Here is a 72,089-nt window from a genome sequence, read left to right as displayed (position 1 = left end):
GGATGCAGCTGCTACAAGGGCAAGGGGCAATAGGGATCAGAGGGGATAGACAAGTGATTTGGGAAAAATCACAGGGTATCCAAAAGGTGATCCTACCTGTTTGTCCTTTTGACAAAGACTCTTTGCTGTTGCTCCCCATTTCCCCATTTCTGAAAACATTTTTCTAGGAAATTCATGTGTCCTATCAAGGGTGAATGAGAGTCTCAAGGTAAAAAGGACTTTGTTGTTAAATATATTAGGATGACACTAGATTAGATAAAGGATTCAACATGCTTCTGTGCCTTGTGATGTCTTTAAAAGATCAAATAGTGCTACTCAAATATTTTGACCAGGGAACTTGGAGGGTGGGTCACCTACAGAACACACTCTAGGAATGCTGCTTTCTAACATATTTCTAACCGTTTTCTTCTGTTCCATATGTGAACAGAATAGAAGAGATTCCTGAGACAGTCAGCAAAGTGATACTTAACTCACATTTTGCTCTGCTGCATGACTGCAGAACACACTTGAAGAGATAGGTCTCTCAAAACAAGCTCAGAGCTCATGTGAGGAAAAGTACAGACCCCTTGACAACAGGCTCTCCATCTACTAGCTAATCACCTCTACACAGGTACTTTCAAGAAACTGAGAGCAGCAAGTCCACAAGGGGAACTCTGGGAAGGACAGGAGATTTGGGGAGGATCGTACCCTGAAATTCTTTCCTGAGGATTATTCTTTGGAAACAAACTCATTAACTAGAGGGCAGGACATCCCTGTGACTGAACTTTGAAGGCATCCCTCCTATGAATGATGCTGTTTTCCCCACTCATGTATTTTAATCTGTGATTTAAACCTTTTATTATCCAGTACAGTAACTATAGTAGCCTAGAGAATAATTTTCAATCAAATATCATTTTCTTTGAGACTTTTGGAGAAAAAAAATCACTTAGTTGCTCAGGCAGATGCTTACACATTTTGGATTATGATTCATGGAGACAATAGTTTTGTTCCAGTGCAAAACAATTAGAAATCATTGCCTGCATCATTTCAACATACAGTGCTTTGGCCTTCTCATCTTGTATTAAAAGACCCTAATAACAAGTTTATTATGATGATACTGAGTATTATTTAATATGTATCACATCCAACCCTACATTAGATTCTCTCTGCCCAGCAAGGTTATTTTGTAAATCCAATCCCAAATAAAAACCGTGAACAGGGATGTTGATGATTCATATCAGAGAAAACAACTGATTTCATTTACATCATCATCTGTTGGCCATCGGGACTTATTATTCCTGATTTCACCTTCCAGCTCCCAACTACCTTCCTCACTGTTGCATGACATACCTCAAGGAATGTGTGGGAGAGTTGCTGAAGGAAGAAGCAGAAAGGATGCTGTCAGTCTGACCGGGTTTATTTCATCCTACAACACCATGGTGTTGTTGACGGAAAAGGGTTCTTTTCATTACAGAACCCATTCCATAGCTGAATGGTTCGTTGCTGGGTGCTTCAGTGTCTGAAATCTGTCTGAATAAATTCTTAGACTCTTAAAGGGCAGTTATTCCAAAGCTCGTTAGTCCACTCTGAAGAGTACATGCACTCATGCCATACCGCTTTCTTCAGTCTCTTTGCTCCACTGACTTATCACAGCGAGTTAAGCAAGGCAACTGTAGGGGTTGTTGATCCTGCCCAAGCCAGATCCCTTTTCTCAGGCTGCAAACTCATCCCCCAACTGCTGTGAGTGTTGGCTGCTAACGGCTCACAGCTTGCCCTTTCTCTGGAGAATTTCTCTTAGCCTTAATTGGGCCACCACATGCAAGGGATAACCATCCTGGTTTTCTGGGACTGTCCCAGTTGTACCACTGAAAGCTCTGCCTCCCAGAAAATCTCTCAGCCCCCAGCATACTAGAATCGTTGGTCTTTCCCAGTTCCACATCCCCTTGTGACTAACTCATACAGGGAGTCCCCGTAAGGGTGACTTTCAGGCACAGTCAACACTGTGGTGCAATTCCTGCTACTGAGCTCCAGGTGGAATCAAGCTGAAGCCAGACTCCAGCTTAGATGGCCTCATTCCTTAGCTCCCTCCCCTTTCCTCCCCTGCATCCCTCATTCTCTTTTTCCTTAGAGCACGTCTTCCATAAATCATGGGCACCCAAACCCTTGTCTCAGGCTCACGAACCCTACCCGCCAAAGACAGAAAGTCTTTCAGTACTAGGAAATGAGCTCTAGGAGGTCAGCAAAATATAGTGGGAAGTGTGTGGGTTTTGTGGTAAAACTCACCCAAGTTAACATTCTACCTTTTTTGTTCGCAAGATATGTGACCTTAGGCAAGTTACTAAAACTCTTCTTCGGTTCCTCAACTGTTAAATGGTGGTAATTAAATCCTTCTTGCAAGATTTTGTGATTATTTAAAAATGGGTAAATTTTGGGCATATAGTGAGTACAAAGTAAATAGTACCTTTTGTGAAAATCTTCAGCAGTTATCTAAAGTGAGTGCTTAGTTGAGTGAGCACTTCATAAATATTACTTGCATTAACTTACCCATCCTCGATAGACATTCTATTGTGATGATCAATCTGAAAAGCACTTACTGAAAAAAATCCAAGTCTTACTTTCAGATACGGATGTGAATAAAAACTTTCACCAAACTACAGAACAATTCTGATCTAATCAAGATTCTCTTAACTCTGAAATTTGCTTTTAGGAGTTACTCTTAGATTTTTAATATACATGATGTATATATCTTGAATATAATCATTATTTTTATTTTAGACTTATCATATACTTGGGGGCTACTGGGAAGGTCAATTTTGAAGATATATATTAAAATAATTATTACTATGTTACTATAATAGTTTCTGTGTGTGTGTGTGGTAAGAATACAACATGAGATCTACCCTCAACAAATTTCTAAGTGCTCAATACAATATTGTTAACTATGACACCACAAAGTTGTCCAGCAGATCTCTAGAACTTATTCATCGATATAACCAGAAATTTACACGAGTTGAACAACAATCACCCATTTCCCACTCCCCCTGGCAACTGCCATTCTACTCTCTGTTTCCATGAGTTTAGCTATTTTAGATCCTTCATATAAATGGAATCATGCTGTATTTGTCCTTCTGTGACTGACTTACTTCACTTAGCATAAGGTCCTCCAGGTTCATCCAGGTTGTCACATATAGTAAGATCTCCTTTTCTTTTTTTAAGACTAAATAATATTCCATTGTGTGTATATACCACATTTTCTTTATCCATTAATCTGTGGAGGGACACTTAGGTTGCTTTCACATCTTGGCTCTTATGAATAATGCTGCAACAAACATGGTAGTCTTAACATCTCTTCAAAATCCTGATTTCAGTTCTTTTGGATAAATACCCAGACATGAGATTGTTGGATCGTACGGTAGTTACATTTTTAATTTTTTTGTTTAAAACCGCATTTTTTTGTACTTTAATTTCAGAACAAAATAAACAAAAATACACCACAGTACACAATACCTAAACCCTATATCAAATGTGGGAAGGAATAGGACTTGAGGCCCTTGTATCCTGCCTTAGACAGAAAGATGGAGAAATAAAGCCACTAGACATCAGCAGAGGGAGCCAGGTGGGCCAGGACCACACAGGAGTGCTGCTGGGGGAGACATGAGGACACTATATAGAGGAAACAAAGTGTGCAAGTAGAAACTCCTAATCTACTTCTTCCATGTGAGAGGCACCCTCATCATCCTCAAGGGAGGGGCAGGCAGGGATCTCATCTGAACAGCAGCACATGAATTCTACCACAGTTTTTTACCGACGTATGTCAAGAACCATAGCTAGAATAGAGGTTCTGAAAAAGGACTGGTGTTTGTAACTCTCACTTATTAAGCTCTTTCTGTGGTTCTGTGGCAGGTGTATTACTCATGTAACTCTTTTAATTATCATAACCTTAAAGTAGTGAGACTACCAATGTCACAAAAAAAGGAAATTGAGACTCGTTAGTTAATGCTAGACCATAAAGCAAAGGGAGAAAGACTGTAAGAAGTATAACAGGGAGGAGGAAAATAAAATTGTAACGAGACTTTCTAGAAATTTCTCTTTGAGTAAGGATCCTGAAAATTAAGTTATCTAAAAATTAATTTAACTTGTGTATGACTGCTTTGCATTTAGAAATATGCTCTTTCGGGGCTTCCCTGATGGTGCAGTGGTTGAGAGTCCGCCTGCCGATGCAGGGGATGCGGGTTCGTGCCCTGGTCCGGGAGGATCCCACGTGCCACGGAGTGGCTGGGCCCGTGAGCCATGGCTGCTGAGCCTGCGCGTCCGGAGCCTGTGCTCTGCAAGGGGAGAGCCCACAACAGTGAGAGGCCCGCGTACCGCAAAAAAAAAAAAAAAAAAAAAAAAAAATTCTCTTTCCTTTTACCACTGACTTCCTGGAATCTAATAATCATGATTAATGCTGAGAATCATTTCAGGATTGTTCACACATTTATCTGTCACGCCTGATCCTTGCTCCTCCCCCATACCCAGGAAAACTCTCTTCTAAGCCACATAAGCGTCCTCCTCTTTATATAAAACACCTGTCCATCCATCAACAATCTTTACTGGGGACAGAGCAGAGTACTTGACACTCTAGCAGATTTTACAGCTACTCAAATATGATGAATTCAAATAACAATTTTACCCAGAAACCATGGACTCAAATACCAAGTCTATTCAAAAGTAGAGGAAGAAGTAAAGAGTGTTCAACTCTTCTCTGTAGAGTTTCTTCATAGAGCCTAATTTATGAACTTATAATTGACTAGTGGGCATCATGCTTTAATCATGATTTTGAAAAGACCTTAGCAGTAGACCAGCTCTGACAGCCTGTGACTTGGTGTGGGCTTAAGAGAATAGGTATTTATACAGGCTGTGTCAATCACCCAGTGCATGCCATTTCAACTGCCTGTCCCAATCAGGGCCAGCATCCAAAAGTATAGCAATTAGAATGAAGAGATAAAAAGCACTGGGGACGTTATGATGGAAGTCAATGGCTGAGGAACCCACGGAGGCAGCACAAAGTATCACCTTCATGCAGACACTATTTTAATATTGATAAGGCAAACTACAGTCCTTTAAATGGGGCCACATAACTTGTTGAAATGGAGAAGAAAATACTAATTTAACAAAATCAAGGGGCTCACATATTTCCCAAGGAACTTAGGGATTCTACTCTATATTTCACTATCATGCATGACAGTAACTCCTAAACCCAGAATTTAACTGCTTAGTATGATATACGTCCCACTATTTGATCTCATAACATAATAACCACTGGACGCTGAGGACAGAAAATCACAACCCATTAGTATATTCAGGAAAGTCATCAATTAGATTCAGGGCTGTCCTTTTTTGGTCAGAATTTAGTGAAGAGAGGAGTGAAGAACCGGGTCATAGATGAAAAAAAGCATTATATCTAGTCAGAAGGTATAAATTCACATACTGATTCAATTTATGTTAGCTATAAAATCTTAAACAAGATTCCAAACCTCAGTTCTTTAATCATAAAGTGTGACAATAACACAGAGCCACTGTGCAAATTACTTGATGCCAGCATGGGTAAACTATAAAAAGACAAGTAATACAGAGAAATATTAAGAACTATTCACTATCTATTGCTATGTAACAAAGTATTCTAAAATCTAGCAGCTGGAAACAACAAACATGTGTTATCTCACACTTTCTAGGGATCAGGAATCTGGGAGTGGCCTAATTGGATGGCTCTGGCTCTGGGACCCTCAAGGAGACTGCAGTCAAGGTATTAACGGGGGTCATCGCAAGGCTCAACTAGGGCAGGGTCTATTTCCAAGCTCACTCGCGTGGAAGTTGGCAGAAGATCCACTTCCACCCTCACTCATGTGGCTATCTGCAGGCCTCAGAAGACTTGTTTCCACGTTCATTTGCATGGGCCTCCCTACAGGGCTGCGTCACTACATGGCAATTAGCTTCTCCCAGATTGAGGTACCCAAGAGAAAGCAAGAAAGAATACCCAAGGGAAAACCACAACCTTCCTTATAATCTAATTTCAGAAGGGACATCCCTTCTGAATGCACTTTGGCTGCATTCCTTTGTTAGAAGCAAGTCATTCAGTCTAGCCCACACTCAAGACAGGTTACACAAAAGTGTGAATGCCAGGAAGTGGACCACTGGGGCCATCTTAGAGGCTGTTTACCATAAAAACTATTCAGCAACTATAGAGATTCGGCCGTGCCTACCAGTCAATTCAGCCAAGGAGTAGATGAAAGCAAAACAACTATAGCTTTTTAGGTTCTTTCCATGATTTTTACTCTATTTCGGATGTACAATTCATTCGTGGTTTTGTCTATATGTACTCACTCTGTTAAGCAACAAGAGTTTTTAAAGCTCACATATGGTTTTCTCTCTCCAGTCTTTGGAATGTAGGCAGCTGCCCATTTATAAACTGCTTCCCAAAGTCTAAGGGTTAATTATCCATTTCACAGAGTATCCATGAGTAAGTTTGTCAATCTGCTCCTGTGCTTTAAACTATTCTTCACTTCCTCCTTCCCTAGGCTAATATTTGCATTCAAAAGGTAAATGGCGGGCTTCCCTGGTGGCGCAGTGGTTGAGAGTCCGCCTGCCGACGCAGGGGACACGGGTTCGTGCCCCGGTCCGGGAAGATCCCACATGCCGCGGAGCGGCTGGGCCCGTGAGCCATGGCCGCTGAGCCTGCGCATCCGGAGCCTGTGCTCCGCAACGGGAGAGGCCACAACAGTGAGAGGCCCGCGTACAGCAAAAAAAAAAAAAAAAGAAAAAAAAAGTAAATGGCAAAGTAAGTAGTTTAAATTCTGAGGCTGTCCCTCCAACAGTTTATCCAAAGAAGCTCTCTTCACTATCCAATCTTTGATTGGCAACCAGGAAAAATGTACACTCACCTTTTCAGGGAAGGGGCTAATTACTTAGGCCTGTGCCCACTGTGTCTCCTCCCAAAATGCCTGGATGAAAAGTTGAGTTTAAATCATAGTGTACTATGAGTTGAGAAAGTTAAAAATAATCATCTAATTCAACCTAATTTTACAAAGGAGGAAAACTGAGGCACCAAGAATAAAACCATGTGGAAATGTTAGAAATGAAAAATATGACACGAATGAAAAAAATGCACTCAATAGACTTCAGAGAAGACTAGGAAGGGTCAGTAAACACTAATTCATTAATTCATTTCAACAAAAATTATACAAACTAAAAAACAAAGTGACAAAGTGGGAAAATAAACACCACATCTGAGAGCAGGAAGACAATATCTAATGGTCTAAACATAGGTCTAGTTATTATAGTCCCCAAAGAAGAAGAGAAAGAGAATAAAGCAGAAGAAATATTCGAAGAGATAATGGCTAAGTTCCAAAATTACCAAAAAAGAAAAAATCAAAACCACAGACCGAAAATGTCATGAACCCCAAGGAAGATAAAGAGGCGAAAGCTAAAATCACACATAGTCACATCATAGCCAAAATGCTAAAATCAAAATAAGGAGGAAAACTTAAAGCTAAAATGGAAATAAGACATACTATGTAGAATGGCAACAATAAGAATGATAGTTGGCTGACTTCTCATCACAACAGTTGAAACCAAAAGACAATGAAAGAACAAACTTATAGCACAGAAAGAAAAAAACTGACCAAATGTTTTTTGGCAAAAATATCTTTCAAAGTGAAGGCAAAAAATAAAGAATATTTTTTCAGAGAGATGAAAATGGAGATAATACATCTCTAGCAGACCTACAGGACAAAAAGCGATAAGAGAATTTATTCAGGATGTGGGGAAAAGATACCAGAGGAAAGCCCAAATCTGCAGGAAAAACAGTCACCTCATACATGTATGCTTTGATTGGCTTACATTCTTAAACATATATTTTTGATGTAACATTTTTCAAATGCAACCCAGATGGAAGATGTATAAACAGCTTTTTGGGCAAATATGCACTATTTGTCTTCACACTTTACAACCAATATATAATTTGTGAATCTCAGCACTTTATGTTCTCCATCACAGCGTATTTCACACATCAACTGGATTCTCTATAAAGCTGGTAGTCCCCCATGTGCTTCCTCTGCTCCTTCCACCGATTCCGGTCAGCTCCATGAACACTGCTCCAGCATTCTTCCACGGTACCGTGAAAGCATCAGGAAGGGTCAGAGAGTGCAAAGGAGATTCATACCACCCAGCCATGAAAGGACTGATATCTCCACCAAAGGGCACACGCCTGACCTGGGAAAATAGAAATTTCATAGGAATACAATTGTCCTTCTCAGTATAGAAATCCTTAAAGAGATTGCCCTTGGAGTTGCTGGTTGGTGGTTTCAACAATAGGGTAAAAAAATTGAACTCATGTTTTACTATTTGTTTTTTTCCTTTTCAGTATATATCTGTTGCCTTAATAATGTCTTTGACATCCAAATTTTCCAGTGGGCTTTCACATTCTGCTTATTCTCTAGGTTAAAAAGGTTAGTAAAATATTATCAGGCCTATGGAAATTTATTTGTGGAAAATGTCTAGAATTTAGATGGATGAATTCTATAATATGTTGTTCATATTAAAACAAATTTTCAGCAGGATTCTGAAATTTCAACTTGGTATCATAGTTCAGTAAACACATTTTTACTTTCCCCTTTAAAAAAAAATCTCTGAGTGGTCTGTCATACCCAGAATTTCTTAAGGCAATTTTCTCAGAGGGGTCCAACCTACCCAGTCTGAGCAAAAAAATTTATTGTATTCACCAAAGTCCTAGTGCAGATAGCTAAATATATGACAGGTTTTTTAATTGAGGAATTATACAAAAAAAAAAATTATTTTGAATAACTAAAATCATATGTTGTAATGGGAAGTATATACTTTACTGGAGAGTTAACGTACATATAACATATGTACCTATGGTAGATTGTGTTAAAATTCTCCAACTCTCTGATTAATCCTTAAGGATGAGATATGCATGTTGTTTGCCACGTGTTGCTATGTTCCAAAGTAGGTGGAGGATACTTTTCTACCTCATTTTTTTTTAATCATTGTAAATTTTAAAGTTTTTATTTATTTATTTATTTTGGCTGCATTGGGTCTTCGTGGCTATGCGCGGGCTTTCTCTAGTTGCGGCAAGCGGGGGCTGCTCTTCGTTGCAGTGAGCGGCCTTCTCATTACGGTGGCTTCTCTTGTTGCAGAACATGGGCTCTAGACATGCGGGCTTCAGTAGTTGTGGCATGCGGGCTCAGTAGTTGTGGCTCGCGGGCTCTAGAGAGCAGGCTCAGTAGTTGTGGTGCACAGGCTTAGTTGCTCCACGGCATGTGGGATCTTCCCGGACCAGGGATCGAACCTGTGTCCCTTGCATTGGCAGGTGGATTCTTAACCACTGCACCACCAGGGAAGCCCTCTACCTCATTTTTTAGGCCTGGTCCTTCCTGCAACTTTCTTTGGGTTGGAAAACGGACAGACGTTATGCATGTCATATCCAATCAGAAACTTCATATGAGCTTGTTTATTTTTTTGCGTGTCTGTGTGTGGTCTCTTGCATTCCCGCCCTAGGCTGTGAGAACAATAACAATACAGTCCAGACAGAAACTACTCTGTCACCCTAGGTTCAAGAATGAGAAGACATATAGAATAGAGATGATCATGACCAAACAGGATTGCAGCCAATCTGCAGACTTGTCAACAAAAAAATATTTACTGTTTAAGCCACCAAAATTTAGAGGCTATGTGTTACCACAACCAAGTTAGTTAATATTGTGTGTGTGTGTGTGTACATGCATACTTTCTCAGGTAAATTCCATTAACACTGAGAGAATGCTCATTCTCTCCATATGAAACTAATTCACATTTAAATACCAGGAAGCAAATCCTCGATAGCACTTTCTGTAACCGAAACTATTCTTAATTGTAAATAATTTAGGAAGTCCCCTATGCTTCTAATAACCTTTGTAAAATTCCAGACTTTATTGCTCAGGGTGTCTCTCTACCTGTGTGTTTCTCTAACTTTCCATTCTTTTTCTGTTCTGAATGTTCTATGAAGTATTTCACTCTTATGAGAGAGATTTTATACCACCCTGGATTTTGTTAGGAGAAATCACTTTCTTGGTTAAGTCTGATATAAAAAGTACCCCTCTCCCAACCTTCATGCAAGTCATTTCAGTCAAATATATTTTCTGTTTAATACTATTAAATAATGCCCCCTAGATAGAGGAAACTAGGAATGTATTGGTTAATTATTTCACTCACTAAATTGTGCAGTCATGGATACAGTTCTGGTTGATAAATTCTTAGAATTCTATTAGTGTTCTTGGTGTTTGGGCTACCATTTGTCCGTTACATTGAACACCCAAAGGTCCAAATGAGTTCAAAAATTTCTAAAAAAGTTTTTATGAGCACTGTAGCCTTATACTTGTGTTCCAAATTAAACATCTCCAAGTTTAATTATCAGCAGATTTAAATGAAATGATTCTTTAAAGCATGCAGTTGGCTCAAAAATCACTTCTTCCAGTTACAGCCTGTCTTAATGAAAGAGTGTGGATCAAGTTTATACCGTAAATGCAACTATCATTAAATATCTATACATTGTTTTTTGAGTCTGTTAAATGAGACCAACGACGTAACATACCCAGACCAATAATTTTACATACTCAGTTCCTAATAACATTTCCTTTCACCCACACAATTTCTTAAAAATTCAGCATATTACCTTAACGTTCAAATATATCACTAAAGAGATGCCCTCTGGGGCTTCCCTGGTGGCGCAGTGGTTGGGAGTCCGCCTGCCGATGCAGGGGACACGGGTTCGTGCCCCGGTCCGGGAGGATCCCACATACCGCGGAGCGGCTGGGCCCGTGAGCCATGGCTGCTGGGCCTGTGCGTCCGGAGCCGGTGCTCCGCAATGGGAGAGGCCACAGCAGTGAGAGGCCCGCGTAGCAGCAAAAAAAAAAAAAAAGGGAGATGCCCTCTGTTACCCCTACTGTATATTAATTAACTTCAAAACAAGTCAATACACACCATCTATAAGCACAGTAATATTTAGGCAGGCTATACAGCCACGCAAACCTCCCTTTAGGCTGGAAGCTCTGTTGGTTGGTTGCTTTACAATTTTTCCATGAAATATGTTTTGAGAACCATCTACAACAGCAACATGTATTTCTCACTTCAGTGCATTCCAGTATGGAAAATCTTACACTTCTGAGTATTCGTAAATAAACATAGGTTCTGCTTTTGTCTTGTCACATGAAAGCTTCTTGAAAACATAGCTCACAAACTTATTAGAACGGTTCATTCTTGTTTTAGAAATAAATTATTTGACTTCTTTGTGTTTAATATCACTTGAGTTATGGAGCAGATTTTCACCCAGGCACTGTGTCACTTAGTATCCCCAGACATCAAATTTTGAGCCAGATAGTTTCATATTTCAACTTCTATCTGGAAGACGAAGTGGAAAAATATTCAACATATCAAGTGGGAATATCATTATCTTCATTTTTTAATTAATTTCTATCCCTCTGATTTAGACGCAGAGATACTTGCTCCATTTCACCCAGTGACACGTGACGCCCTGTTGCTTCATGGTTCTCTATATAGAGGCTTACTCAGAGCCATACTCAGACCAATAATCAGTTTGCCTGAATTGATGGGAACTATACACAACCAAGTATCAGATCCATGTTAGTGCAAGTGTTTATAAGTATATGAATCAGGTGAGTCTTCTGTATTACCTAGCTTTTATTTTGTCTTATATTTCTCTTCACTCCTTCGAGGCAAAGAATATTTAGAAGCCTTTTCAAAAAGGCTGGATGTATTAAAGAATGAGAATTTCATTCAATGTTGTCGTAAACATTTTTTTAAGAAAAGAAAAACAATAAGGTTTCAGCGTTGGAAGATGTTTACCTAGCAGAAAGACTATTTGACAAATCACGCAGTCAATCAGCCTAATTGTGAATCACTGAGTGTGTGCACTGGCAACTCAAGTATCTGGCAGGGTGGTTTCCTTTTTAAAATTCATGACATCATACTCTGGTGCTTTGAGTTTGGCTCAACATGAGAAATCTCCTTCTTTGGATGAATTAATTGGAATATTGGCTCTATGGGAAAAATAATCCCTCCAAATCTCTTTATGAGGAAATTAGTATCTTGGATATAATTTTCAATTCCCTAAAGGAAACAGCATCTCTTGATAAAGGAACTAAAATGCTTCCCCAAATTTGTTAAAACTACTTCAATATTCTGCTTTGTTATGTCAACTGCAACTGTGAAAAGCATTTTCATTGTCATAGATAATCTATGAACCAATGCACACAAGAGAATGAGTGTTGAGATAGTAAATAAGGAAGTTCATACTTTTAAAATATATATTTCATTCATTTGGAAAAAAGCTTTATTTTTGAAAAATAGAAAAAATAATAAAAGAACCTTTCGGTCTTATTAATTATTAATATGTGAAGGTACTGTAGAATATTATAATGTTGGGGAATTTCCCACATCATATATATTTGTTCATTATCAGCAATTATAATATTATATCACATATCATAAAGCTCTTTCTTTGTTCTGTCCATTTGATCTACATATACCTCTATTCACAAGGTGCAGGTTAACAATGTCACTTCCACAAGTAGAGCAACTCAACTTATATTCTCTACCTTTTCACCATCTTTGCCTCAAATTTGTCCCAAGGTTGGGGGTACAGGGGAGCAAACGCTTACAATCTGTGCTCACTGTATACTAAACCTATAAACTATCCCATTCTTTATTACAAAGAAACAAGTACTTTCTTCTTTCAGAGGAATTATAGTTTCTTCAAATGAAAAGTAAACACTTCAAAATGTTGAATAAAAAATGTCCTTCAAGAATTCTAGCTGGTTAAATTTAGACTGCTAAACAAAGTCCAATCTAAGAATATTCTTTGGCTCTATGCCCACAGCATTTTTATTTGATTGTAAATTGGACGTATTTTCATTCACTTTCGAATTTTGCTACTCAGTGGTTTTTTCCCCCCTTAAGAGGTTCAACAGGCTCTGATTAGCATACAAGCATCAGTGTTAACTCCCCACCTTTTGAGGACAGTGGTATCATTTCTAGTCAATGATGCAGCACCGTCCCTGCCCTTTCTACCTAGAACATTTTCTAAGAATAACTGTGACTAGAAAGGTTAACATTTCTTTTTTTAATAAATCAATCTTATTGACGTTATGGTTTGCACACAGAAAAAATGTGTCCAAAATCAACTCTTGAGTGAATTTTGACAAAATATAACCACAGTCAAAATACAGAACATTTCTAGCACGGCCCCCCCAAAGTTTTCTTATACCACGTTATAGTCAGTACTCTTCATACCCCTCATCTAAAACAAATGAACTTGGTTACAAAACAGAAATAGAGTCACAGATGGAGAAAACAAACTTACGGTTACCAAGGGGGAAAGGGGGGTGGGGGGAGGGATACATTTGGGGGATTGGGATTGACATAGTCACACTGCTATATATAAAATAGATAACTAATAAGAACCCACTGTATAGCACAGGAAACTCTACTCAATACTCTGTAACGATCTATATGGGAAAAGAATCTTAAAAAGAGTGGATATATGTATATGTATAACTGATTCATTTCGCTGTATACCTGAAACTAACACAACATTGTAGATCAACTATACTCTAATAAATATTAATTTTAGAATTAAAAAATAAAGAACAGTTACTGGTCTGCCTTGTGTAAACAAGGATCCATACAATATGTGCTCTGTTGTATATGACTTCTTTCACTTAGCATAATGCCTGTGAAATTTATCATGATGTTGAGTATATCAGTAGTCCATTTTTTTTTAATTGCCAAGTAGCATTACATCATTTGGATATATCACAATTTGTTTACCTATTCATCTGTGGATGAACATTTGGGGTGTTTCTAGTCTGGGACTATTATGAATATGCTAGCCTTTGTGTGGATATATATTTTCATTTCATATGTTTTGTTAAATTTATCTCTGAGTATTTTATGTTTTGATGCTATTGTAGATGGTGCTGTTTTTCTAACTGTTCATCACCAGTATACAGAAATCCAACTAATTGTTTTATATGACTGTATCTTGTGATCTTTGTAAATTCACTTATTCTAGCAGCTTTTTGGTTAATTTCTTAGGACTATCTACATAAAGAATTATATCATCTGTGAAGAGGGACAGTTTATTTCTTCTTTCCAATCATTATGCTTTTTTATTTTTCTTCCATCATTCCACTGGCTAAGACTTCCATTACAACGTATAATGAACTGTAAGAATCAACATGCTTGCCTTATTCTCAGTATTAGGGAAAGAACACTAAATGTTTTACCATTAAGTCTGATACCAGTTGTAGATTTCCATGAATGTCATTTATTTGGTTAAGGAAGTTCCCTTTTATTTCCTGGGTGGTGAATGTTTAATTTTATCAAATGCTTTTCCTACACCTATTATGATGATCCCATAGTTTTTCACTGTTTTAAAAAACATTTAATAAGGTCACTTGCATTGATTATTATTATACATCATATCAAAGTCTTGCTGGGAAAAATATCACTTACTCATGATGTTCTCTCCTTCTTATATATTACATGATTCATCCTAGTAATATTCTGCTAAGGATTTTTGCACCTATGTCATAGCTGGGGCTACAGCAACATTCTTGCAATTATGAAGTAAAGTACAAGAGGTTTTCAGAGATACTCATTCTGACATCATTAAGCTTTGAAACCAAGGCCAACAACTGTCTATCTCTGGACTGTTTTGTGAAATAAATAAATAAATAAACCCCTGTTTGTATAAGCCAGAACAGTTGGGATTCCTTTCACCTGGAGTTAAAAGCATCCCTAACTGATTCAAATGTCATGTGGGGAATGGTGTATTTTAGTACTCAAGAACGTAGGGGCATTTCACGTCAACATTTTTCTTTTGTATTATTTATTTATTGTTTGTTTTTTAAATTATATTGGCTTCAGGTATATAACATGGTGATTTGATATTTGTATATGTTATGAACAAACAATTATTATAGTAATAGTGCTACATTGTCTTATTTAATTTCAGAATAAATTTACCTCATAAAATGGGCACTACTATTCTTATTTTACAGAAAGTGAAACTGAAACTCAGAGAAGTTAAGCAATTTGTACAAGATCCCCCAGATTTTAAAACCTAACACTAGATTTTGAACCTAGCTTTTTTTAATTGAAGTATAGTTGATTTACAGTGTTGTATAAATTTCTGCTGTGCAGCAAAGTGATTCAGCTATACATAGATATACATTCTTTTTTTAATATTCTTTTCCATTATGGTTTATCATAGGATACTGGATATAGTTTTCTGTGCTATACAATAGGGCCTTATTATTTGTCCATTCTATATATAATAGCTTACATCTGCTAACTTCAACCTCCCCGCCTTCCCTCCCCAAAACCTCTCCCCCTTGGCAACCACAAGTCTGTTCTCTATGTCCATGAGTCTGTTTCTGTTTCATAGATAGGTTCATCTAAGTCATATTTTAGATTCCACATATAAGTGATATCATATGGTATTTGTCTTTCTGACTTACTCACTTAGTATGATAATCTCTAGGTCCATCCATGTTGCTGCAAATGGCATTATTTTTTTCTTTTTTATGGCTGAGTAGTATTCATTGAACCTACTTTCATCTAACTAGAAAGTCCATGCTCTTAACCATGGCCTCCCTAAAATTAAAATATATTTCTTGAACTTTCTGCTGAACAGCTTGGAATTCACACTTGGTAGTCTCCATGGTCCACATATTTGGACTTAGTACTCTGGGAAGGTGTGAAATTTTGACCAATGGAAGACCTGGTATTGAACAGTGAGGGCATAAGAACACAGCCTGGTAATTCTAAAGAGGAGTATTCAATAATAGTCAAGGAAGTAAAGTCAAGATCTTGTTGATTTTATGCCTCACTTATAAACATATGGCAAAGGGAAGCATATGAAAACTGGAAAATAAAAACTATGGTGCTGTATCTTGAGCCTTCTGGAAGGGCATTTCTAACAAATAATAATTGTAAAGCTTCTATCAAGTTTCCGATAATATTCTTGCTCAGAAGCAAGTATAACAACTATTGGCTTTTTGCTATACAATGTTTTCAAAACTTTAAAGTTTTGAACTGTGCTATTGAATTCCAAGAGGAAAATAAAACAACAAAAAAACAGCTCTCAAAAATAACTAGCGCTGTAGTTTTTCAGGGCAGAATTTTGTCAGGTTGAAATGCCCAGACTTAGTGTCATTACATAAATACCAATACTAGAAATAAGAATAAAGTTGAAAAAGGTTTAAAGGACCAAACCAAGTTTGACTGAAACATTAGAAATATGACAAAAAAGTAATACATGTAGTCTTGGCAAAAATGTTTAACAGGAAGAAATAAACTTTCACTTGAACCTCCCTTTTTTCCAAAATCTAAATGTACTTATTGACATTTTTGAAGATGCAGTCATGTAGCAAACCTGTTTAAACTGATAAAACAGAGCCTAGGGGTTTGTACACAGTCAGAAAGAGAGACAAGTGCTTCCTCCAGTTAATTGGTGGAGTCTGCTTCAGTACTGATTAGGTCTCCCATACACTGAGAAGTGAAGGAAACCAAAAAAGTCCTGGTGACCAAATACTAGAAAATGAAAATGAAGCGAAGCAGGAAATTTAGAGAGATTGTTTTGTAACTTATAGAACTACTGTTCAGTGACATTTTAAAAGAGTATGTTGTCTCTAGCCAGTATTCCACCCTTTAAAATAAAAACCAAAGAGTTTTAACTGTTACTTTATTTTGTGTAACAACACTTTACATTTTAGAAAGTACCTTCAGAGACATTATCCCATTTGACCTTCGCAACCATCAATGAGGTAAAGAGTATGATTACCACTGGGCAGATGAGAAAACGAAAGTCGGGGAAGAAAATAAAGGTATAAAATTACTTGTTCTTATGTGAGACAATAACCACAAAAACAAGTCTACCATTTATTGACTATCTGCTAGATGGCAAGAATTATAGTAAGCACTTTAAATAATACCTCATTTAATCCTAATCCGAACTCTGCCAGATACATATTATTGGTCCCACATTACGTGTGAGGAATATTGAGAATGAAACAGCTTAAATAACTTGTCCAAAATCACAGAATTCATAAGTTACAGGCTCAGAATTCAAATACATGTCTGTCTAAATGTAAATCCTGTGCATTAAAAAAGAAAAAAAAAAATGGGTCTATCATATTACTCTTGGCTAAATTAATGACTTCCTTACCTCACTATGTTAAAATTATGTATCTATACATTTTACAAATACTTATTTACATATATTACACACATAGACTCACATAATACACGTACGATGATACTTGTATACATCTTTATTTTTAAACTCTTTTGTTTAATGCCTAGATGGGGTTAAAAATAAATAGATGAAGTGAGTCCCTTTTATCATCCAAGGCCATTTGTCATTTGTTTTACAAACTTATGCAAATAAGCTTGTATTTGCAAAGATATGCTTAAATTGTACAAGCTCTGAACTTCACACTAGGGAACTGGGCTAAACATGTTCAATTATGTTCTAAAAAGTTTGATTGATAATAACTATTTGTTGAAGAAAAAGAAGTCTAAAAAGAAGTGGTAGAACTTGCTTTTGACCATTGCTGCATCACTAATAATGTCAATGTAGCTTTTCAACTTGTTTCAACACTTATGGAATGTCTATGTCATACTAAACATTGTGCTACAAAGATTAATAAGACATAACCTTTGTCCTTGAAGAGTGAGGGTCAAGTATAAGCAATATGCATAAATGGACAATTCCAAGTCAATGAGATAAATACAAAGATAGAGATGTCAAGGTGCTTCGTAGCTTGGAGGAAAGTGACAAAACAGGTAATAGAATCTAGAATGCCTTGTTGGAGATGATGCTTGAAGAAAACATTTAAAGGACAAGTAGAAATGAGCCAGCAAAGAAGGAAGACCAAAGCATTGTAAAAAGGGCACAACCTGGAAAGCTTTCACATCCTTCATTCCATAACGCTAAGCCTGTACATGCATTGAAGAGAGGAAACAAACCAACATCCCTTAAAAGTCAATTTAGTTTGGAAAACAAGTTTGACTTCTAATGGGCTTATTCTTTCACTTATATTCACCTTACACTGAGCCAACTCTCTTTCTATGCTATTTACTCTGTCTTGAATGCTCATGCCCTCAATACACTCTTACTAGGTTATCACTCAATTTTTTTTCATGAATTGTATTGAGGAAAGAAAGTTATTTGCTGGTAAAAGGAAAAAAATACTGCATAGGTTTACTAGAAAATGTAAATATTAGACATTCTTTTCAATTCTCTGAGGCTTTCTGGTAGGCATTTTGATAATAAAAACCTAGCTCCAGGGTGTCATCATGGATGAACCAAATTTTAATACTTCATTTTGTTGACATTTTAACTCCTCCAAATCATATGTAAATGAAGATTTGCTCATCTCTGCTTAGCAAATTGGCATAAACATGTATTAAACACCAGAGAGGGAAGTTCTTTGAATTACTTAGTCTCCAACTGAGAGTACCTCATATCTAAAACCTATCATTCTCATATAGCAACAGTACCTGTGCTCTTGGCTGTCTTTCAAAAATCTCTCGATAATCTCTTTTATTTGAAATAAATGTTCTATCTTTCAAAATCTCTGTGTACCAAATATGGTCAGAAAGTTGAAGCAATTTTTGCTAAATCTAAGCAATGACTCTCTTCATCTATCTTTTACCATTTCTCTCTGCCGAATGAGGAAACCCATAACTTGGCCAGCCTTAGCTTTGAGGAAGAAGAGACTTCCTACTTAGAGTGACCCTGTATTTCTAATTTGGCAGGACAGTCCTGACTGCATATATACTACCCAACTGCACCTGTAAGTAAATTAATACATGATGATTCATCCTTCTTGATTTGGGATTCTGAAACTTCAGATTCCCATAATGAGGAAGAACACAGATTCTACAGCAGGGCTACCTGGGTTCTGAGCTGAGCTCCACCAATTACTATGTGATCTTAGGCAAATTATCCTCCCTTAGCTGAAAACTGGGGATAGTAAGAGTATCTTTATGATAAGGTTGTTATGAAGTGTAAATGAGTAAATGTAGGTGCTTAGAACTGTGGCAGACACACAGTAAGCACAATGTGAACATTTTATAGTATTATTGTTATACATGGAAAATAAAAGCCAAGTAAAAACAACACAACAATAGCAGTAACAACGCCAACAACAGCCGTTTGCAGCTTTGACTAGAGTAAACTAATGAGATTTGTCTTCAAGATGGGATGTGAGGTGAGGGTGCTACAAATAATCCCGTTATCCAAGAGGACAGAGAGTTAATCACAAGCCAAAAACAAAAATCTAGTAAAGAAAAGAATTCCAGACCCACAATGACTCCCTGTATCTTGCCAAATGCATCAAGTGTCATCTATTGGGCAATTCAGACACTTCCTAAGCAAGAAAAGTAACTTTAGTAAATATGCCCTTATCAGTCAATTAGTCTTCCTCCTTATTTCTTACCTTTAATCCTACCATTTTCTTGACTTAATATTTTAATTACTTCTTTTCAAGACTTCTGTGTCCTTAACTATCCCACTAAATTATACCCTCAGTTTTGCTACCCTTTTTTTTTCCACTCTAATATTTGTTTAAACCATGTATATGTTCAACATAATTTGTCGTCTGGTTTTATATTCTAGCACAGCTCTATTGTGTTAGGTGAGCAAATCCTTGAGTTTCTATACTTCCTAAGATTGAGTGTATCGTAGGTGTTCAAAAATCTATTCCATTAATGAAATAACAACACATTCACAGATGTTTCCATTTCAGTGAGAACCCCAAAGCAGCTTCCATATCAAACAACACTTACAGGAAATAACATTCCCTGACTCAAAAATTAAAACAGTTAAAGTCTCCAAATTTAAAGTTTCTTATGAAATCAGAGTCAAGAAAGCAATCTGAGTTGACTCTCTTGATACATCTTGACCTAAAACTAAGGATGGATGGGGAAATGCAATAACGCAATTTCATTATCTGGCAGCATTTTGAATAAAAATATTGGAATGAAATATTGGGACTTATTTTGTTGATTAAGTCATTTCAAAGGCAAATTAATTTGATAATTTAAATCCCAACTGTGTGGTATGCCCTGCATATGACTCAAATATCATTTCCAATTGAATTATTTTTCTATTTTATGCTAACTCATCTTTGAATGGAGGCAAATAAGAGGGAAAAATGTGAAACTTTACAATGTCGAGGGTAAGAAAGAGAGTGCTTTGATCTGCATTTTCTATTTATGGATCACCCTCTGTACAGGTTTGGCATTCATTCTGAAAATTCCTAACTTTTAACAGCAAAATACATCTAGAAATGCACACCTGATAAGTGGCATTATGCCATATAAACTTTTTCAACATAAATATATTATTAATAATTTTACAATTTCAGCTAAACTTCTGATTCTTACCTGTTTTCCTGATGTGTTTTTCCTACTTAATTATCTGTTTCTGAGATTTTTGTGTGTCTGCCTTTCCTTGTGTTCCCTCGAGGCCTCATAATTGGAGTGTGCAATACCTCCACACCAAACAGGAAACCAAGAAAATCTTGTTTGGTTTCAGGTTTCTGTAAAACTCTGAAACTTGGAACTGGGTTTATCAAAAGTTTTCCTGAGGTAGACAAACCTTTCAGCAAGTTTTGTGCAAATCTGGGTTGAATTCAAAGTCAGCCTGAGCCAATTAACTTTTTTGGCAGGGAAAACTGTAACATATGATGGCTGCGTTTGTGCTAGATGGCTTTATGTAAAGATGGGTGACTTTGGATGGGTCTGGCTTTGAATGTGTTGGTTCCTTCCATCTATAAGCACAAAATGTGAGTCAGGGCTTTCAGAATTCTTTCCCCTCAGATTCCTTGCAGGCAAATTTGTCTGCTGCCATTTTATTTTCCAGGAAGAACATTTCTTCATTCGATGCTGAACATTTTCCCCAGTTTGTGTTAACACTGAAATTTATTTTTGTTTAAAGAAAGTAAGTGACATATACAAGGACAGGCCACAAAAAGGAATAAGCCCCAAACAACATGTGCCACGAGGGCAGGGATTTCTGTTTTATTTATAGCTCCTAAAACAGTGCCTAAAAAGCACCCTCCTTCCTACCCTCACTGAATATATGTTGAATAAATAAATAAGAATTTGTTCCTCCAAAGAAACACCACAGCAGTAGAGTGAAGATGAAAAGAGATTCCCCAGTATTTCCTCAAACTCATAAAGCTTTTTGTTACTTATTTATACTTCTTCCCTCAAATATTGAGTTTACCAAATAATCACAAGATTACCCAAAGAAGTCTATGCCTTAGCCTCGTATGCTTTTGCTTAAATATAATAATAGTGGTACTTGTGGGCACATAACAGCAGAAGCAGTCCTTGGAGTAATTATGTGATTCTCATTATGGAAAATAATTACAAACACTTATAAAACATTCTTCTTTTGTCTCTTTCACAACACCAAAAGGGACTAAGAAACTCATATGTTATATAAGAGGAATTTAAGTTCAGAGAAAAGACATGGTTACCCAAATCATACAACTGATAGGGGCAAAACAGGTATGCGGCTATGTCACTTGGTTTTAGGTAAAATGTTATTTTCATTGTACCATGAATGAAATTTTTCTTTTCCTCATTTTCTTTCCTGCATATAAAATGTACCACAAAATATGTGGCTTTATTTCAACCCAAAATTGGAACTGGAAGAACCAAGATCTTAGATTCACCATATCTTTCCAGGGATCCCATGCATGTACTCTGAAATGTCCAGAGCTTAACAATAACTCTTGAAATCAACCCAAGAAAGGATACTGGGTGTTCACTGTGGGGGCAGTGAGCTATCATACTTGGTCCCTTTTCTTACCAGCCTCTGTTCTGACATAGTGTCCCTACTCCATATTTAACTCATTTTGTTTTGTAAGCCTTTCACCCAAGTGTCAAGTATGTCAACACAGTGCCACTCTATTTACCAGAGAGCTAATGCTACTCAATAATGAATGGTACACTTCTATTTTGGCACCCACTTTAGGCCTCAAAAACAGAACATGAGAGAAAAATAAAGCTAGTCACTAGAACACCAGGAAAAAAATCAGAGAAGTCAATTTTGTGAAACCGTGACATTAACGGAAAGAATTCTCCACAGCACCCAGTATTTCCTTTTTATATTCTAAAGAGTCAGACAGTATGGACCTCACCTACCACCTCAATTTACCAGCATCCCTACATATACTCACCCAAATATTCACCATGACTTTATAAAGCAAATACTTAGACAATGTATTTCTCAGTCTTTGAAGCTAAATATTTATTCATCAAAGTTTTAATAATCATCAAATATGTACTTGCACAATATTTATATTATCCTAGGTGCTGGGGATACAACCGAGAACAAGGATGACTCAGGCTGTCTACTGCGGAACTTAGATTTCAATTTTTTCTACACCATCCTCTGTCTCCTCTCCTTCTGGGACTCTAATTTTTTGTATATTAAAACCACTTAGGGACTTCCCTGGTGGCACAGTGGTTGGGAATCTGCCTGCCAGTGCAGGGGACACGGGTTTGAACCCCGGTCCTGGAGGATCCCACATGCCGCAGAGCAACTAAGCCCGTGCGCCACAGCTACTGAGCCTGCGCTCTAGAGCCCATGAGCCACAACTACTGAGCCTGCGTGCTTAGAGCCCGTGCTCCACAACAAGAGAAGCCACCACAATGAGAAGCCCGTGCACCTCAACGAAGAATAGCCCCCGCTCGCCGCAACTAGAGAAAGCCCACGCACAGCAACCAAGACCCAACATGGTCAAAAATAAATAAATTTTTTTAAAAAACACTTAATATTGCTCACATATCTATAAGGCTCTTTTCGTTTTACCTCAATTCTTTTTCTCTCTGTTCTTCACACTGCTAATTTCTACGAATTCATCTTCAGACACAGTCTTTTTCTTGTCACCTTCAACGTGCAGTTACTGTATATTTCAGTTATTGTATATTTAGTCTCTTTTTATTTAGTTTCTATTTCTCTGCTGAGATTCTTCATCATTTTATTCATTATGCATATATCTTCCTTTATGTCCTTAAAAATGTTGATAATAGCTGCTTTAAAGTCCTTTTCAGCTAATTTCAACATCTGGGTCACTGCAAGATAAATTTATACATGTTGCTTTTTTTCTTGAATATGGGTCACGTTTTTCTGCTCCTTCATATTAATTGTTTTCCTATACTGGATATTATGGATAACAAGTTGTAGAAACTAGATATTGCTATGTTACTGCGATGAGAGACATTTTTCTTCTAAAACCAGATAACTTGGCTGGATTCAAACTCCAAATTTCTCCCCGTGCAGAGACCATTTGTCTGATACTTCTGCATGGTTCTTTCAACTTCCAGATTAGATACTGTTTTTTTGCTGGGCCCCATAGGATTTTCCCCAAGCATGACAGCCAGTTTGGCCAGTTTAGCACCCGGCTAAGGATTTGAGTGAATTTTATATGTAGGTTTTAGGACTGAACCACTTTGTGTCTCTTCCTTCTAGGATTTCTCCCTAACCTTGTGGCTATTTTTCTAGTCCCAAACTGTTCTCTGATGCCTCAAGCCAGTAAGACAGCGGCTTTCTGCCTTCAGAGCCTTGGGTAGACTTGGGTATGCACTCAAGCAAAGAGCTTCAAAACAGCAAATCTCACCTGTTACACTTCATCTTTCAAGGGTAACATCCCCTGCAATTTTTACCTGCTTTTGGTCATTATCTGCTGTCTTCAAGCTGTTTGGTAGATTAGATAGACAGATAGATAGACAGATAATTAGATAGATACAGACATAGACATGCATTATTATGGATTTTATAATTCTTATCTGTGAGAGAGATTTTCTAACCAAATTACTCCACCATTATGTAAAGCAGTAATCAACAGATATTCCACCAAAACACTGTCATCTTTTTGAAATCAAGAAATGAGTCTTATTCAGCTTGGTATTTCCAGGGCCAAAGATGTTTCCTGCCATAAAGCAGCTGATCAATGAGGGTTTGTTGGATTGAATATGTCGTTTTTACTTCTAGGTTCAGAGTTATTTGTTCAAACGTGTAATAAGCCATTTATAAATAATTACACACGCATTGTTTGAGATTTTCAAGAAGAAATAAGAAAAATAACACTGTGTTTGAGTCTCAGGAGAGCTCAGAAGAGTCGACAGAATTTGGGTCTCAGAAGGTAGTTAATAACTTGGGAGGTACACATTTTGCAGCAGGAAATTTTCTAAGGCACATCTTTCCAAGCAAAGGAGAAAAAAAGAAAAAGCTCTCTTGTATTAAGATTCTGTTATCTGTCAGAGGTAAAGATGTACCAAAATCAGATGAGCCTTGACCTTCAAACAGCACCCTCATTCTGCCTATAACATGATACAATAAACCTGGGGCTGAACAAGCCATTGAAGAAAATTCCAGCTATACCCTCAGTGTACTAATCAATAGACTCTCCTTGAAGGCCAGGTCTATCTATGCTAAAATGAAAATGTCGGTGTTAACCCAAGTCACAGTTACTGGAAGTTGGAAAGAAACACACACACACACACACACACACACACACACACACACACACAGAAACTCAACAACCCAGGTCATTTCCTCTCAATAGCTGGAGGGTATTTGCTGCTCATGAGTAATTGCATAACTCCTTGCCATAATATGCAAGAACAATCCAGCATTCTTGTTGGACAGGGTTATTTGTCAATAACTTCCTCAAGATGATACATGGAAGAATAAAATACTGGGCATTGGGCCTTCAAGGCAGCGTTTTTGTTTTAGATAGACTGTTAACAAAAAAATCAGTTTTATCATCAGAAAAGGCCTTCATTCTATTTCTGTGGAGAAAAATAGCCTCCCACCTGCTGTTAAACATACTTAACTGAAGAGATCCGCATTGTACTGCTTATACTGTGGCATATCACTTGAACTTTTGACTAAGTGTCATTCTTCTAACATTATTACAGACTCCTAGCTCATCATGAGAACAGGGGTGCTAATCAAAAGGAATTACTCCGTAATTATATTTTTATTTAGAATTTTAAAGGTAAGCTTTGCTATATTTGGAAGCACCCCAATCATCATTTTTTCTCATGTATTTATCTGAAGAGGTTCAATTAACTCTTTGTTATCTGGGCAAACCTAGATATGTTGTCCCTCTTGTAGCACTGTTTGCTGGATAGAAATGTTATCGAACACACTGTTCAAAGCTGTAATTGTCAAGTGTACACACACACGCACACATATCCTATTGGTTCTGTTTCTCTGGAGAATGCTGAAGAATAAAGGAAAATACATTATTTATTTATTTGTTTGTTTGTTTATTATAAGGAATTGGTTAACGTGATTATGGAGGCTGACAAGTCCCATGATCTGCAGTTAGCAAGGCATTCTGGAGACCCAGGAGAGCTGACAGTGTCAGTGTAGTCCAAGTCCAACGGCCTGAGAAATAGGAGGGCCAAAGGTACAGAGCTAGTCCAAAGGTCAGTAGGCTTAAGACCCAGGAAGAGCCAATGCTTCACTTCAAATCCAAAATGGGAAAAAAGTGATGTCTCACTTTGAAGACAGTCAGGCAGGAGGAATTCCCTTTTCCTCACAGGAGGGTCAACCTTTTTCTTCTTTCTTTCCAGGCCTTCAACTGATTTCATGCAGCCTACCCACATTTGAAAGGGCAATTTGCTTCACTAGGTCTACTGGTTCACATGTTAATGTCATCCAGAAACACCCTCACAGCAGACATACCCAGAATAATATTTGATCAAATGTCTGGGCACCTTGTGGCCCAGTCAAGTTGACACATAAAATCAACTATCACATCAAGTGAGAGTGAAGTGGCTAAATTATTTCAACAATTTCTTTCCATTGTTCGTTGTCTTAAAAAGAACATGAGATTCAGTTCTAACTCTGATAACCAGATAAGGAAATTACTTTAATGATTCATGATAATATGTTTTTTTCAAGTATAAAAATTAAGCATTGGTTTATGTCTGATGGACACAATTTATGCTTCGTTTCCAAGATGATATCATGCTGCTCCTTTTTGACATATATCATTCTGATTTGCCAGTGTGCCAAAATGAAAACAGTCTTCAAAAGGCTGTAGGGAAACATACTTTGGAGACACACAAGTGATATTAATGAACATTATCCTGAAAATGCTGTAATAGCTCTGAACAGAGGTATTTTCAACCAAACCTTTAATTTTTTAAACATGTCATTTTTATTGTTATACCTCAACTGAGAAGCAATAATCATGGTCAAATTGGTTAGTTAAAAACAACTCCAAATACCAATGAGAACACCAGGGTTTTAGTTCCAGTTTGAACATTTAACTAGCCATATAAGCATGGGTATGGCATGTAATTTCTCTGATCCTCAGTTTCTGGAACAATGAAATGGTAAAAATGGAAAGTCTAAAAACTGCTTGACAGCTCCTTGAACTGTAGTCCTCCCTCAATGCAACCAACATCTATTGATTGCCCATGAACCAAATGTTGAAACCCTGTGCTAGGCACATGAGGGATACAAAGATTAACAATTCAGAGTTTCTTTACCTCAAGGGGCTCACCAACTAGAGGGAAAAAGAAAAATGAATCTACAACTGCCTTTAATGCAAGAAGGACTGTGGTAAATATTTTAACCAAGTTTCAAAGCAAAAGCCATAAAATGACAGAAGCCAGAATAATTAATTTCAGCCCAGGTAATGGAAGACTGGCATTTTATGTGAGCAGGAATTCAATATATTACATGCAACCCACTACACTAAACTTTATTTTTGCTTCAGTGCTTAGAATGAACTGAAATGTTATATAACTTAAGCACAATGTTGAGCTGATCTTGATGGAAATGGAGTATGTTTTAGACAGAATGCTATACAGCACCAAAATGCATTCCCTTCTGCTATTCACACAGCCAATCTACATTTCTCAGCTTTCTCCTTTAGTAGGAATGGCTGGAAAACTACGTTCCAGACAATGGAATATAGGCAAAAGGGATATACCTCCTTTCCAGGCCCAGTCCCCAAACACCTTGTAAACAATACTACTCACACTTTTCTCTCATTTGTTAGTCAGATTCAAGGAATCCAGTGGTGACTCTGGGATCATAAGGAAGTGTGTAGCCACTCAAAGAAGGATTTGGTATCCGGAGTGATTGTGTGAACAAGAGCCCTTTTCTTGGAAACACACATTGGACCATGACGTGAGCATGAAGTAAACCTTAAATCACTGCAATTTTTGGACTATTTAAACGTTTAGCCTACTTAGGCTAACAGAGAAATCAGCACATTGACATGTAGTAATTTTATAACGAAACAGATTATGTGGTGTTTAGCTATGGGGTGGTTGTAGGAATGAAATTCATTTCAGAGGCAAGAAACATAGCAGCCCATATTACATAGTGACAAAACACTAACAGGAACTTAGACTAGGAAAATTGAGAGAATGGAAGGGAGAAACAGAGAGACTCATAATCATAGTTAGAGATTTTAACACTCTTCTCTCAGTAACTGAAAAAACAGATAGACAAAAATCAGAATAATATAAAGTATTTAAACATGTTTAACCAATCAGATGTAACTGAGAATTATAAAACATTACATCCAAGAAACTGAAGAATATATACTGTTTTCAAGCAAACAAAAATGTTCACTGAGACCATATTTGTAGCCATAGAACAAATCACCCCAAAATTTCCAAAGAATTAAAATCATCCAGAATATACTGTCCAATCACACTAATTCGATTATAAGCCAAAAACAATAAAATGCCTAAAAATCCCCAAGTGTTTAGAAATTAAGCAATACCCATAGGTGAAAGAAGCATGTATAAAGGAAATTAGAAAATATTTCAATCTGAATCATAATGAAAACACAATGTATCAAAATTTGGGGAATACAGCTAGAGCTATTAGAGGAAAGTTTATGCCGTTAAATGCTTATATTAGAAATGAGAAAAGTTGGAGATTAATTATCTAAATTTATATCTCAAGCAGAGAAAGAAGTGCAATGTTGACACAAAGAAAAAAAGAAAGAGGCGGTAATAAAGATATAACAGGATCATACAAGTTGGTCCTCTGAATACGATTAATAAATCTGGTAAACCCTAAGAAAGAATAATCAAGGGGAAGGTGGAGAAAACACAAATCATCAATATGAAGAATAAATTAGCACTGACCCTACAGTCACTAAAAGGAAAATAAGAGGATAATATGAACAACTTTATGACACCTGTATGGAAGAATTTAGATAAAATGGAAATATCTCCTTGAAAAATTAAACTTACCAAAACTGACACAAGAATAAATAAAAAATCTAACAGTCCTATACTTGCTTTTAAAAAACAAAGACTTGGTAAGAAACCACTCACAAGATAATCTCCATGTCCAGGTGGCTTTACTGGTGAGTGCTATCAAATATTTTAAGAATTACTAGTCTTATACAAAAATTTTCAGGCAATACTAAAGGAAGAAAAATTTCCCAATTCATTTTATGAGACCAGTATAACCTCGATACCAAAACCTAACAAAAATATTAAAAGAACAAAAATGTACAGACCACTAACCCACAAGAGTACAAACATAATAACTGTCACCAAAATATTAGGAATTTGGATGCAGCGCTATAGAAAAAGATAAAACATGATCGCCAAGTGTATTAATCAGGGTTCTCCAGATAAACAGGACGAATAGTAAAACAGTGTGTGTGTGTGTGTAAATATATATTTAAGATTTATTGAATATCTATTAAAAGAAACTGTTCTTAAAAATACACTGGTTTCATGTTCTTGGATTGGAAGAATCAACATTGTGAAAATGACTATACTACCCAAAGCAATCTACAGATTCAACGCAATCCCTATCAAACTACCAATGGCATTTTTCACAGACCTAGAGCAAAAATTTTACAGTTTGTATGGAACACAAAAGACCCTGAATTGCCAAAGCAATCTTGAAAAAGAAAAACGGAGCTGGAGCAATCAGAATCCCTGACTTCAGACTGTACTAAAAAGCTACAGTAATCAAGACAGTATGGTACTGGCACAAAAACAGAAATATAGATCAGTGGAACAGGACAGAAAGCCCAGAGATAAACCCATGCACATATGGTCACCTTATCTTTCATAAAGGAGGCAAGAATATACAATGGAGAAAAGACAGCCTCTTCAATAAGTGGTGCTGAGAAAACTGGACAGCTACATGGAAAAGAATGAAATTAGAACACTCCCTAACACCATACAGAAAAATAAACTCAAAATGGATTAAAGACCTAAATATAAGGCCCAATACTATAAAACTCTTAGAGGAAAACATAGGCAGAGCAATCCTTGACATAAATCACAGCAAGATACTTTTTGACCCACCTCCTAGAGAAATGGAAATAAAAACAAAAATAAACAAATGGGACCTAATGAAATTTAAAAGCTTTTGCACAGCAAAGGAAACCATAAACAAGACGAAAAGACAACCCTCAGAATGGGAGAAAATATTTGCATATGAAGCAAATGACAAAGGATTAACTTCCAAAATTTACAAGCAGCTCATGCAGCTCAATATCAAAAAAACAAACAACCCAATCCAAAAATAAGCAGAAGACATAAACAGACATTTCTCCAAAGAAGATATACAGATTTCCAACAAACACATGAAAGGATGCTCAACATCACTAATCATTAGAGAAATGCAAATCAAAACTACTATGAGGTATCACCTCACCAGTCAGAATGGCCATCATCAAAAAATCTACAAACAATAAATGCTGGAGAGGGTGTGGAGAAAAGGGAACCCTCTTGCACTGTTAGTGGGAATGTAAATTGATACAGCCACTATGGAGAACTAGAGGTTCTCCTTAAAAAACTAAATATAGGGCTTCCCTGTGGCGCAGTTGTTGAGAGTCCGCCTGCTGATGCAGGGGACACAGGTTCGTACCCCGGTCCGGGAAGATCCCACATGCCGCGGAGCAGCTAGGCCCGTGAGCCATGGCCACTGAGCCTGTGCGTCCGGAGCCTGTGCTCTGCAACGGGAGAGGCCACAACAGTGAGAAGCCCGTGTACTGCAAAACAAAACCAAAAAAAAACTAAAAATAGTATGGAGTTTCCTTAAAGAACTAAAAATAGAACTACCATATGACCTAGCAATCCCACTACCAGGCATATACCCTGAGAAAACCATAATTCAAAGAGAGTCATGTACCACAATATTCACTGCAGCTGTATTTACAATAGCCAGGACATGGAAGCAACCTAAGTGTCCATCGACAGATGAATGGATAAAGAAGATGTGGCACATATATACAATGGAATATTACTCAGCCATAAAAAGAAACGAAATTGAGTTACTTGTAGTGAGGTGGATGGACATAGAGTCTGTCATACAGAGTGAAGTAAGTCAGAAAGAGAAAAACAAATACCGTATGCTAACAGATATATATGGAATCTAAAAAAGAGAAAAAAAAAAAACAGTTCTGAAGAACCTAGGGGCAGGACAGGAATAAAGATGCAGACATAGAGAATGGACTTGAGGACACAGTGGAGGGGAAGGGTAAGCTGGGATGAAGTGAGAGAGTGGCATGGACATATATACACTACCAAACGTAAGGTAGATAGCTAGTGGGAACCAGCCACATAGCACAAGGAGATCAGCTTGGTGCTTTGTGACCACCTAGAGGAGTGGGATAGGGAGGCTGGGAGGGAGATGCAAGAGGGAAGAGCTATGGGGATATATGTATATGTATAGCTGATTCACTCTGTTATACAGCAGAAACTAATACACAATTGTAAAGCAATTATACTCTAATAAAGATGTTAAAAAAATACTAATAATAAAAAAATAATAATAATATAAATAATTAAAAAATGATTCTACAAAAGAGCCTAGTCCAAAAAAAAAAATACACTGGTTTCAGGAAGAGTTTATAATGAAAATTATAATATACAGAACTGATCAAAACCAAAATCACTAAATATCTCTCTTGCAGAAAATAGATAAAGTTATAATAAAAGGGAGCTACATAGCATTAAATGTATACATTAGGAAGGAAGGAAAGTTGAACATTAATAAGCTAAGCATCCTACTCAGACAGGTAGAAGAAGTCAACAGGATCTATACAAGTAAAACATTGGAAATTTATATACCAGCAACAACCAATTACAAAGTACAATATTTAAAAATATTATTCAGAATAGCAAGAAAAAGTAAGACATACAATCGAGATATCTGAAAGTACAAATTTATTGAAGGACAAAAGGAAAAGGGAATTGCCTTATCATGTAACAAGTAAGACATATTATTTAAAAATATGTACAGTATATTGAAATTTAAGTACCCAGTGTGCCCTTTTTCAGGCTGCTATTTAGTTTAGTGAGCTGAGCAATGAAAATTTAAGCTCAAATATTTTATTCCCCCTCCGAAAGTCACTACTGAGTCCCAAAATGAACTAAGTGGCTCTCTATGTTCAAACAGCATCTTTGCCTACTCTCATCTCTACACTTGTGCCCCTCCTTTGAATATCTGAGTTTATGTGTTCACCTTCTCCATCTGACCATGAGTTCTCCACGGGAGAAAATGTGTCATATTCAGCAGCATATAAGCTCGATGTCTACCGCGGTGCCTCCATTATGGAAAGTACTCAGTAAGTGTTAATTTGTTGAGAATGTTACAACTTGCAGATGTTATAAATTCTGATGAAAAGAAAAATGGTGTAGGAGTTAGAGAAGCTGTGTTCTAGTCCCAAATCCACCATTAAATACCTGGGTGATTTTAAGATATCTAAACTTCTCTGAGCCTCAGCACCCTTATTCATAATGTGGAGGTGAAGAGTTCTTGACTTACCAACTTCACATGTTCAGCCTACCTAGTCTCTCAGCCAAAAGCCAACATCAGCTACTGGACATGTGATCAAATGGGCTTTCAGGTGATTCCTGCCCCAGTCTTCAAATATTCCATCTGAGGCTAGAACACTGTGGAACAGAGATATCCCCATGGAGCGCTATCTGAAATCCCAACCCTCGGAAGCAAGACAGATAATAAATATTTTTTTAAGCTACCCAGTTTGGGGGTCATTACACAACAGATCACTAATACAACTTGATTACCGCAAATACTTCTAAACACATCATAAGATACAACCGCTTCTGCTTCCTTTCCTATCAGCATGTGTGACATCTTTAGCAGGACTCACAAGGCAGAGGTGACAGGTTTCAATAGAGAAGATACCTAAGATAGGAATTGTAATTTCTAAAGAATGCTTGCAATCGGAGTTTCTGACTTGGGTGGGAATGGGGCAGAGAAGGACGAGCTAATGAGAAACTAACTTAGAAAATACCAAGCTGATAATATATCTTCAAGCCAGCCTTCCCATGGCAACTTTTTGTTCGAACGCAGGCATGAAATATTTAGAACTGCTCGAACTCCACTAGGAAGGCTTTTATCCCTGCAAAAGAGTTTGTAGCCAGAAGCTGCCTGCTGGCTCTGCATTCAGGAACGCACCATTTGTTCAATGCCAGAGTTTACTCTTTGAATGACTGACACACTCCAACCCATCTCCAAAGGCTCCTTTGCCTTTATGACTGACACCTCCCAGGAAAGAGGGGCTGTAATTGCCTCTTATTTAGGAACTGGAGGCTGTTGGAGGGTTTTTGCTTTGGAGTGCCAGAGACCTTCCACTCCACAAGCATCATAGATTCTGTGGAAGGAACGTTTCAACTCAGCAGGAGAGAAAAAGCAAGAGAAATAAAGAAATTTGGGGGGCTGATGTGTTTCTGTCCAGTCTCCCGGTGCTGTCGTTTCATTTTGCCCATTTACAGGGACTTGTTTAAAATCTGTCACAATAGATTTTATGACACTTCTATTTAAAAGAAATCCCTGGTATGTTCTTTTCCCACCTACATCCCCCCCAGAGAATATCAAGAATGGAAAACCAGCAATGACACATTCTGCCCAAGCATAAGCTCTGCTGCTGAAAGAAACCAATGTACTCCTCATTTCCGAGGAAGGGAGGTAAAGGCACGTGGAGTGTGTGACATAGTCTGAAATGATCTGAGTCAAAGAGGTTGTCAACATAGGTGGCTTCCTCAGATGAGTCAAAAATGTCCCTAAGTGGAAGGAAAATTGGAGATTCTGTTTGATGAGAGTATGAATTTTCATAGAGCAAAATTTTATATGTAAATTGGATTCACCTTATCCTGACAAGGATGGACAGTATTATAGATCAATGATTCCCAAACTTTCTATAAGAAATTTTTATGATTATTACTTTATGATTAGTAAGAGATATATATTGTAAGACGATGAGTTGTATAATTCCATTAAAAAACACCACTTTGGGCTTCCCTGGTGGCACAGCGGTTGAGAGTCCGCCTGCCGATGCAGGGGACACGGGTTCGTGCCCCGGTCCGGGAAGATCCCACATGCCGCGGAGCGGCTGGGCCCGTGAGCCATGGCCGCTGAGCCTGCGCGTCCAGAGCCTGTGCTCTGCAACGGGAAAGGCCAGAACAGTGAGAGGCCCACATAATGCAAAAAACAAACAAAAAATACCACTTTGATAATTTTGTAGACCAGTGTCATATTACCATGGGATAAATATATGGTGTGCATTAGGCATTTTGAAATACTGAGGACAGATTGTAGATACCTATTACTACTTCCTTATTCTGTGAAGAATCCAGGTAAAGAGCAATCAATCTAGGAGAGTCCTAGGAGATGTTAGAAGAAGCAAGATGTCACGGTCCACCTTGGACCTACTGAATAGAGTCTACATTTCAACTAGATGCCCCGGTGATGTTTGAGGGAGGTTTCTCAACAGCAGTATAATTGGCATTTTTGCCAGATATTTTTTTGTGTTGGGAGGGAGAGGGCTATCCTGTGCATTATAGGGTGTTTAGAAGCATCCCTGGCCTCTACCCACTATATACCAGTAGCTCCCCTCTAATCCCACCCCACTGCCATCCCCCATCTCTCTACACCCACCCTTGCCACCGTCTTGACAACAAAAAGTATCTCCAGACATTGCCAAATATCACCTGCAGGGGTTATAAGTCAAGCTCAGTTGAGAGCCACTGATCTATAGGAAACAATTTTGTCCTCAGTTATATGTTGCCCATGTAGTTTTAGACTGGTAATCTTATGTCTTCAGTACTGGGTTATAAATGCCACATTTCTTTTCTCTACATCTTTTGTGCTGACTTCCATAGTGGTTGCCTGTAGCAGTAGCCACCCTTCTACTGTTCTCTTCTCCCCTATTCCATGCACTCTTGATCTTTGAGATTATCCCCCAGCTAAACTACCTGCATAAAAGCTTTTGTTTAAAGCTTTGCTTTCAAGAAAACCCAAGTTCAGTTACTCCTGTAAAATCTAAAAGAATTTAGGTACTATATTTAATAAATATGTGTCAACTGACATATATAAAGCAAATATCATTCACTCGAAAGAATTTGAGTTCATTGAGGGCAGTGGTAGCATTTTTTGCATATCTGTCTCTCCATTAACCATGAAAATAACTACCATGTGAGTTGCTCAATAAATAATTATCAACTAAATTAATATAAAATGTTTTAACTTCTATCTCCTTCTGCTTAAATAATACCTTTGCTGCATTGCTGCCATTGCTACTTCAATTTTGTAAGCCAGTAGTTTGGAAAGAAAAATGTTTGAAGTCCTTTCTTTGAAATAAGATAGTTAATTACTTCCTTGCCATTAGATGTGAAACAGCAAGCAAAAGCATGAGAAAATTCTAAGTTGGGCACATGAGGGAAATTTTGTCTGGGTTTTCCCAAGCCATAATTCTCATCACCTTTTCCTTTCAAGAGGAGAGACTGAAGGAGGACTTATTTCTGAATTAATTTTCCAGGTATGACAATATAGCTGTTCCCTAATATTTCTGGAATTCATTTTGAGATTTTTCTTGCTGTGCTTGTCTGCCATGATCACAATTATCCTTCTGTTTTAATTATCAGAACTCTTATAATGGAAAGAAACAAAGCCCCCAATATTCTGGTTTTACAGTATTCACATGGTTAATATCAAGAAAGGGACCCCAAGGAAAGGGAGTACAGTGCAATGCCATTCGTTTAAATTTTAAAAAGATGCATTGTACATAAAATGTATAGAAATCATATAATAACTATAAGCCTGTGACCATACGTTATTGAGCAACAGAATTCTGATAAATATTTTCTTACATTTTGCTTATTATAGCTCCCCAATAAGGAATTTCAGTTAACTAATAGGGATAAACATTGAAAAAGGAGTTTTAAAATGATATTTTTATTGTTGGTTAACATTGTTCTTTGGGAGTACTGTTATGTTACTTTACGAATTTTGTTTGAGGAGGGGGTCCTAGGAGAGGTATTTATCATAAGTTACCTATATTCTAGCTACCAATGTAATGTTGGTACAGGATGTTGAGACAGCTGACAAACATTGATTCTATTTAAAAGGATGGCTTCAGCCATTTCCCTCACTGCACTTTATCCACAGAAGCATTCTGTCACAGCAGTGAAGGTTCCCCTACCTTAGCAAGTAACTGATCACAGTGATTTGTAAAAACTGACTTTAAGCTCCAGCTCAGTGGGGCTGTATCTCAGGAAAGGTTCTCGGGAGATGTAAGGTTAAACTGATGGATCACTTGAACTACAGTGTGATGGTGTTCAATATCGTTATTAATATCCCAAGGACAGCGAAGGAGCCTGGAAAGTAAGAAGGCAAAATGGGCGAATTGAAGATCCGGTCCAGATCAAGAAGCAGCATGGGGCCTCAGAAAGAACGCAACTGTGGGTAGTTGGGCAAAAAGGCCCCCCACAAAAAGCAGGTTCAGATAACTCTCAATAAAAGGAGTTGTTTTTATATGCAGTCCATCATGTGTGTCCATAATCTGGTTATAGGTTAGTAGGGATGCTTCACCAGTCCCTAGTTAAAATTCAGAAAAAATTAGACCCACGTATGGAGTTTTTAATAGAGATGAGTTTATTCATTTCAAAGGACTGTTGCATCTTATGTTACATTTATATCTTTCTTATTTTTTTGGTTGGTTATATTAGGGTAAGTATATTCTAATATTCTCTCCTTTCTACTATAACTAACCTGAAATTTCTGTGCTTAAGATGATAAAAGTTTATTCTGCAGTCTCATCACAGTTTATGGTCATTCAGGGAAAGAGAAAAAGAGTTTATGATTATGTGCCAGTCCTCAAATTTCTTTTTAAATTTGACTAATGCATGAAATCTCAAAGTGTGGGAAACATACTTCTTAAAAACTGTTGCACATATCAAGTTTTTCGAGCTGCAATGTTAATTCTATTCTTAAATTCAAATGAATCCTATACCTTCACATAATACCTTCCAGCTCTTTCCTGCTTTTTTCTTTCCAGCCTAGTTCTTGAACTTTCCCTACAGACAAAAGAAGTCCATAGGTCAAGGAACAGGAAAGGCTAAATAATTGTGACAAGGAGCCAATCCATTGCTTTGCACATTTCTACCCTACTCTATTATTTGTACATGTTAATGAACTTTCCTGGATCAGAAAATAAGCACCCTGGTGGAGAATTCAATGAAGATGTGAACTCATTAAGTAACAGAGGACTGAAGAGCATATAAAAAGGCAAGAATAATGAGAAAGCAGTGGGAAGAAGAAGAACGTATGAGAACGGTACTGCTTGAATCAATAGATTCTCAGCTTAAGTACTTGCTCCTTTCAGCTCTAACTAGCACATGCAAAATACATGCAGGTTAAATGGAAAAGTCTTTCCACAGTGTGCCTATTTTCTTTTTATGGAACTGGCAGCCTAAGTTAAAGCCTGTTGTCGTAAGGATGCCTGACTCAGTGTTCTAGCACCAAAGTGTGAAAGTGAATGCACCTGTGCACTAGCTGCCAGCATCTCTCTCCTTCCTCCTGCCATTTTCTTTTCTGTAAATCAACCTCTTCCTTAATAGAAGAGAATACCATGTGTGTGTGTGGGGGGGGGGGGGGGTATTATCATTGGGTGCTGAATTTTTGTATGCTTATGACAAGACACTAACATTATTGAAACTATGGGCCTAACACAGCAAGCACTTAATTAAATCAGGAAATTTACAAAATTGTTGCACTTGGATCACTTAGCTAAAAGAGGCCTTGGTAATATCACATGCTGTATTGAGCACTGGAAGTGATGTGCCTACCTGAGGCACCAGATTTTTACTATTATCATTTGAGCATGCTCTCTCATTCACTCTCACTCTCTTTCTCATTTGGAGGTCCGTTCAATCCAAATAATGACCTATACTAACACAGAGAAGGCTTTATTAACTCTAACATTCACAAGGACATCAAAAAGAATGAGAATGCATGAAATAATACTCTGGAGAGAGAACAATGTACATGGTTACCGTTGTTAGTTTCAGAACAGTAATATGTGACAAATTATAAATTGAATATAATACAGCCTTTACATTGACTTCTGTGTTAGTTACGAACTACTTCAGCTGCTGGAATGGAAAGACCAAAATGATACTGGCTTCAAGAAGACAGAAGTTTATTTCTCTCTCACTAAAATGTAGGTAGCTGGACTTCTATCTTGCTGCTCTGCCATCCTCAGCACTGGCTCCATCTCGTGGTCCAGCATGGCTGCTCCAGCTCCCATTATCACATACCCATTCTGGTCTGGGAGGGGAAGTCAAACCCCTTCCTTTTCAAACACAACAGGAAACTAGCACATATCACTTCCAATAATAACCCATTGGCCAGACCTTAGTCACATGGTCACATAAACCTTCCAAGAAGGCTGGGAAATGCAGTCTTTAATCAGATGACTCTATGCCCAGCTAATATCCTATTACTAAGGGAGAATGGCTGTTCTGCTCCAACGGAAAAAAAATGAAGATCCTTAGCAGGTATTGCTAAGCGAATTGGTTTCTGGTTTGATCGAATCGTAGTTCTGTTGTGCCATTGGTTTAAAAGCTGGGCATTAAAATGCCGCTTCCTAATATTTCTTCATTTGATGGTTGCATAAAATACCCTTTTGTCAGCAAATACCCAAAATTCAGTCTTTAAATTGCTATCTGTGTCCTTATGGAGCGTTATATGGGAATGTCCTCTATATGTTTCTGCTGTGTTTTCTGTTCTCAGTACTCTGAGAACTTCCGTTGCCCTTTAGGAACGGGAAATGTTAGTAGCTTTTCAAAGAAATGCAGTACACATATTGGATCTGACCTGAGAAGACTCACCTCTTGCATAAAAGTCACAAGGGTTTTAATACTACTATCAACCAGTCCCTCTGAATGCAGTTTTCAAACATTCCAACTCTCTGGTGTGCAGTAAAAGTACTATTTATAAATTATATCACAAGCTATAGAGATGTAGTAATTAGAGAAAGAATGCAGGACTGGGATAAAAGGATCAGAGCTCTAATTTGACTCTGCTATTAATAATCTGTGTTGCCTGTAACAAGTCACTTAACTTCCCAGCAAACCAGTTCTCTCTTTTATTAAACAAAAATATATTAGATGTTCTTCCTGCCTTGTAGACTTATCATGAACCTAAATACGTTTTACTCACTGAGTTAGTTGAGAGAATAATTTTTCCCAAGAAGGAAAACAGTTCGCCATTTCTGTTATTTGCAACAAAAGCAGTAGGGTGTGGACACTCCATAATCACTCAAGACAACAGGTCAGAAAATAGGTGAAATTAGAATATGGCCAGAAGAACACGCATTCTGTGTTTTGGACTTTATTTTTAGAGCAGTTTTAGGTTCACAGCAAAATTGAGTGGATAATACAGAAAGTCACCATGTACCACTCGCCCACACCTCCTCCACCTCCAACCCCGAGATGCCTAACCTCCCCCACCATCAACATTTCACAACAGAGTGGTATGTTTATTACAAGTAATAAGCCTACATTGACACATCATTATCACTGACAGTCCACAGTTTACATTAGGGTTCATTCTTGGTGTTGTACAGTCTGTGTGTTTGGACAAATGCATAAAGACATGTATCTACCATTAAAGCATCAGAGTAGTTTCGCTGCCCTAAAAATCCTCTGTGCTCAGCCTATTCATCTCTCCCTCCCCCATAACTCCTGGCAACCACTGATCTTCTTACCGTCTCCATAGTTTTGCCTTTTCAAAAATGTCTTATAGCTGGAATTATATAATACGTAGCCTTTTCATTGGCTTCTTTCACTAAAGCAACATGCATTGTTCCCTCTATATCTCTTCTTTTTAGCACTGAATAATATTCCATTGAATGAATATAACACAGTTTATTCAGTTCATTTATCCACTGAAGGACATTTGGTTGATTCCAAGTTTTGGCCATTATGAATAAAGCTGCTCTAAACATCTGTGTGCAGGTTTTTTTTCTTTTTTTTGTGGACATGTTTTCAACTCATTTGAGCAAATACCAAGGAGTGAGATCACCGGATCATATAGTAAGAATACGTTTAGTTTTGTAAGAAACTGCTAAACTGTCTTCCAAAGTGGCTGTACCATTTTGTATTCCCACCAGAAATGAATGAGAGTTCTTGCTGTTCCACATGTTCACCAACAGTTGGTGTTGTCAGGGTTTTGGATTTTGCCATTCAAATAGATGTGTAGTGGTATCTTATTGCTGCTTTAATTTGCAGTTTCCTGAGGCATATGGTGTTGAGCAGCTTCTCCAATGCTTATTTATCATCTGTACATCTCTTTTGCTGAGGTGTCTGCTTAGATCCTTTGCCCATTTTTTAATCAGGTGATTTCTTCTCTTACTGTTGAGTTTTAAGTGTTCTTGTATATTTTAGATAACAGCTCTTTACCAGTTATGATTTTGCAAGTATTTTCTTCCAGTCTGTGGCTCTCTTATTAATTTCTTGACAGCATCTTTCATATAACAGAAGTTTTTAATTATAATGAAGTCCAAATTATTATTTCTTCCATGGACTGTGCCTTTGATGTTCTATCCAAAAAGTCATCAGTAAACCCAAAGTCATCTAGATTTTCTCCAATGTTATTTTCTAGGAGTTTAATATATTATTGCATTTTACATTTAGGTCTATGATCCATTTTGAGTTAATTTTTGTGAAGGGTGTAAACTCTGTCGAGATTCATTTTTTTTGCATGTGGATGTAACTCAGGCAAAGGCAAATGGAAAAGATGCACAGGACAAGTTATGGGGATGGAATGTGGTACGGAGCTTCCAGGACCTCTTTAACGTATACCACCTTCTCAGCACCTCAGTGTGCTCAATCCAGAAGTTCATTCTACATTTTTTTTTACTCTTTTTAAATTGTCCATCTTTCCTCGCCTAATCCCAATAGAATGTAAGCTTCAAGAGGACAAGGATTTTTGCCTGTTTTATTCACAGTTGTATGCCCAGTGCCTGTCACATATTTCAAAAATCAACAAAAACTAGTTTAATTAGTTTTAAACCTATAAAAACAGCAATAGGAGATAATAGGTCAGGCTCAGAGCATCAACGCAACACTTAGAACTATTTCTTAGACCATGGTCAGGGCCAGCTATCCCTGGAGAAAGAGAAAGAAGTTAAAATATTGGTATAAGAATGTAAAATAAGGATGAGAAAAAGAAAGCATAAAGAAGAAAAGAGGAAAACTTACTATAAACCAGAAGCATTACATATATGATGTGTTTTATTATTCTCAGCAACACTATGAAGTCAATATTCTTATTTTTGTCATGGAACAACTTTGGCAAAACATGTTAGGTAATTGTCCAATATCCTACAGTTACTAGGATTTCAATTCTAGTGGTAACTACTTAACTCCAGGCTTGATTTATTCTGAAAGCCAAAGAAGTTGAAAAGAGAAAGGAGACAGGATGAGCTCCTTTCATAGAAAGTGAGGTTATGGGAAGTCCTTAAAGGAAAAATGAAGGGAGGAGGGAAGACGTTATGCCATTAAAGTAGATGAAGGGAAAGTAAAGGGCTTCAACAAACATAGCATAGGAGGCAATTAAGCAAAACCACAAGAAACAGAAATAAAGGACTAGGGGTAGAAGAGGCGGAAAAAGATTTATAAATGAGGAAAGACCAAAAGGGAGAAATTTAACCTCAATATGCATGAGTTAAACATCCCTGAAATAAGTACATACGACAGTAACTTCAGGACATGGAAGACCAAAGTAATTCCTTGGGAATTAAAGATAAGCATTTTAGAAAAAGGAGAGAAAATTGATATATTACTATTATTATGTATTCTTGGAAACAGAGGTAGGATGTAAACAAGTGACATGTAGATTGTTTCCTGAAAAAGTCTATAAAATGTGCTTATACAAATGGGAGGGCTCATTCTCCACGACATAAAGCCTTCAGGTATTAGGCTAGTGTGGCGATGACCTTCTCCAGCAGTGAGCACCACTTCTGCATCCCTGAGGTTCTCATGGTTTTGTTTCTGACAGTGACTTACTGTCTGACTTTGGAGTAAGACAGACCTAGTTTTAATCCTAATCCATCATGTCTTTAATTTGTGTGTTTTCAGGCAAGTCTCAGAGTCCTCAACCTGGGTTCTACCACAATTAAATGAGATAGTGCATGTCGTTTTGTCATGTGCTCAATAAACAGTAGCTATTACTATTAACAGCCTCATGTTGGAACTACAACTTAATTTTTCAGATGAAGAACCTGAGCGGAGAGATAGCTGTGTTTGAGGTTTGTTGATTTGTGAAATGAAAGGATCCCAGAAGACACAGACCTATAAATCACATGAGCCTGGTCATTCAGAATATCCAAATGTCCCTCCCAAAAAGTGGAATAGGTACTGAATAGGTCTGAATGTTCCTTAAAAAATGAAAGTGAACACTGTATTTAAATGGGAACCTGAACTCTCCTTGCCCCACCCCACGCTATATCAAGCCTATTCTAAAAATAGCCTGAGCACACTGATTGCAAATCAGAACTTCTATTAGAAAATTCCAGCTTCTCCCAGAAGCTCTGCTTAACTGCATTAAGGGTTGCAAATATATTTTCCTACTAACTCTATAATCTAGCAGTTCACTGACATTTACAGTCTGAACTTTCCCATTTCCTCTTGGTCTTTGGGGGAGTAGACAGGTGTAGAAACATGCTGTTTGGTTTAAAATTTTGGCAGTGAGGTGATATACACTGATCTTTCTCCCCTCCTTGGATTTTTTCCACTTAGTTTATTCACAGCCCTGTGGGAGCTCCGTGATTAAATGGACCAAATCCTCTCTTCCTTGTCACCCACTTTAAGAAGTCCCTTGTGCTGAGGTGCTTAGGATGGAACGTTAACTCTTTCAGGTCTCCAGGGGATACTCTGGAGAACTGAGATGTTAAATACAATGAGGAAAGAAAAGGTTGTGAAACTTTCTGCTTACTTTGAAAGGCAATGTTTTCTTGTAAATATCTCTTTTAGAAGAAGAAAACTTTTTTTTATTACCACCCCCATAATCTCATCATGTGTTTCTAACTAGAACACAGTCTTCAGAATTTGGGGGATTTTAAATTTTATCTTATCAAAAAACCCTACAGACAACTTCCAGATTTATCTTGTTAACATGGAACTACTATCATATATCTGCTCTCTGTCCATGTAAATTCCTCCAAAGACCTTTCAAAGTTTGATCCCAACTTATCTTCGGGCACTCAACTCCCATTAACACTCTACGCAAGTCCTACATCATTGTCTTGAATGAGCTGGAAGTGGTAGGGACATAGGGTGCAAGAAGAGGACATCACTTTTTTCCCACCGCTCCACCGTTAAATATTCAGCCAACAGTTCTTTCTCTACTCTTGTTGAAAAATCTCAGGCAGGTCTCAGAGCTCACTTAGTCATTTGTGGATAATAAAGGATTCTCCAGCTTCCTTCAATCTCAAGAACAGGTGTATTTTATAATTAAAAGTGTCATCCACAGTGATAAAAACTTCCATCCAGCCCCTCCATTCAACCTAAAGTTTCTCTTCCCTCTCCAGGCCATGTGGGCTTCAGGCTCAGAACCTATAGCGAGGGAAGGGCAGTGTGGACAATTCTGTCCTCTCTATCTTCTCCCATTGCTAAGTACCCATGGCTTCTTACTATCCTGGGGCTGAGAGAGTAGGTAAGGTGTTCACAGAAGAGAACTCAGCTCAGTCTTACATGGGTGGTGTTGATCAGGCTCCCTTTGAAGGTGATGAAGGCGCAGGGACTGGTTCTTTCCCTTGCAGGAGCTCTACAGGCGTTTGAGGAGAATCCATGACAGAAGGCCTTCTCTTGCTGGCTATCTAAGACCCCAACCCTCAGACTCTGGGATTCAGGCAGTCCATCCCATCCAGAATCTCTATCATAGTCCTTTGCTCCATCAGACAATTCTCTTAGGCAAGGTCCTTTCTAAAATAACCACTGGCCATCTCACCTACCTACTTAGCCCATGGAAATCTCACCCATATTACTCATCCACAGGCAGCACAAGTCCAGTTGGCACCCAAAGTGGCCTCTTTATTTTTGCTCTGCTCCCTCAAGCTGAAACCATGGGAGACATACATCAGGGCAATCATGTGGCCTCCCTGAAGCACCTCTAACTTACCTGGATCTGAAAAAGATCATTTCCCCTTTTCTCTCTGATAGAGTAGGTGTGAGAAATGCAAAGCTCAAAGACAATTACAAGGGAGAAAACTCTTCCTCGCTCAACTATTTTTTTTTCTCCAAGTCTGATCACACTCTTTGAGAACTGGTTCCTGACAGAATAGCTTTCTTAATTTCTTAGCACCTCCTGTATATGTCCATGGCAACTCCACTTAGAATGTTGGTGACTTGGTCCCTATTGAAATGGTCTAGGCTTTTGAGTCTCAACAAAAGAGATCAAAGAGTCCCATTTGAATATCCTGCTGTACTAGGCCACCTGGAGGTTGCTCAGCACATTCTTTATTTTCCTTTCTTCTTTCTTTGATTATTTTCTCATCAACTTAAACTCTTTAAACTCTTTCCCAAAGACATATCTCAAAAGGGCTTTTCAGACCACATTCTCTCTCTACTAACAAATTGAGGAGAGCTCTTTTTCAGAAACTCCTACACCGTTCCTGTGGTATTCATACTCTCCCTCAGAGTCCAGTGTTTTCTCGGAATCTATCGATTTATGAAGTTGTTTTATCTTCTTATGAATCATGAGCTTCTTGAAGAAAAAAAAACTGTTTCTTCACATTTATCTTTGTAAATCCTGCAGTCCACTAAGCCAGGTACTCGAAACCTTTTTTTTTTTTAGTTTCTAAAAAGTTCAACTACTGTAAGACCTAGCATTAGATCCCACAATTTCACTCCTAGAGGAATGAAGACATATGTGTGCACAAAAAGTTGCACATGAGTATTCAGAGCAACATTATTCTTAAGAGCCAAAAGCTGGAAACAACCCAAATGCTCATCAGCTTGTGAATGAATAGACAGCCAAAGTGTGGCATATCCATGCAATAAAATGCTATTCAACAATAAAAAGAAACAAAGCACTGATATATGTTCTGATATGTACAACACAGATGAACCTCACAAACGTTATGCTGAGTAAAGGAACCCAGACCCACAGAAGATGACACACTGTATGATCCCATTTATATTAAATGTTCAGAAAAGCCAAACCTATAGAGATATAAAGTAGACTAGCGGCTGCGTGGGCTGGGGTGGGAATGGGGATGAGGGATCTTACAGGCGTGCTAAAAAAATGTTACATAACTCAGTAAATTTACTAAAAATCACTGAATTGTGCACTTAAACCGAGTGAATTTTATGATATGTAAATTATGCCTCAATAAAAGTTTTAAAAAACCTGCTTGCTCAGTGGAATTTGGTTTTTTTCTTTGATGTCAGCTTCTTGTAGGTGTTAATACTGCTGAAGCCTTGAACAGTTCAAAATAGGAGAGAACAGGCCCTCTGGGCCTATGCCTTGTTCACAGAGTCATAAACAAACATATTGCTTCCATAACAAAAGCCAGGATTCTTGAAATTTCAAGCGAGGTCAGACCAAAGTTAGATTGAGTGCAGCTGTAATGCACCACTGGTTTTCCGGCAGTGAAGAGAGCTGATGGGCTCCCCAAGTGCCACCTTAATAATAAAAAGTGACTTGGGTACTGAGCATTACAATTTCCTCATAACCTGAAAATCTCATCTTTGTGGGATTTTAAATCCTAAGTTGGATCATTGTAGACAAGCAATTTAGAAATCAATCAGCTTCATGAGTATAAAATGACAAATGTGGGATCAATGTTTCCCTCTAGGTATTTAAAATAAAATCATTCTTTAAGAATGGTCTATACTTGAGCCACTGGTAACTATATATATTTCATGTGAAAGAACAGATACAATTCATTCATTACTAGAGATGAGATTTGGAAGTTCCACCTAAGACTTGACATTTTTTTAATATACATAATACTTCTAATTATTTTAACTTATATTTTAAAACAACTTTGTCTATTTCCATTGTTAGGCTATCATCTAGAGGAATCCATCTAAATGAGTATGAGTAAATTGTGATTTGGTCTTCAAGGAATTCTCTCTAAGCATCTGTTCATGAGCTCAGATTACAAGGGTAGTGGTTGTACTTCAAAATTCCCGGCACTTAAATCATTTGTATAATAGTAACAAACATACCATTAAAACTATTAATATTCAAAAGCATATATGCAAACGAATAACTGACTAGTTTATTGTAACAACTACAAATACTGTCCATTGAGTAGTAACAAAATACTGATACTTAACACAAAGATAAAATGTATCAAAATCCTCAAACATCTACAGCCTTTCCACTTTATGACCAGTTATACAAAGATCACAGTGACTGGTAGGCTTAGGTTTAGAGGGTTTTGCACCTCTAGAAGGCATCAGGATTTAAACTCAGACTCGGGCAATACCAGAAAAGAGGAAGGCATATCAAGAATATCTAACAGGAAGTAATCTTCCTATTTAGCTATGCTAAGGACAAGGCAACAACAGCCAACAACCAATCCACCCAGACATCAACTCACTTCATCTGCGAACCATTTACTGTCAGCTGTGTACCTGGTACTGTACTAAGCATGGTGACAGAACAGCCACTGTCTTCATGAGGCTTATCCTGTAGTGAAGGGAACACAATGATAAATAAAAATAATCACAAGTGAAAAGCCTATAAAGAAAACAAGCCATATACTAAGCATAATGGGGGCAAGTGGTGGTAGTCATGGTGGTGGGCACTGATTTTACATGGTACACCCAGTGCCACCATTGGAATACTGGCAATTGGGGTGTGTCTGGGCAGGAGGGGGATGGGAAGAGTTCTCCAGGCAGAGAAGGCCTGAGGCATCGAGTAGCTTGGCATGTTCAAAGAACTTAAACTAAAACTCCGCTAGAGAAAATAGCGAGGGGAGGAGTGAAACAACTTAGATTGAAGAGACAGAGGCAGAACTTGAAAAGTTTATGAAGAATTTAGATTGTATTCTAAGTCAAGGATCATATGTCTTTATGTCTCTAATGTTATCACATCCATGAGACCTTCCCTGATGGCCCTACAGTATCCCCTGTTCTACTGACTTATTTTAAACCATAGCACTTAATACCCTTTGGTGCATTCTATATTTCTTTTTATATCTTCTATTTTTCTTCTCCTCCCTCTATGAGTTTTATGATTTTAACTGGTTTTGTTGTTGTTTTGTGTTGTTTTTTACCACTCTGTCTTCAGCACCTGGAACAGTGTCTGACATAAAGTGGATTCTCAGGCATTATTTGCTGAATAAATGAATGAATATTAAAGATACTTTGAGATATCTAAGTCTCCAACCAAATAATCAGGTCAAATGTGCAACTATATTTTCTATAGTAGCTGGGCATTCTTATTATTGAAGTACATTATGTGTATTTCTGCGAGTATTTTGTGTTTGAGTATTTTATCTTTAACTCAGTATTCCAATTAGATAAACTGTACTGGACATTTAAATTTCAAGCATATATCCAATTTTTATTGAATGAAACAATTATGTAATAAGTCATCAATTACTGAAATATTGGCTCACAAAATTAGTAATAATAAACTCCTGATTTTCTATCAACAACTTTTTAGCCAAATGCATATCATTTTGAAAAACTGGATGGATTTATTGACAAGGAAGATAAGTATATTCTGTTTAGTACCAAATATGACTTCTATGATTACAAAGCAATGATCTTTTTAGATCTACATAACACAACTGTGGGTCCTCACATGGCCACTTTGCTACATTTTGGCTCTTTAGCATTCAGCATTAAAGAGTTCCTTACACTTTTTTAAACATGTAAATTTATACACACAGAGACACTTAGGGACACACCCCTGAATCTGGTATTGATTCTGTTTGGCAGGATAACATAGGAAAGAAAAGTTCAAATTATTCGCACAGGCATATAAAACACTTTTGGTATTTGGCTGTCCTTAAATATTCAGTTTAGGTAACCCACTACCCCTGCGTGGAATATCATCCTTTATTGATTATTTGGAAGAGTATTCTGGAGAATAGATAAATGATTTCCCATATTGGCCTCAGCTTGCCTCAATAAATCATCAATCCAAAAACACAAGTGAGAAGCAGCAGTCCATTTAAAACAGATTGACTTGCTCCGGATTTGGGACATTCATTTTACAGGTGGAGAAATCACAGAGGTGTTAGGGATCTGGCCAATAGATTCTGAAGCCAATCAAAAGCAGAAATGAGTGAAAACACAGCCCCGTAAAGTCTTTCCACACCCCAGTATTTCTCAATCATATTCTCCAAGTCTGTGAGTTTTCCATTATTAAAAATTTGCTCTTGAGAATCTGAAGTTTTATTATATTAACGTGTTTAAAAATTATGCATTTATAATAACCACAAAAAAGTTTTCTCCTCATAACTGGTAAAATAATGCAACATCAGGGCAATTGACAGATGTAAAGCAATCAAAGAACCCTTCTCAGGATCCACGAAATTTCAAGTTTGGGCGACATTACAGGATATCATTCTATTCTCTCCATTTACTCACAAGTTGACCAGTATGTGTCTTTAATTATTCCATGCCGTGTGTCTTGTCCCATTGACCCCAGCTCACATTTCCCATGCAAAGAGCCTTTCCTACTGCCTCTTTTTTTCTTTAACAGATACACTGAGCAGGCTCTTGGCATATAAGCTCACAAAAGGACATCCTGAAGGGAACTAAAGCCCAGTGGCAGATCTGTAAAATCTTTACCACTCAACTCACTAAGAATTATATTCTTCCTACCATGTGCAAAGTACTTCCACAGGTACAGAAAAGCTTATGACGATAAAAATTAACAAGGTCTCAGACATGAATGAAGGCACCTACAGCCTAGAAGGGGAAACGGACGAAAAGAACTCTAATATGACACTGGCTGCAATATGTGTTGTAACTGGAATTGCAGCTCAGATGTTATAAATTGGATCTAGTTAATATCTAAAAATGTTTAGTGTGGATTTCTTCTCCCTATTTGTAATCTCTTTTTAAGACTGGTAAGTGATATCAGATACCTATAATAGAGAAGATTTCAAATATTTACATCTTAATCTTCTACATTAAGATGTTATTTTCCTGAGGAAACTTACACAAGCCTCTTAGATAGCCTCAGCTACCAGAAGGCAGACAGCAGAAGCAAGAAGAACTACAATCCTGCCTATGGAACAAAAACCACATTCACAGAAAGACAGATAAGATGAAGGCAGAGGGCTATGTAATAGATGAAGGAACAAGATAAAACCCCAGAAAAAAAACTAAATGAAATGGAGATAGGCAACCTTCCAGAAAAAGAATTCAGAATAATGATAGTGAAGATGATCCAGGACTCGGAAAAAGAATGGAGGCAAAGATGGAGAAGATGCAAGAAATGTTTAACAAAGACATAGAAGAATTAAAGAACAAACAAACAGAGATGAACAACACAATAACTGAAATGAAAAATACACTAGAAGGAATCAAGAGCAGAATGACTGAGGCAGAAGAACGGCTAAGTGACCTGGAAGACAGAATGGTGGAATTCACTGCTGTGGAAGAGAATGAAGAAAAAAGAATGAAAAGAAATGAAGACAGCCTAGGAGACCTCTGGGACAACATTAAACACAACAACATTCGCATTATAGGGGTCCCAGAAGGAGAAGAGAGACAGAAAGGACCCGAGAAAATATTTGAAGAGATTAGAGTGGAAAACTTCCCTAACATGGGAAAGGAAATAGCCACGCAAGTCCAGGAAGCGCAGCAAGTCCTGTACAGGATAAACCCAAGGAGAAACACACCGAGACACAGAGTAATCAAATTGGCAAAAATTAAAGAAAAGAAAAATTATTGAAAGCAGCAAGGGAAAAATGACAAATAACATACAAGGGAACTCCCATAAGGTGAACAGCTAATTTCTCAGCAGAAACTCTACAAGCCAGAAGGGAGTCACATGATATACTTAAAGTGATGAAAGGGAAGAACCTACAACCAAGATTACGCTACCCAGCAAGGATTGCATTCAGATTCGATGGAGAAATCAAAAGCTTTACAGACAAGCAAAAGCTAAGAGAATTCAGCACCACCAAACCAGCTCTACAACAAATGCTAAAGGAACTTCTCTAAGTGGGAAACAGAAGAGGAGAAAAGGACCTACAAAAACAATCCCAAAACAATTAAGAAAATGGTCATAGTAACATACATATCGATAATTACCTTAAAAGTGAATGGATTAAATGCTCTAACCAAAAGACACAGGCTTGCTGAATGGATACAAAAACAAGACCTATATATATGCTGTCTACAAGAGACCCACTTCAGACCTAGGGACACATACAGACTGAAAGTGAGGGGATGGAAAAAGATATTCCATGCAAATGGAAAGCAAAAGAAAGCTGGAGTAGCAATATTCATATCAGATAAAATAGACTTTAAAATAAAGAATGTTACAAGAGACAAGGAGAACACTACATAATGATAAAGGAATCAATCCAAGAAGAAGACATAACAATTATAAACATATATGCACCCAACATAGGAGCACCACAATACCTAAGGCAACTGCTAACAGCTATAAAAGAAGAAATCAACAGTAACACAATAATAGTGGAGGATTTTAACACCTCACTTACACCAATGGACAGATCATCCAAAATGAAAATAAATAAGGAAACAGAAGCTTTATATGACACAATAGACCAGAGAGATTTAATTCATATTTATAGGACGTTCCATCCAAAACCAGCAGATTACACTTTCTTCTCAAGTGTGCACAGAACATTCTCCAGGATAGATCAGATCTTGCAACACAAATCAAGCCTCAGTAAATTTAAGAAAACCGAAATCATATCAAGCATCTTTTCTGAACATGCTATGAGATTAGAAATGAATTACAGGGAAAGAAATGTAAAAACAACAAACACATGGAGGCTAAACAATACGTTATTAAATAACCAAGAGATAACTGAAGAAATCAAAGAGGAAATCAAAAAATATCTAGAGACAAATGAAAATGAAAACACGACCATCCGAAACCTATGGGATGCAGCAAAAGCTGTTCTAAGAGGGAAGTTTATAGCTGTACAAGCCTACCTAAAGAAACAAGAAAAACCTCAAGTAAATAATCTAACCTTACACTTAAAGGAACTAGAGAAAGAAGAACAAAGAAAACCCAAAGTTAGCAGAAGGAAAGAAATCATAAAAATCAGAGCAGAAATAAATGAAATAGTAACAAAGAAAACAATAGCAAAGATCAATAAAACTAAAAGCTGGTTCTTTGAGAAGATAAACAAAATTGATAAACCATTAGCCAGACAAATCAAGAAAAAGAGGGAGAGGAATCAAATCAATAAAAGTAGAAATTAAAAAAGAGAAGTTACAACAGACACCACAGAAATACAAAGCATCCTAAGAGACTACTACAAGCAAATCTATGCCAATAAAATGGACAAGCTGGAAGAAATATAGACATATTCTTAGAAAGGTATAACCTTCCAAGACTGAACCAGGAAGATATAGAAAATATGAACAGACCAATCACAAGTAATGAAATTGAAACTGTGATTAAAAATCTTCCAACAAACAAGTCAAGGACCAGACAGCTTCACAGGTGAATTCTATCAAACATTTAAAAAGAGCTAAAACCCATCCTTCTCAAACTCTTTCAAAAAACTGCAGAGGAAGGAACACTCCCAAACTCATTCTATGAGGCCACTATCATCCTGATACCAAAATCAAACAAAGATACTACAAAAAAAGAAAATTACAGACCAATATCACTGATGAATATAGATGCAAAAATCCTCAACAAAATACTAGCAAACAGAATCCAACAACACATTAAAAGGATCATACACTATTATCAAGTGGGATTTATCCCAGGGATGCAACGATTCTTCAATATATGCAAATCAATCAATGTGATACACCATATTAACAAATTGAAGAATAAAAACCATATGATCATCTCAGTACATGCAGAAAAAGATTTTGACAAAATTCAACACGCATTTATGATAACAACTCTCCAGAAGGTGGGCATAGAGGGAACCTACTTCAACATCATCAAGGCCATGTATGACAAACCCACAGCAAACATCATTCTCAATGGTGAAAAACTGAAAGCATTTCCTCTAAGATCAGGAATGAGACAAGGATGTCCACTCTTACCACTATTATTCAACATAGTTTTGGAAGTCCTAGCCATGGCAGTCAGAGAAGAAAAAGAAATAAAAGGAATACAAAATGGAAAAAAAGAATTAAAACTGCCACTGTTTGCAGATGACATGATACTATACATAGAGGATCCTAAAAATGCCACCAGAAAACTACTAGAGCTAATCAATGAATTTGGTAAAGTTGCAGGATACAAAATTAATGCATAGAAATCCCTTGCATTCCTATACACGAATGATGAAAAATCTGAAAGAGAAACTAAGGAAACACTCCTATTTACCACTGCAACAAAAGGAATAAAATACCTAGGAATAAACCTACCTAGGGAGACAAAATACCTGTATGCAGAAAACTATAAGACACTGATGAAAGAAATTAAAGATGATACCAACAGATGGAGAGATATACCATGTTCTTGGACCGCAAGAATCAATATTGTGAAAATGACTCTACTACCCAAAGCAATCTACAGATTCAATGCAATCCCTATCAAATTACCAATGAAATTTTTTACAGAACTAGAACAAAAAATCTTAAAATTTGTATGGGACGCAAAAGACCCCGAATAGCCAAAGCAGTCTTGAGGGAATAAAACGGAGTGGAGGAAGCAGACTCCCTGACTTCAGACTATACTACAAAGCCACAGTCATCAAGACAATATGGTACTGGCAAAAAACAGAAGCACAGATCAATGGAACAAGATAGAAAGCGCAGAGATAAACCCATGCACTTATGGTCAACTAATCTATGACAAAGGAGGCAAGGATATACAATGGAGAAAAGACAGTCTCTTCAATAAGTGGTGCTGGGAAAACTGCACAGCTACATGTGAAAGAATGAAATTAGAACACTCCCTAACACCATACACAAAAATAAACTCAAAATGGATTAAAGACCTAAATGTAAGGCCAGATACTATAGAACTCGTAGAGGAAAACATAGGCAGAGCAATCCTTGACATAAATCACAGCAAGATCCTTTCTGACCCCCCTCCTAGAGAAATGGAAATAAAAACAAAAATAAACAAATGGGACCTAATGAAACTTAAAAGCTTTTGCACAGCAAAGGAAACCATAAACAAGACAAAAAGACAACCCTCAGAAAGGGAGAAAATATTTGCAAATGAATCAATGGACAAAGGATTAATCTCCAAAATATATAAACAGCTCATGCAGCTCAATATTAAAGAAACAAACAACCCAATCCAAAAATGGGCAGAAGACCTAAATAGACATTTCTCCATAGACATACAGATGGCCAAGAAGTACATGAAAAGCTGCTCAACATCACTAATTATTAGAGAAATGCAAATCAAAACTACAATGAAGTATCACCTCACACCAGTTAGAATGGACATCATCAGAAAAATCTACAAACGACAAATGTTGGAGAGGGTGTGGAGAAAAGGGAACCCTCTTGCACTGTTGGTGGGAATGTAAATTGATACAGTCACTATGGAGAACAGTATGGAGGTTCCTTAAAAACTAAAAACAGAATTACCATATGATCCAGCAATCCCAATACTGGGCATATACCCAGAGAAAACCATAATTCAAAAAGACACATGCACCCCAATGTTCACTGCAGCACTATTTACAATAGCCAGGTCACGGAAGCAACCTAAGTGCCCGTCAACAGACGAATGGATGAAGAAATTGTGGTACATATATACAATGGAATATTACTCAGCCATAAAAAGGAACGAAATTGAGTCATTTGTTGAGACGTGGATGGATCTAGAGAGTGTCATACAGAGTGAGGTAAGTCAGAAAGAGGAAAACAAATATCGTATATTAACGCATGTATGCGGAACCTAGAAAAATAGTACAGATGAACCAGTTTGCAGGGCAGAAGTTGACACAGATGTAGAGAACAAACGTATGGACACCAAGGGGGGAAAGCCGTTGGGGGGTATGCATGGTGGTGTGCTGAATTGGGCGATTGGGATTGACATGTATACACTGATGTGTATAAAATTGATGACTAATAAGAACCTGCTGTATGAAAAAATAAATAAAATAAAATTCAAAAAAAAATGAGGGTGAAATAAAATTTTAGAGATACAAAAGCTGAAAGGACTCATCACCTGCAGATCCATACTATAGGAAATGTTAAAGGACATTCTTCAGGCAGAAGAAAGATGATACTAGATGGAAATCTGCATCTACACAGAGGGTTGAGGATCATTGGAATTGTTAACTAAATGGATAAAAATACAATAATTTTTTCTTCTTAATCAGTTTTAAAGGAAAACTGACTGTTTAAACAAAAATAACAACAAATTGATTATGAAGTTTTAAACATATATAAAAGTAAAATGTCTGGCAATAATAACATAAAAGGCTCTGAGGGGAGAAATGGAAGTATACTACAGTATTGTGAAATTTATGTGAGGATACCATTTGGAGGTAGACTGTGATAAGTTGAAGCTGTATACTGTAAACCCTGAAAAAACCATTTTAACAAACAAATAACCACAACTAATAAGCCAACAAAGGAGATAGAATGGGCTAATAATAAATATGGACTGAAGTTTTAATCCAAAAGAAGGTACAAGAAGAGGGAAAGGAAATAAAGAACAGATGGGAAAAACTGAAAAAAAAAAAAAACAAGATGATACACTCAATCCCAACCATATGTTAACAGTCACATTGACTGTAAATGGTTAAGACACTCTCAATTAAAAAGCAGAGATTGGGGGCTTCCCTGGTGGCGCAGTGGTTGAGAGTCCGCCTGCCGATGCAGGGGACACGGATTCGTGCCCCGGTCCGGGAAGATCCCACATGCCGCGGAGCGGCTGGGCCCGTGAGCCATGGCCGCTGAGCCTGCGCGTCCGGAGCCTGTGCTCCACAACGGGAGAAGCCACAACAGTGAGAGGCCCGTGTACCGCAAAAAAAAAAAAGAAAAGCAGAGATTGGGGCATTCCTTGGTGGTCCATTGGTTAGGACTCCACACTCTCACTGCCAAGGGCCCAGGTTCAATACCTGGTCAGGGAACTTAAAAAAAAAAAAAAAAAAGAAGTTATTTTCCCAAAGGTAATCGTGTCTGAAACATGTTAGGTAGACTATGAAACAGCATTTGGGATTATAACTCCAAACCTGGAAGTTGATTTTAACTTTAAGGATAATCAATGAATGGATAGCTTTAATAAATTCTAGGTTTCAGGGATTAACAGAAAGGAGGTACTAGGGACGGAACACAAGTTGATTACATTTCAGAGGAAGATGTGCTTGGCTATCAGTTTAGTTTGTGCAAAACGCTGGAGAATTCGTGGTATCGCTTCCTGATTTCCTGGAAATATCTGTTATTCAGAAGACCCACAGGGCTCTCTTCCCTCTGGAATGTTGCAGCCATTCTTCTGACAAGATCATTGCTGCTTTGTAACGAGGCAGTGTGCTTACACAGGGAAGGGAATGGAGTGTCAGGGCAAGACTGCAGAAATGATGTGCATAGAACAACATGAGTTCTCAGCTAAAGATCACTTCTTGTTGTTCTTACCGAAGACTCACCAAGACTGAAACAAAGCTTGAGTAATAACACAGTGGGAATCAAGAGTTCACCCTTAATGCATTCTGTTAAGAAAATATAAATTCAGAACTTGTTAACCATACTCATTTTAGGTAATTGACAAGAAGGAGTAGCTTAGCCAGTGAGATTCATAATTGGAAAAACAATCAGTTAAAAATTTGGCCCCCTCTTTGTTTTTATACTGTGGTTTTCACATTTGTATAAGACATTCATCATTAAACCTTTACATTTAATGAATACCATTATATAGATAAAATTAATTTCATACATCAAGGATGCAATAATGAAGAGCTACATTTCAAACACGACTTTGAATTTACCTAAGGTAAATCCATTATTTTATCCTCCAATTACTACATAATTGACTTTTTAGCCATGGTATAATTGATATCCACATAAAAGACTTTCCATTAACCAATTTTGGAAATAAAGGTACTGTAATACTTCTATACAAGATTTGACTTTTCTTACTTAAAGGCCTTTTCAGCTGCAAAAACGCCTTTGCTTTCAAAGCACCTCTGTTTCATGAACTGTGACAAAGCCAAAGGTTTTTATGTGAACATTCTCTTGGTTAACTTTTGCCTGACACTGGCTTCAATGATTATCCTGCTGAAAAATTACATCAAATGTTTGCATTTGAGAAGTCACTTTTCCCCCACAGATTCTAGGGGAGAGTGGGAGGAATTTGCAGCTGGGAATTGAAGGATAGAGTAGGACTCACTGAGAATACTCAGGATATTATCAGTAGAAATAGGAAATTGCTTTTGAACATTATTACAGACTTCCTGCAGATTCCTGAATCATCAGGAACACAAACTAAGTGGGGGGGGGGGCTGTCAGTTGTGATTATGATTCTGGTTATCACTGCCAGTTAGAAATAAGTACTTTCACATTTCTTTTTATACAACTGAGAATAGAGTTTATTTTTAAATTTTGGAAAAGGTGTCTTACAATCAACCCACACAGTCTAGTCTTGATGAATCTTAATCAAGTTCTTCTCTCAAGACAGTGTGGGCTTTCCAAGTCTTCTGGTGACTACTGCAAGAGTCATTGTCCTAAAGAAAGGCAGGAATGGGGGCGAATAAAGGATCTGTATGCTGCAGTGGTGGCATCTGACTTTAAAATGAGGGCATTTCTTAAGAGTGACCACAGCCAGAATGCAGGGGCTGGTGAGCTCTGAACCTATGTTACAAAGCAAGGGGAGATATCTTCCTGCCCTGGCATGGCGTGGGTGTCATCAGGAGAAATGTGCAAGGCTGTTTTCTAAGTTCTCACTGAAAAGATAGATACCTGGCTCCTGTTCTAAGCAAGAGCTCAAACTGAAAAGGGAAACAACTTCAGCTCTCATATTAAATTTGAGTTATGGTGCTACAGAGAAGCTGATATCTCCAGGAAGAGTTGTAACAGCAGCAAAAAGGGCCATTTGCTGCCAACTTTGAAAGAGCGGCGGCCCACCAGGGTCTCGGTGCAGCCCACCTAGCTGCAGCTCTCAGCTCTTTGCACAAAATAGCAGCTTCTTGCCATTCTGTGTCACTTCACAAAGAAAGTACAGTCTCGAAGAGGTTTCTTGGTGTAACATTAGCAGTTAATCAGATAATTGCTGAACCGCTTGCCAATAGCCTGCAGCCATTCGCTGTTCTGAATAATAAGTGGATTATTAATTTCTTCATCCTGGCCCTGAGCCCCTGCCGCTGCTCCCTTTGCTGCCTCTTACACCCCCGCTGTGTCAGCAGCCCTGCTCACAAGCTTGTGCTTTCTATCCTTCACATAAACCAAGATGCAAATTGCTACTTGTAGACCCCACAGGTAAATCCTTGTAGCATTTAGAATGCAGAGATTGTGGGCTCTCTCTTTTTTTAATTTAGAAAGTCTACTTTCAATTGTTCCCAGGTTATCCGAACCAGACCACAATGGAAGGGCGCAGCTGGTGCTGTTCATTTCTCCAAAAATCATGTTTGTTTGGCACAAAACAGACAGCCTGATGCTTGTAGCGTCTTTTGCTGCAGGAAGTTGGATTTCTTATTCTACCCATGAGCACCTTAATTGAACACCTATTAATTATAAGCATTGCCATAGATACTTCAGAAGAAGCAAAGTAAGATACAGGTCCTGTCTACCACCGGTAATCCTGTCCTATAGATGGAAGAGATCCCTACATAATAACTACAATATAAGCGACAATGGGAAATGCAAAAGAGAAGTAAGAAACTGTGCTACAAGAAACTCTGAGGGGGCTTCCCTGGTGGCACAGTGGTTAAGAATCCGCCTGCCAATGCAGGGGACACGGGTTCGAGCACTGGTCTGGGAAGATCCCACATGCCACGGAGCAACTAAGCCCGTGCACCACACCACTGAGCCTGCACCCTAGAGCCTGCGAGCCACAACTACTGAGCCCATGTACCACAACTACTGAAACCCACACGCCTAGAGCCCATGCTCCGCAACAAGAGAAGCCACCGCAATGAGAAGCCCATGCACCACAATGAAGAGTAGCCCCTGCTCTCCGCAACTAGAGAAAGCCTGTGCACAGCAACAAAGACCCAGCACAGGCAAAAATAAATAAAATAAAATAAATTTTTTAAAAAAAACAAGAAACTCTGAGAAGGGAGAACTGAACATCTCGCTGAGACACTCAGCAAAAGCATCATGCAGGAGAGGGTTGTATTTGCAGCCAGCAGAGAAGTAGCCTGGGATGGAAAGATGAGAAAGATACTCTAGGAAGTTGGGAGAACTGCTATAACCCAAAACCTTCCCAGGTTCACTCGTTCATTGGGTTCATTGTATGTACCAGGCACTGTGCTGATCTCTGGAGATACAAAGACAAGTAAGTCACAGTCACAGCCTCATGCAGGAGACAGACAAATTAATTTCTGTAAGACCATGTGATATAGGGCAAAAAAATAGGTTCAAGGCAGGGAACATTTTTGACTGGAGCATGGGAGAGAAGAGACGATAAGCATGGAAAGATAGGTTAGTGCCAGAGTAAAGAGCCACAAATCCTAGGGTAATGAACTAATGACTCGGGAGCTAAATGTGGAACTGGGGATTTAAAAAAGGCAGGGTAGAGTCATGAAATATTTCACAGGGAGAATCGGTGGGAAGGGAGGGTGAAGGAAAAGAAACCAAAAGTACTCTAAGTTATCTGTGAAGTTTCTTCAACATAGCTTTCACAAAATTAAGCTCTAAAGTAAGCTCTTTAAAAATACTAGAATTAGATTAAAGTTGTCCAAATTTAGCAAAAGGGGATCAGGAAGACACGGGCTAATTCTTATATGAAACATGATACCAGGAATCAAGCAATTAACTCGCAGACATGTACAGCTAGAAAATAGCCTAGAAGTCACTTAAACTACCTTCCTCATATTCCAGCTGAGGGTATAAACTCAAGAGAGGGTAAATGGCTTTTTCAGTCATACATTTTAGAATGCTGACACTAGATCTAGAAGGGTTTTTTCCTGAGTTCTGATTCAAGGTGTACTGAAGCCATGGTTCCATTGTGCAGTTTCGGTCTACACAACACTGGCAACCAAGACTTCTGCACCCAAAATGCTGCTCTGGCTTCCCTAGCTGTCATCCTAACAAGCTGGTGTCCATCCATCTGGTCTCCTTGTCTCCGGCCTTAACCCACTTCACAAGGCTGCCGGAATGATCTTTCTGCACATTTATCTGATCATGCATTCCCTTTGGAAAGCCCTTGAGTAGGGCCTTAGTTTACACCGACTCAGGAACAAATGGCCTGGTCGACTCCTTTGCGCTCACGATCACATCCCCTCCCAGCACTTTCCTTCACTGCACCAACACCTCCCGCCTTCACGCTCCTGAGCCAGCCAGAGAGTGTAACGAACATCCCAGGACGTGACTTTACGCCGTTGCTGACACTGTTCCCTCTGCTTGGACTGTCTTTCACAAATAAGAAACAAGTGGGTGCAGTCAAGTGTTAGAGGTGCCCTGAGAAAGAGCTGTACGGAATATGGCAGGATACAAAAGAGGGAGCCATTTCTTCCATTTGTCACGGTCAGGAAATTTCCATATAAAGTGTTTCCTTTGAGCAGAGTCTTAATGATGAGTAAGTGTTTGACAGACAGATAAAACGGGATTTAGGGTTTATAGCTGCTTTTGCACTGCAAACGGCAGTGTAGTTGTGACAGAGACTCTAGCCTGCAAAACCACAAACATTTACCATCTGCCCCTTTACAGAAAATCTCTGCCAATTTCTTTCTACGCTATGAGCCCTCTGAGGTCAGAGACAAATTCTTTTCTACAGTTTTGTTCTTAGAAGTTAGCATTTAATACATACTCAGCAAATGTTAGTTGAATAAATGAATAAGAAAAGGTAAATATGTTACATATTTTCTAGGAAAGAAGGTGAGGAGGTAAATGAAAAAATTTAGGGAAAGCCTCTTCAAAAGTGTTTCTATTAAATTTTTTTTATATCAGCTTGGTCAGTTTTTGATTAATATGAAACCATCTCAAATATCCACAATAGTTCCTTCTGCCCCTGGCTCTGTATAGCTGAGGTTCTGCTTCTCAGGGTTAACATTTCATTTTTATGGAAGGACTCAAGTGCAATGGTTCAATGAAAGTGAGGAAGAAAGTTCCCAAATATGGCAAACTTTTTGTATCCATTTTGACAGCCAGCAGTGAGTAAGAAGAGTCGAAATCTCTCTAGGATCAAGGACCCAGGGGAAGCCACCCACATCCTGGGTGACACACTCTGCCTACATACCTGTTCATTTGTCAGAACGTCCCTAATGCAGTGGTCAGCACTGTATAGCCTGGAGCACGAATCTGTCAAAAGGAAATTGGTTCCTAAATGTAAAATTCAATACATCAAACTCTACCAGGCAGACCAGAGAGAGACAGAAGGTAGGTTTAATATTGCATTTGGCCATCAGAGCTCCTATCCATCCACCATTATTTACCCAAAGGCCTGCAGGGCAGCAGAAGTGACGAGCAAAACGTTATTCCCCTGATGAATTTTTCAGGGCCACTCTTAACACTGGAGGTTTCAAGATGAGAAATGATTATATTTGACTGGTCCTCAAAGAATCTCATCACAGAACAGGCCACATCTAGGGGCAAGACAGAGCTGGAAGGGACTTTCAACCTAGACTTCAGCCATTCAGTCACCAAAATGTATTGGAACAGAGGTTTGAGCTAGGCATTCCCAGGTATAAAAGAAAATACAGGGCACGGTTCCTTGTTCTTCGGTAACCCACAGGGGAAATGCAGTGAGAGAAATAGCGGGAAATTATTCAGCCTAAGAATGAGTACAAATGGAAATTGAGTGGAAGGACCCTTGTTATCAGAGCTCGGGGTGGGGGGGGGGGCAGTTATTAAGAAAATTCTCCTCGAAGGAGCCAGAGTTTAAAGGGTCTGAAAATGGCATGAGTTGGCAGAGAAGGATGCTAGAAGGCAGCTACAAATTGATGAACCTGGTCTGAAATCCACGGCAGGGAGTAATGAGAGATGAAAGCGGTGAGAGGCGGGCAGGTAGTTAACTCCCGCAGGCCTTGAAGCATGTGCTGAGAAGCACGGGTTTCATAATAAGAACGTCTTATGGTTAGAGCAGTGTTGCTCTGCAAATTGTTTTCACATGCGTTATTTCCTCCCAGTAACCTTGTTTCTCTAGATTGAAATCCTCCATTACCCATTCATCCTCTCTGCTTCACCTTGTCTTCAACACATCACCCAGCTAACCTTTAAATATATGCTGAAATGAAACTTCTTCTGGGGAAGCTTTCCTTGACTCCCAGACTAGATCTGATCTCCATTTTCCCCTCAAATTGTTCTCAGAATACCCTGTGAAATTCCTAATGAAGGCAACCCAGACACCATATAGTTGCTCCATTCCCCAAAATTTCAAGGGCTCAGGCCCCCTGCAGTCTTTCACTCCACAATCCCGAGGAAGTTTTCCTCATTCTCAGGATCCAAGATGCAGTTCTGACCAACACCCACATTCCAATCAGCAGAAACAGAGGAAGGGACAAAAACAAGGGACAAAGTATACCCATCAGGTGCTTCTAGGGAAGGTTGCTGGAAAGTGCCCCATGGTATTTTCACATTTATCCTACTGATCAGAACTTAGTTACGTGGCCTCCTTCACTGAAAAAAAAAAAGGTTGGTAAATGCCTTCTTCATTAAAAATAATATATGGATACAATGGAATATTAACCAGCCATAAAAAAAAGATTGAAATAATGCCATTTGTAGCAACATGGATAGACCTGGAGATTATCATACTAAGTGAAGTAAGTCAGACAAAGACAAAAATCATATGATATCACTTATATGTGGAATCTAAAAAAAAGTTTTAATGATATAAATGAACTTATATACAAAACAGAAATAGACCCACAGACACAGAAAGAAAACTTACAGTTACCAAAGGGGAAAGAAGGGAGATAGGGATAAATTGGGGGGTCGGGATTAACATATACACACTACTATATATAAAATAGATAACCAACAAGGACCTTCTGTATAGCACAGGGAACTCTACTCAATATTTTGTAATAACCTGTAAGGGAAAAGAATCTAGAAAAATAGATATATACATATGTACCACTAAATCACTTTACTGTACACCTGAAACTAACACAATATTACAAATTAACTATACTTCAATTAAAAAAAAGAGTAGTATATGGACAGCTACAAAATTCTATTACTGTGGAATATAAGGAAAACAAACATTAGGGGACAACTAGCAGTCTCTTACACAAGTCCAACACTTGACAGTGAAATTCACTGTTTGTAAGTCTATATTCCTAGATTATTTGATTGGTCTGTTAGCTTCATTGGATAATGCACACTGTCAGAGCAAGAGCTGAATCTAGTTTGCTCACCAAGTTATCCTCAACACCTGGCGCAATGCCTGGTGCTACATACAAGATAGCGGCCAAAAAAAAGTTTGTTGAATGAATGTTGATGACAGTAGGTTTAAATATGTCAATTTCACAGAGAAACAATACTGAAAACCTGTTCTTCAGGTTGTGTGAGAAGTACTGGATATAAAAAGATGAATAAAATAAGGTCATTTTGTGGTGGAGAAAGAAAAGCTTTCGCTTTTAACTTAGTGTTAGCTTTCAGACACCACACTACCTCTCCAAATTATACATGATTGATCAGGCTTAAAGTATGGCCCTCCCAACAATTTCTGTATCTGAATAAGAGAAATTACCATATGACAAAGGAATGCTATTCTGAGGTTGGGAAATAGTGGTGAGTGCAGATTAGGGAGATGAGACCAACCCCTAGAATCCTTCAAGTCTCACAAATAAAATCACAGGTTTAAGTCGTCCCATAAAAGACATCAAATCAGACTTCTCCCAAAGTTGAGTGAACAGGAGAATCACCTGCGGAAGTTTTTAAATCGCCCCTCACCCTCTGGGCCCTAAGGCCTAGTGAATCATTATCTTCAAACATGATGCTGAGTAAGATTTTTCCAAAGATGCCCAAGTTACTGTTGTTCATAGTTAAACTTCAAAATGCAAAAATAATTCACCACATCTCTCCCACTCCAACTCCATACTTAAATTCACAATTAAACCAGTTCTAACATTTCATGGCTTGCTTCATGGAAAGAAACCGGAATGGAGAGGCAACCCACTACTTCCTCCTTCTGCAGAATCCTAAGGGAAATTCAGCATATCAACAGGGCATTGTGGCTAAACTGGATGGATACAGGCCTTGGTGCTTACACACCCGAGTTCAGCCTAGTTTTTCAGTTAATGGACATGAATCATTGGAAAAACTTTATAAATTTTTCAAGCTTCAGTTTTCCCATTTTCTCATCTGTAAAATGAGAATCATCAAAGTACAAACTCAACAGGTTTTTTGTTTTGGTTTTTTTTTTTTTGGTAATAAAATGAAATACGTAAGCACTTAGAACAAATTGTAGATATTATTTCCTCCAGCTTTCTTAGGGCAACTATAACTACCGTCAATTGTTTTTATAAGAGTTAACAGAAATATTCTAAAAGATTTGTAAAACCCTCATAAGGAACCTATATAAACAATTTGAAAAATACAAGGAATTTTTAGTATCATGCAAATGAGGAAATACACGTTTGACTTGTTTGGACCCATTTATTTTACCTTTATATTAATGTCAAATATCTGACATCTATGCATATTTGTAGACTTTTCACTAAATTATAAAAAACTTTTTTCTTCACTAATTTGCCTATGGAAAAGTGGTGACTTAAAAGTTAGACAATGCAATTATTTCTTGTCAAGATGTTATAAGACCACATTGGCAAACCCTACGAATTAGGAGTCCTTCTATGTTTGTGTGAGTCTAAATTCAACCAGATCCAGGACCGACTGTTTCCAGATCCAGGACCGACTATCCCTTCTTAATTTTCTTAGTTTCCTGCTATCAACCAAAGATGGGCCGGTACTAGTGACCACTTATTAAAAAAAAAAATCCTCAAGTACCTTAGAACATGATTGCAAGAGGACAGATTATATACCCTGCAAGCTGTGGGAGTATCTATTATTCTTGGGGAATACAGACAAAGAAAAATTTGAGATGTTATTGGGCACCAAACGAAATAAAAGAACAGAGCTTCAAGATTGCACCTATCAGAAGGGAGAAAACAGCAGAGGGTATCTTTCACAACCCCTGAAAGGACTGAGGGAGGATAGTACAGGAAGATTAAATAGGCTCTTGCACAGTGATATCCCTAGAGATCTTAGGCTTTTTATTTTTCCAGACCTACAAATTGTCAGAATTTTGAGTAAATCATAAAAGCAATTGTCATGGAGAACATTCGCAGCTGCTCCGACAATTATTTCAAGGTGAGGGAAGCTGGCAGGCAGAGGGAGTCAGGGAAATGAATCAGGACGGAGGATATAAAACACGTGAAAGAGGAAGAGCTGCGACTTTTGAGGCAGTTGGGTCTGTGTTTACATTTATATAGAAAACAATTTATGGGATTGTTGTAATGTGTGTTTTAACCATTTTAATGTGTGACGGTGCTGCTACTGAGAACACTGGGAAGAAAATGATAGACCAGTTTCCAAGAGAGACTCCAGGTTTAACTCCCTCAGAATTTTTCCAATGGCTCATAGGTGAAATTTTTGTACAGGGGATGTCTAAATAATTAACAATCTCTAAGCCTTAGAAGAAAAAATCAGAATTTAAAAATAATGACAGTGAAAGCAATTGAAAGGGATGCACAGAGACTCTTTACTGAGTTCTTCACATCATCACTGTTCCTAGACTATCATCATAGACCGAGGAAAGTTAAATAAATCTCCCCACTGTTGTGATGGACATCATTTGTGTTATAAACATTTGGCAAAGCAGAAGTTAGTCATTTCATCATGACATTAATTCACCTATCCAGATGGGATTACACACTGTGGGATGCCGTTAGCAGCTAACCTATCTCTAAATATTACAACCAAGATGTTTCCCTGTCTCTTGATGTTTACTAACCTTTCATGGTTTTCATTTCTAACGTAAATTCCTATTAAAATTGGTAGCTGAGTTTGGGCTTATTTTAGGTCAGGAATGGAGTTGCCTTTAAAAATAAAAACATTCTTCAAGGACATTTATAATATAGTTGGCTTTACAACAAGGGAAATAATATGATTAATGGCTAACACTACAACCTGATCAGCATTTTAATGTGTGAATCAGAGCAAGGCCAAAATAGTACATAGTTCAACAGCAGTATATCTTAACTACTTCTATATTCATCTAACATGTATCTCCTGAAAGCCTACCTTAGATCAGTCACTGGCAGAGATATTGAATGAGAAAGCCCTGATCACTTTCATCATGTCACTTAGTCTATTAGGGGAAACAGAGATTAAACAATTACAAGAGGAGCCTGTGTTTGTTTTAACACAAGAGCAACTTTTAGTGAGATATAGCTGGCATTCAATAAACTGCACATAATTAAAGTATATCATTTGATAAGTTTTGACATATGTATACATTAATGAAAACATCACCACACCTGAAAGAGTGAATATGTCCATAATCCCTTAAGGTTTTCTCGTGTGATACCCCTTTGTAATCTTTCCCTCCCAACCCTCCCCACACGCCTCCTTCCCTGGCAACCACTGATCTGGTCTCTGTCACATAGGTAAGTTTGCATTGTCTAGAGTTTTATATAAATGAGGTCACACAGTATATATTCTTATTTATGTAGCCTCTTTCACTCAGCATAATTATTTTAAGAATCATCCATGTTGTTGTGTGTACATACTGTTTGTTCCTTTTATTGATGAGTAGTACTCCATTTTATGAATATATCACAATTTGTTCTTCCATTCATCTATGATAGATATTTGGGTTGTTTCCAGTTGTGGCTATTAAAAATAAAGCTTCAATGAAAAAGCCTGGATTTTCATTATACCCGGGCTGGAAGTGGATGTGAGATGGTTATACTATGGAATAAGCCTTGCACTCCAGATAAGAGGTTTGAGGGTTTTGTTCTTTAACATTTTCCTTGTTGTTGGCAGTTACAGGAATAAGCTGATCTACAGATAGAAAGAGGGTTTAACTTTAGGAAGCCCCTCCAGAAGTCCACATTCAGAGAAAGTATGTACATGCTACACAGGCCTTGTTATCAAGCTTCTGTTACTTGGGGAGAATGCATGTATATTTACTTCTTTCTTGAGTACAAGGCATCCATTAGGATGATGTTACCAGAAACCAGGGACTGTGGCTCATACATGGCTACATCCTCAGCCTCCATTACAGTATCTGTCATATATAGGTTCACTCTGTAAATATTAGTGGAAGAAAGGAAAAGAGGGTGGGAAGGAAGAAGGAATCAAGGGAAGGAGGGAAAGGGTAAATAAATAATGGAAAAATTTATAAAAGCTGATATATACGAAATGAACATATTCATCTAAAGATTAATTTTTGTTGGAAGCATTGATAAAATGAGACAGATGCTACAAATACTTGCATAACACTGAAAAATTCTGAGGATGATTTCTATGCTTTGGAAATAGGAGAAAAACACCATGGGCAAAATGGCCTCTTTGGTGGAATAACACTTTGTTCACACTTCTGTTAGTACTTTTCTCTCTTCACTTTGTAGTAAATAAAATACCTTAATAGACTCTCACTATGCAGTGAGCTTGGAAATGTCAAGTTCTGATGTATCCTCAGTTAGTAGAACCGTGCCTGTTGATATTCAACAGCAGTCCACGTTAAGCTAATTATTACAGATAACCAAGGATTCAATCTTCAATACTCCAGAGGAAGCCACTTAAAAGTCACTGATCTTCCTCTCTTTCCTCAAAACAAGCAATACCCTGTGACAGAACTTCTCCCTGTACTTCTCGAATTCCCTATATTTGTTCATAATGTTCTCTCTATCTGGAATGCCCTTCCAAACCTCCATACACATCTGCATTAGAAATCACACCCAACTTTCAAAACCCACTGAAAAGCTACTTCCTGAAGGAATCTCTAATCTGATTGATTGATAAAAGATCTCTTCCTCTATGTACCCACACTACTTTATTTTCTTTCTCCTTCTCTGGTGCTTATGTACTATTATTAGTTATGATTTGTTTTATCTCTTTTATTAGACTGTAATATTCTTAACAGAAGGGATCTGTTTTACTCATCTCTACTTTCGGTAGTGGCTTTCAAAATGACTTGTAAATAGTAGAGGCTTAATAAATACTTGCTGGATGAATAAACAGGTCAGTGAATAAAAGAACGGAAACTTTCTAATATTCACAATACATGAACGGTTAGAAGGAATACACTTCCCATATATCTCACTCATTGTTTCTACTGTAATGTGAGAAAGTCCCATGTTTGCTAAGGGTAAATCCCATTAAAATAAAAATGTCATTTTAATACAAGTCTGTAAGTCACTAACTCTTTGATTGTAATTAATTTATTCATGTAATTAACCAATTCCTTAGGAGGATCCTGAAAGAATAAACATGGGAAGGGATTCAAGGCAGAAGAAGCCTAGTACATCTATAAAGACAAACAATGGGAATCTCCGGCAAAAAATATACATATATATTTTAAGTCCTGGAATTAGAATTTTATGGGACAGCCAGAAAAAGAGTATGAAAGGAAAAAGGTAAAAAGAATAATGCTAAGAGTAGCACAGCCAAGGTTATAATTATGTCTAGCTTTAGCCTGACATAAGCAAAAATCTGAACTCAATTTTATAATCTTGCATATTTGGTGCAGAGGGGTAAATCTGTCCGTATCTTCTTATTTTGAAACAGGGATACAAATTTCTGCTTTTGAATATGATGAAGTAATTTGCCACAGACAAATGCTCCAATGAGGACAACTAGAAAAGGCAGGTAAAGAACAAGAATTATGGTATTAAACCATGAAATGTGAAAACAAGAAAGAATAAGGGAAATAACATTTCTAAGGCCAAAATTTCTGAGATCGGAAAGGTAAATCCTAAGGATTTAAACCTTCAGAGGTGAGCTGAATATGTGAAGCTGCTTTTTTCTTGGGACCATTTACCAATTCTAGGCATAATCTAGGGGTTTGGAATTCAGATTTTGCCCTGGCCACGGCCACTGCAGAAGGACCAAGAAACCAGTAGAGATTTGGTGACTGCACAGGTCTAGAGTGGCAAAATTGGAGACTTCAGGTGTCTCAAACACACTTCCAGTCTCCCCCTTAAGACATCTGTCAAATCATGAAACTACACGTAACTTGAGACTGAAGAACTAAGCTGAAAATCCCTGAGAAGGAAAACAGAAATTTCTATTTCAACATAGCTCAGTATCTGATTAGATTAAGGTGACGACTGGCTCCCTCCCTACTCCCCTGCCTAGCAAAAGAAAAGACAAATCACCCCTGGTGAGAAAGAGTATCATCTGGAGCCTCTGCAGATTTTATCTGCAGATTTTAAAGTACCTGATATGCCATAAAAAATTACCGGGCATGTGAAGAGACAGGAACATACAATCAATAACAAAAAGGAAATAAAAACAAACAGCAGAAGCCAACCCACAGATAATCCTGGTAGAGAAGGTAACAGGAAAGGACTTCAGAATGGTTATGATTAATTTGTTCAAGAAATAGTCGAAAAGATAAGTAGAATAAGTTAAAGGACAAAGAATTTCAATGGACTTCCCTGGTGATGCAGTGGTTATGAATCCACCTGCCAATGCAGGGGACACGGGTTCAAGTCCTGGTCAGGGAATATCCCACATGCCACGGAATAAGCCTGTGTGCCACAACTACTGAGCCTGCGCTCTAGAGTCTGCGAGCCACAACTACTGAAGCCCACGTGCCTAGAGCCCGTGCTCCGCAACAAGAGAAGCCACCACTTGCCGCAACTAGAGAAAGCCCACGTGCAGCAACGAAGACCCAATGCAGCCATAAATAAATAAATAAATAAATAAATAAATAAATAAATTTATTTAAAAAAAAAGAATTTCAAAAGAGAAGTAATTTTTTAAAATACTCAAATGGACACTCAAGAACTGAAAAATACAATAACTGAAATTAAGAATTTAAGGAATGTGTCTAATAGCATACTGAGAGAAACAGAAGACAAGAAGTATGAACTGAAAGGTTAATAGAAAATGTGTAAGTGAAGCTTAGACAGAAAAGAAAGAAAAATTCAGAAAATATAAACGATATCACTGGAATCCTAGAAGGAGAGGAGAGAGAGAACATAGGAATAAAGTGATATATGAACAAATAATGGCCCAGATTTTTCCAAAATTGATAAAAGGACTCCAACCCACAGATTCAAGAAATTCAGTAGCGCTTAAGCAGAATTTTAAAAAATGCCATCTAGGCACATCACAGTCAAACTACTAAAACCCAAAACAAACAGAAAATCTTTAAGACAGCCAGACCTTTGTTACCTTGAAAGGAGCAACAATAAGTCTGGCAACTTACTTGTCAAAGGAAATGATATAATCCAAAAGACAGCAAAATCAACATCTCTACAATGCAAAAAAGGAAATTACTGCCAATATAGAATTTTATGCCTAGCAAAATAACTTTTCAAAATTTATATTGAAACAAATACATTATCAAAGAAAAAAGAAACAGAGAATTCATCACTGGTAGATCTGACATACAAGAAGTACTAAAAGGAGTTTTTTCAGCTAGAAGAAAAATGATCACAAATGGAAACATGGAAATAAAAGGAATTAAGAGAACGAAAAATTTAAATATGTATATAAATATAAATTAATATTCAACATATAATAGTACCAATGTTTACATTTAAAAGGTAGGTTGAATTAAAATACATTTAAAAAGTAGAAGGATAAATGGAGCTAGAGGGTGGTAAGTTTCCAGTACTATCAGGGCATTGGGAAGAAATAATATGCATTGAACCATAACAAGTCATAAATACTTTCAGTAATCTCTAGGGTAACCACTTTAAAATGATACTGGTAATTACATTAAACAAAAAAGATCATATACTTAAAATAAAACTAAGATTGTCATACTGGATTTAAAAAACAGTCTCCATAATAGAGACACACTTAAATATTAGTACATAGAAAGGCTGAGAGTAAAAGTATAGAAAAAAGTGGGCCATGGAAATATTAACCAAAATAAAGCTAATATAACAACACCAATGTTAGACAAAGTATATCTGAAGGCAAGAAACATTACTGGAGATTTTTGAAGTATTTTTTAAAAAGGATAAGTGGGTCAATCACAAGAAAAATAGCATAGTCCTAAATACGCATGCACCCAGTAACAGTTGTAAATATATTTTCTAAATTGTCAAAGTATAAAGAATAAACGAATAAACAAATCCACATCATATTAGCAGACCTTAAAACATTTCTCTCAACAGGTGTTGAGAAGTAAACAAAACATGCAAAAGACAGGTGAACAGATAAATTGGGTACAACTATTCCATGGAGTAATACTCAGCAATAAAAAGAATTATTGATATACAAAACAATCTGAATGAACAGCAGAACTATTATTATACTGACTGAAAGAAGGTAGATGAAAATGAGCATATACTGTATGATTCCATTTCTATAAAATTCTAGAAAATTCAAATAATCTGTAGTGAAAGAATGTAGATCAGTTGTTGCCTGGGAACAAGAGGAGGGAAGGGAGAAACAGGAAAAAGAGTTATGGTGATGGTTATGTGAACGTATAAATATATCAAAACTTATGAAATTGTACACTTTAAATATGTACACTTTACATTGTCATATGTCAATTATACCTCAATAAAGCTGTCTAAAAAGTCACACGATTAACACATGGACCCAAATGGTACGTATAAGCAGAGAGAAGACTTTGCACACAACAGTAGAATTCACATCCCACTCAAGTTCCCATGGAATATTTTCCAAAATTCACCACATAGCAGCCTTAAAGAAAGCCTCAACAATGTTCAAATGCTTGAAATTACTGAGAATATATTCTCTGATCACAGTGAAATTAGCTAGACTAACAAAAAGATGACTAGAAAACCCTAGTTCCCTGAAACTTAGCCAATACTTCTCTATATAATGGGTGAAAGAATAAATAAAAATGGAAATTAGAAAGTAGTTTGAGTTGAATAGCAATGAAGATTGGACAGATCAATATTTGGGGGAATGCAGCTAAAGAGTGCTTAGAGGAAAATGTATGGCTTTAAAATCTGTATAGTAGAAAAGAAGAGAGCCTGAAACATAACCTAAGAAAATATCACACCTAAAGAAAGTACAAAAAAGAAGATTAAGGGAAAAAATAAATGAACAGGAAATATCAGTACAATAATCAACAACATCAAGAGATAATATTTTAAAGATTTTTTAAGAATTGATAAACCTTTAACAAGATTGATTGAAAAGAGAAAAAAATCAAACTTCTTTTCTTATTGCAAATAAGGGAAAACAAACAAAATCCGAAAAAATAAAATTCTGTGAAACTCAAGCTTTAGTATTGCACAAATACATGTGAGTTTCAAATTTTTAATTAAATTTATCTCTAATGCAGTGAACTTTACGTTTACATTATAGTTTTTTTAAAACGTATGGCAGCAATTCTCTTTTCAGATGCCTCTTTATGTCTTCGGATTTTTTCTCAATTGAGCCATTTAAAAATGTGTATGAATGACTAAAATTAAATAATTTCTAAATATGGCTATATGATGCATGTAATATATAGATAAGAACTCTTTATTATGAAATTTATAGTTATTTAAATTATGTTAATTTTTATTATTATGTTAATTTAATATTAATTTAATATTATTATCCAATGTTAATTTAATATTATTGTTAATAATATTAATTTAATATTAATGTTAATTTAATATTATTATCCAATAATCTTTCTTTTAAAACTTTGACAACATTATCATAGAACAACAATAACAACAAAGGCAAGGACTTGTGATTAATGTTACATAGAAGCCTTGGTCAAGATAATAAATACATTGCCCTGAATTTTTGGAAAAAATTCAAAATAAAAAGTTACTTAGGGATCAGCTGATTTTTATGGCTTTAATTTTCATACTACCATAGACTAGACAGTAGTCTCTTGAAGTCATATCTACATATACCTCACATCAAAAAGTTCTTAAAACCTACATTTTCTTTGGACTTGTCCCTAGTTAAGATTTTCATTTTAATAGAATGTCCAATTAGACATGCAAACTCTGATAGATATGGGAGCAGAGAAACAGAGGCTAGGCTACACAAGAGAGGCCAGAACAGCTCCAATACATGACTATTCAATGAAAACTGAAAGCTTTCTGTTTATTGCAACAATTTTAAGTAAATTCTTAGTCTCTCAGGTCAGTGGTTTGAAGACGATAGAAAGAAAATTTAAGTCAAATTCTCACTGAGAAAATATTTTACATACAGGGCTTATATGATATTAAAGAACGCTCAGTGCACTTAAACCCATTTTATATAAGCACAGATGCAAGAAGGGAAGCAATTCCAGAGGAAAACACAATAACAAACATAAGCATAGCATTAAA

This window comes from Orcinus orca, chromosome 6 (genome assembly GCF_937001465.1).
Source record: "Orcinus orca chromosome 6, mOrcOrc1.1, whole genome shotgun sequence".
Taxonomy (NCBI): domain Eukaryota; kingdom Metazoa; phylum Chordata; class Mammalia; order Artiodactyla; family Delphinidae; genus Orcinus; species Orcinus orca.
This window is presented reverse-complemented; position numbering follows the sequence as displayed.